The 72089-nt window shown below is 37.6% G+C and overlaps 4 protein-coding genes across 5 annotated transcripts in view; all 4 read right to left on the minus strand.

The window, feature by feature from the left end:
• LOC127498205 (structural maintenance of chromosomes protein 6-like) overlaps positions 1-10522 on the minus strand; it is a 29727-nt gene extending 19205 nt beyond the window's left edge. Inside the window, exons 1-9 of the mRNA XM_051867305.1 lie at positions 10395-10522; positions 8468-8608; positions 8190-8307; positions 6200-6305; positions 5977-6113; positions 881-942; positions 707-787; positions 522-623; positions 240-359 (exon numbers count right to left, since the gene is read on the minus strand). Of these exons, the coding sequence (XP_051723265.1) occupies positions 240-359; positions 522-623; positions 707-787; positions 881-942; positions 5977-6113; positions 6200-6305; positions 8190-8307; positions 8468-8599 (858 nt within the window). The 5' untranslated portion in view covers positions 8600-8608; positions 10395-10522. The remainder of the gene's footprint in view (positions 1-239; positions 360-521; positions 624-706; positions 788-880; positions 943-5976; positions 6114-6199; positions 6306-8189; positions 8308-8467; positions 8609-10394) is intronic.
• Positions 10523-12991: 2469 nt separating this feature from the next.
• On the minus strand, positions 12992-31817 carry LOC127498213 (structural maintenance of chromosomes protein 6-like). 2 transcript variants are annotated; one of them, XM_051867318.1, is made up of 13 exons: positions 31780-31814; positions 30180-30335; positions 29114-29254; positions 26481-26569; positions 26216-26380; positions 25643-25812; positions 25031-25232; positions 23387-23501; positions 23130-23290; positions 19377-19512; positions 19200-19280; positions 18953-19123; positions 12992-13505 (listed from the first exon to the last, which is right to left on the minus strand). In XM_051867318.1, the coding sequence occupies exons 3-13, from the start codon at positions 29243-29245 to the stop codon at positions 13185-13187; spliced, it is 1743 nt and encodes a 580-aa protein (XP_051723278.1). In that variant the 5' UTR covers positions 29246-29254; positions 30180-30335; positions 31780-31814; the 3' UTR covers positions 12992-13184. The 2 variants fall into 2 exon arrangements, with proteins under 2 accessions (XP_051723278.1, XP_051723287.1); XM_051867327.1 differs by lacking the exons at positions 18953-19123; positions 19200-19280; positions 19377-19512 and having other exon boundaries at positions 31780-31817.
• A 16899-nt stretch (positions 31818-48716) lies between these two features.
• On the minus strand, positions 48717-51522 carry rgs13 (regulator of G protein signaling 13). Its single transcript, XM_051872877.1, has 5 exons — positions 51252-51522; positions 51089-51130; positions 50923-50984; positions 49832-49998; positions 48717-49739 (listed from the first exon to the last, which is right to left on the minus strand). Exons 1-5 carry the CDS (start codon positions 51320-51322, stop codon positions 49554-49556), a joined length of 528 nt encoding a protein of 175 aa, XP_051728837.1. The 5' UTR covers positions 51323-51522; the 3' UTR covers positions 48717-49553.
• Positions 51523-66815: 15293 nt separating this feature from the next.
• Positions 66816-70113, minus strand: rgs1 (regulator of G protein signaling 1). The gene is made up of 4 exons (XM_051868166.1): positions 70079-70113; positions 69769-69848; positions 68831-68997; positions 66816-67246 (listed from the first exon to the last, which is right to left on the minus strand). Exons 1-4 carry the CDS (start codon positions 70111-70113, stop codon positions 67070-67072), a joined length of 459 nt encoding a protein of 152 aa, XP_051724126.1. The 3' UTR covers positions 66816-67069.
• Positions 70114-72089: the final 1976 nt, after the last annotated feature.

Consider the following 72089-nt stretch of genomic DNA (forward strand, 5'->3'; position numbering starts at 1 on the left):
GAAATGTGAAAAGGGTCTGTTAGAGTCTTTCTGACTGATTCATTAAAATTAACCATTTGTTTGTTGTGTGCAACTTAATAGAAATGTGATGTTATAAGTACAAAAACTACTTTACACCATAACAAAATTACAAAGCCATTACAAATATAATACAATTAATAAAACTGATTAATGTGTTTTGGAATTTTGATTTGATTCATGCATTCAGAGCTCATGTTGTGCTGGCGGTGATTCCTGACCAGAGCCCAGGCCATCTGATTCTTCAGCAAATCCAACTTCTGCTGCATTTCATCGAGTGAAGCCAGGTTTTTATAGCGCTCTTCTTTCTCGTGGTACTTTCTCTTTAGTTCTTGTAGAGTCTGCGTAAGAGGAAAGGGTGTGTCAGAAATAAGAGTGGGAAAAAAACTATGAGGTCGTTAAAAATAACTAGTTTAGCAATCCAAATCACACATTGTTTCCAAAGCTCCTCCACCCAAGATATAGAACAGCAAATATGTAAGCGTGATTATTTTAGCACTCGCCTCCCTGTGTTTCTCCACTGTATTCTGGGTCATGGTCTTGGTCTTCATGATGTAGCTGTAATCTTCCTTCATCTGATCAAGCTGAGTAGCTTTCATAAAAAACTACAAAAAAAGAGCAAAGCAAATTACAAGTTTGCCTAAGGCTTAAGAAAAACAAATACACACACACAAACATTAAGACTCACTTTGTATTTGTCCCCCTCTCCTTTGGAATGAAGAAAGTGTTTACTCATTTCCTGGGTAAGGATAGAGACCGGATTGTCCACCTGAGGATGGAAGAACCAAACAGATGCATCAAAACAGATTCCTTAAATAATTTTGTGACCAAGCTTTTTGAAAAATGTGAAGACTAGCAATACCTGGATGTTAAAGTGATCCAAAATAGAGATCAGTTCTTCCTTTTTGGATGACACTAGGTGACCTAATTATAAAGGGAGGCAAATCATAAATCAAATAGTCAAACTTTTGTGCTAATTCAGCTGTCATGTGGTAGAAGCTAAGCAAATTAGGCAGATGCAAACATGGACAGGTTCCGTGAATGCCCTTGTCCTCAAAACCCATAAACAAAACAGCAAGGTAAAAAAAAGACTACAGCAAAATACAGGTTGACTATAAACATGGTCTGTACCAACCACAGTGTGTTTTCTGCAGTGAATCACTGAGCATGAAACCACTGAATTTGGTATGATTGGCAATTTCGGAGCTGCATTGGTACTTCATATTTAATATAAAGCAAAACCAGTGGAGCACCACTGATGCCACATATGTTGTGCATATGTGCACATCTGACTCGACTGGCTGTCGATTACACATCAGGAAAGAATTAAATCCTGGCTTTAATTACGAGCGCCTCAGCAAATCTTCATTTTCCTTTGTCACGATAGCACATACGTGAAAAGTTCAGGGCTCCATTATTTGGGAAAAAAAATTCAAATTGCGATTTTTATGAAAAAAAAAAAAAAAAAAAAAAAATTGAAAAAAGCTTTAGGTTTGCTATGCTTGTTTGTAGGGCTGCAAAATCTGATGAAAAAGTTTGTAATTATACATCAACATGACTCTAAAACAATGATAATAGATTTTATATTATTAGTAGCAAATAAAAATATGTAATATTTTACAATAAAAAATGAGAAAAAAGAAAAAAGTATATAATTAGGATATTTTTATTTAACACAATAAGAATATTTCTGACTGTCTAAATATCTTTATTTCAAATGTTAAACCATCAAGCTTTTATTTTGGTGGAAAACCAGGAGCAATAAAAAAAGCTTCTTTTTGATGACAACAGCTGGTTTAGGTATGGGAAGATGATTGGCGCATGTTGCGCTCCCAAATGCATGATATAAGTGGCCCAATCTCAGAACAATGCAGAGATAAGTTCATGTGGAGCAGCATTTACTGTAACAAGACACTGAGACATGCTGAAAACACAGACTCATGAAAATCACACTAAGCCATAATGGTAATTTTGGTTTTATTTTGATTTCAGCACTACTTATCAGTGCCTAATACTTCTAAGCTATTCTGGGTTTTTTTTGACCCCAAAATGACATTTGCTGAAATAAAGTTCCCTTTATCCAAATGGCATGAGACTTTGTAACGCTGCCAACACTTTCTAGATCTACACAAAAATAAATAAAATAAAAATAAAATAAATAAATAAATTCGAATGATATCTGGTTTTATGTTTGTGTGAGGAAAAAAGTCACTCAGGCTGTTCTTACAAAATGGATAAAATTTGTCCTCAAAATCAGAAACAACACAGAACACACATAGACAGAAATGAAGTGGCAACAATTTAAAACATCCACAATGCAAAATGATCATGCTCACACACACACACACACACACACACAAACACACACACAGAAATAAATTAGTGAGACTACAAAAATTGCTCTGTTATAATTTGTCAAATAAAATCAGCCAAAATGCGCAATAACCACAAAAATAAAGTGGTGACACCATGACACATCCAAGATGGAGAACAATGCACACACACCCACAGAGAGAGAGAGAGAGAGAAAGAAAGAAAAAGATAGATGAGAGGATGAAACAATAAAACTTAGCACAAACTTCAGTATAAAACTGACTTCAGTATAAAAAAAAAAAAACCTAAACTTTGACAAAAAGCTATTTTTATTGTTATAACTGTGATTTCATAATATGTAGATATGAATCCAACTGTAAAAACTTATGAAAAGATGTCACTTAGACAAATAGCATTTCAAATAGCAATAGCAAATAGTGGAGCTCTGCAGCCATCTACTGGTTAAAGTGATCATTTTTAGGGGCCAACCCCCTAAATTGTTAGTAATTGTTAGTTTACTTTATTATTATTCCTCCCTAATGCCGATTCCAACGATGTGTCATTTGTCATTTTCCTTGAATGCACCTGTCTGCCATATTGAAGTAAATGAAAAACAGTTTATTCGCTACTCCTCCTACAAATTTTGTCTAAAATGAGTTCAGATGATCTTTGGACTTAGCCGCACAAAAATGACTGAACGGATTTTTGATATTCGCTATTGTTCCTGAGAAATATCTCTCCAAAGTTGACCCTGCCTGTGTTTGGGTCCTTATGCTAGTTAGTTTAGCATGCTAAATGGTTATTTTGTAAAAGTTTATGCTGTTCCAAATACTGAGTCTTTCTGAGAATGAAATCAACTGAAATTATTAAATATAACATGCATTGCATTTTTATAAAATTCTTCATTTTGAGTTCATTCTCACTTGAACTACTGAACTTCGACAGGTGTGTGAACATGCGTCCGTCCAGTGGCGCAACGAGATGATAGGCATGTAATCCAGATATTGTGGGTTAGAGTTCCGTGTGAGACAACCTTTTTAAAATTGTGTGAAGTTGTGTCAATTGGATTCCTTTATAATCCCAATAAGCATTGTTCTTGTCTACCTCTAGGATTAGAAGTCTGTTTTTGTTCATTCTGTGTTCATTCACATCTGAACTTCTGGTCATTTTGAGTTGATTCTCACTTGAACTACCGAACTATGGCATCTGTGTGAACTAGAGATGCACCGATACTAAATTTCTCTGCCGATACCGATAGCCGATTATTCACAATGATATCGGCCGATGCCGATAGTTTGGTTTTTCTTGAGGAAAAAAAAATCTCTCCCAAATAATGTTGCAAACTATACAGGGAACTCTCTCATTTGGTACGCTACAATATAAGAGGTTACAATTAACAACAGAGGTATTATATTCAGCTGCTGTTTATTTTCAGATATAATAATTACACTCAAAAACTGAAATGTATAAAACTTAAGTAAGCACTTGTTGTCTTCATGGCAAATTTACACAAACATATAATTAACAGTAAATAAGCTCCTCTCTAGTGATTTATATATATATATATATATATATATATATATATAGATAACTAAGGAACTGTGAACATTGGAAAACATTCCTGAGGTAAATGTGACATGTGACATATTGTCCACAAGCTGTTTTATTGACGTCTTTCCGCGGTTGAAACACAAATAAAGTGATTACATGAGAAATACATTCCGGTAAGTTGTACTGTATCTTTCAACATACCTCTGATGATCATGCATGTTTTTCGAGATATAACTTGTATTGAAGAGGAAGAAAAGACTCACGCTCCGAGCTGCTGCCTGAACTGAGCATTACAGCGATCTGACACGTCACATTTAAGAGTGCCAAAACGCCATTTATTGTTTGAATTTCATGATAAAATGGACAGAATTTGAAAGCTGAAACTTTTATTCTTATCAGAAGTAATAAAGCACAAACCTTTTTGTGATTATTGGATGGGAGGCGCTACCAATAATATTTGATGTAAAAAAAATAAATAAAAAAAAAGCAGACCTGCCAACCCTGGCTTGAACTACGGGTGATTCATAGGGTCAAAAAGAGCCTGCTTTAAGGGCACTATTTTTAAACTGTTAATGTTAACTGTTAAAATTCAACACAAGAGTGATTTTCTTTACACACAGTATGTATGAGTTGCAGTCTGAACACGTCTTTCTGCACTCTTTTGATTGACAGGATATAATCGGCCCTGATCATCGGCAGTGTTTAAACAATCGGCCGATGGCCAATAGTGATGATAATGGCTTTTATCGGCCGATATCGATTGTTGGCCGATACATCGGTGCATCTCTTTTGTGAACAAATGTCTGCCCAGTGGTGCAACAAGATAAGTGACAGGCACCTGATCCAGAGATTCAAGTTTTGAGTCCCGTGTGGGGCAACTTTAAAATTGTGTGTAATGTTGTGTCATTTCAATTCCTTTATTATCTGGGTAAGCGTTATACTAATCTTTATTCCTTTTGGATTAGACATAAGTGCGTTTTTGTTCATTCTGTGTTCATTCTCATGTGAACTTCTGCTCATTTTGAGTTCATTCTCACCTGTACTGTAGCTTTGCATGCTAATTTTGTTTAACATGCTAAGGAACTTTTTTGTGAAGTCATTCTCAAACTGAAGCCTCTTCTCAGCAGGTTGGTGAATGTGCATGACTCTATGTGTTACACCACAGATCCCGAACGCTTCGCATCGTGGGTTTGAAACTCAGTGTGACATACATGCCCAGACTGCAAGAGTTACTGTGGCAGGAAATGATGCAGAAGTTGCACCTGTTCCTGGCATTGTGTATAAGAATGAGCTAATTTGAAGCTATCAAATACAACATGCAGTGCATTTATGTACAAATTAATTGTTTTTCTTCTTCCCAAATTCAAGTCAATGGCAGTCCTATGAACCATAAGTAGGAAAATGATCACATTTGGCACACTTGTAGTGATGGTAATTAAAAGTAATTTGACCAACTTTGGAGCATCTAGGACCAACTCTATAGTGCCACCACCAGTTCAAAGATTCACTTTTGTAAAGTTATAACTTTTGAAACCTTTGCTTTAGAAAAATGAAACTTAGTACAACCAATCTCTCTCTTATACTGATAACATTCAACATCTTACATTAAGACTCCACTCAGTACATTAGTGGCCATTTTGAAAAGTACAGCATTCCATTTTCTCGCTACTCCTTCAAATTTTGTCCAATTCTGACCAAACTTTTTTTATTAATCTTTGTTCAGAAGTTATGTTGCGAACTGTGCTGTTCTGCTTGCTGTGCTTCTCTGCTTGATGTGCTGTTCTGCTTGCTGTACTGATATGCTTGCTGTGCTGCTCTACCAAAATTTGATCAGATGATCATTTGTCTGAGCCACACAGAAACGACTGAACAGATTTTTTATTATTAATCTGTGCTTGCTGTGCTGCTCTGCTTGCAGCTATATTTTTTTTACTTGTATCTATTTTCCAACACATGGCAAAAATCTTAACACTAAACCATGGCAAATTGCCCATGATATCTCCATGAATTAAAGTTAAAAAAGTGGGTCTTTTTTAAAGTGAACTTTACATAAATGGTTGTTATTTTGGGGGAAAAAATAAAAAATAAGTATACCTGTTTTACTTCTTAGTTTATAAGTCCGCAGTCCCTCGCTGGAGATACGAAGATCTACGATGATGGATTTGCCAAAAACTTCTGGTTTATACGCATCACGACCCCTGTTCTTCAGAGTGATGGACACGTCTGCAGAGCTGAACATTAAAGACACAAAACCTGCATTAGAGACTATTTACAGACTGTGATTACATGCAGAAAAAACAGGATAGGTGTGCTGTACCTCTCTCCTTCCTTAACAAATCCTTTGAGTGAGGAGCCTCTGTTGGTGGTGTGAGCCTTACCACCCAGGGCCACAATCAGAGCAGTTAGCACTGCACTTTTCCCACCTAACACACAAATACACAAGAAGCCTAAAAAGCTTGCCAGAATTAAATGACAATGTAAAACAAGCTTTTTACAAAACTCATAATAGGTTGTTTTATTATTATTGGCACTGATAGGTCTACTTATAAATCTATGATTATGTAGATGTCTTCACATTTGGCGAAACTGTAGTAAGCTATCTAATGATTTTCAATTTCCCCTTTACCAGACACTAAAAATATGTATTTGTTTATTTAAAAAAGCTGTCAGTTGATTAAGGTTCAAACTCGAGACCACTTATAATTAATGCAAGAAACATTCCTGAGAGCCACATTTCACACAAGAGCTGCTGTGTTCCTCAACCAGGGGTCTGTGGCCCCCTAGTGGTCTGGACTGTGGTATCCCTATTTTACATAAAAATAAAAATTCTGTCATCATGTACTCACCCTCAAGCTGTTCTAAACCTGTATGAGTTTATTTGTTCTGTGGAACTTAAAAGAAGATATTTTGAAGAATGTCGTTAACCAAACAGTTTCTGGTCCCCATTGACATAGTATTTATTTATTTATTTTTTTTTCATACTATGGAAGTCAATAGGAACCAGCAACTGTTTGGTTACAGACATTCTTCAAAATCTCTCCTTTTGTGTTCAACAGAAGAAAGAAACTCATACCAGTTTAGAACAACTTGAGGATGAGTAAATGATGACAGAATTTTAATTTTGGGTGAACTATCCATTTAGAATTATTTTTAAATAAATTTAGTTACACTGTGTTACTGCCTAAAGTGTGTTCACTAAGAATGTTCACTAGAGGATACATATCAGGTAAAAAAAAAAAAAAAGAAGTAAATGTATGATACTTCATTTTCAACATCAGATGGGTTCAATGAGTGAAGAACTTGTCAGACTGATTCAAACCAGTTTTTTCAGTAGTTCATTTCAAGAACCGACTCATAAGATAGGTATGTAGTATATTTTTTAATGCCATGTCAATAGCTGAGGCTATTTTCGTGGCAAGAGCTTTGTTGTACATTTTCTACCAGTTACAATGATGTTGTGTAAATACAACAACATAACCAGACAAAATAAAATAGAAAAATACAATGAATTAAAATGATGTTTTAAATTTTACATATAAAAATAAAATAGAAACATTTTCTGGAAGCATCTTATTCTTATTTTTTATTTAAAGCAGAGCAGTCCAATAAGATACATTTAACAAAAGGGGGTTTGGATTTTTGCCTTTCAGCAAAAACACTAGTGTCAATCTAGATTTGCTTGTGAACCTGTTTTTCCCCCCACACTGTTAGTTACAACCAACAGAAAAAAAAAAAAAAAAAAAATCTATCATCATGTCAAATTAGATAAAGTTTTAAAGGGTTAAAACTTTAAAATTAAAATTCTGTCATTATTTACTCACCCCATGTCATTCCAAACCCACAAGACTTTTGTTTATCTTTGAAACACAAATGAAGATCTTTTAAAGAGACAGTTTTCTGTCCCTTCACTGGAAGTCTATTTACACAAAAATCAGATGCTTTAAAACGTTCATTCTCGCGTGTCACTCCATCATGTTTGCGCTTTCGCAAGAACCAATGAAGTTTGTTCTCATACATCAAGCAAATACGGCTGAATTTCTGTTTACCATATTTGATGTGCTCTATGTATGTTCGCTGATCAATGTTATGTGTATAAAAGTCTAAAATAAAACTGTCCATCATATAAAGCAATTGTGTCTCTTCAGAAGACCGCATCATATGGATTTATTTTAAGATCTCCTTATGACCATTTGGAAGCATCTGAGTTTTGAGTGAACAGACTTAAGAGTAATTGATGACAGAATTTTAATTTTTTGGTCAACTATCCCTTTAATGGCATTAAAAAAAAGAAACAAAAAAGAACTTACTTCCATTGTTTCCTACGACAAAGTTGACGTTTGGACCAAACTCAAAGGGACCAAGCAACGAATGACACATGAAGTTCTTTAGAGAGATACTCTCTATGATGCCCACCTCACCTGTGACCTGAAAATATACATAGGAAAAGTCTATGCCAGTGTGCATACTTATGACCAGAGTACAGCCATTATTAGCACACATTCTCTTATGAGGACAATAAAGTACACATAGAAGAAAAAACAAAATCAGTTAAGAGACTTCTTGTATTCTGCTGCAAATGTCTTACACTCTGTGATGAGTTTTTGCCATCTCCTGAACTGAAGAAGCCCAATTCCTCTTCCTCCTCGGGTTCGGGTTGAGATAACCGGCTTCTCTTATCAGGAGTGAGTCCTGAATTACTGCTCTTCCTCTTCGACATGCTCTTCCTCTACACACATCAAGCATTCATCATTCACAATAAACACACAGTCAAATACTAACTTTATTGTCATAACTTCCATACTTCCATATCATGCGTCAGAGCTTTGGGACAAAAGACTTTCAGTAACTATGTTTCCATCCAAAGTTGCGAATTTAACTTATGTGTAAAATAGGAATATTGCATGAACCATTTGCGAATATGTGTTCACTTCCTGGGAAATTGGGCCAAAATATCTGTAATAAAAATGGAAGTTGCTGCAGTTAGGGAAGCCAGTGGCTATTCTACATCATAAATGACTTGCGTCTCAGAGCGCACAGACGAAACGCACTAAACACTGTCATGTTATCTTGCGTGTATATACCTGGTGTTTGGGAAAGCAATCATGTGAGACATTTCTGGGAGTTCATTATACCAAATCATTTTGATGGCAGACTTTGGCTCAGGCATTTCAGAATAACTAAACCAACATCTGAAATGCTGTGCAATGAAATTGCTCCGCTGGTTAGTCCAGTTATCAAATAACATCATCTGCTGAGGCAGTCATTTGAGTTTTTTTTTGTTACACATCAAGGGATTTATTTATTGAGTAAATGTTTCCCCATCGTAGTTTCTTATTGGATAAAAAAAAATTATCCGCCTCAATTGAGCGAATACGTTTTATAGGTGCATTTTAGGAATTCATGCGCCTCTTGGCATTACATCCAACATGTTTTATGCGACATCCCAAAAATCATATAAAAATAGTTGGATGGAAACATGGCTAATGGAGGGACAAAAATCTCTCAGATTTAATTAAAAATATCTTTGGAACAGCATGAAGTTAAACTGATTACACAATTATCATTTTTGGTTGAACTAACCCTTTAAGAATCTTTGACCAACTGCCAAGTCAGAACTTGTAGGATGGATGTAATTTTTATGGGAACTGACAAGTTAACTGTAGTTTTGATTACAACATGGCAGATTTACAGGTAAAATAGTGTATGTGTAGTGTAGTTTAATGCAGTTACTTGCTTTATACAGTATGAAGACAAATAAGGAAAGCTGATAAAGCATAACACGGGATGTGGCATGTTTTGGTATTAGTCTAGTTTTGATTGGTCATTGAGCGTTCCTTTCCATAGACCTGGCAAAACTGATCAAGGTCTGAAAAAAAAAACAAGCCTGCCTCTCAATGTGCATACTATCCATCTTAAATAGTATGTGACATTAGTAATATTCAATACGATTTAGGGCGGATAGTCTGCACACTGGGATGCAGGGCAAGACAGTGAAACCACTATAAAGGAAATGTGACATAACCACAGAAAACCATTATCCGCTTTTATACGCCATGCCACATGTTAAAAAAAAAAAAAAAAAAAAAAAGGTTTAATCACGAATACTGATTAGACAATCAGTAACACAATCCCACACATATAAAACATTTATTTATACTCATAGACACTTTGAGTTCAAAATGAAATGGAATATTAAATCCAATTAAATCAAACCATGAAAACGAAACAACTTGTGACATTGTTCGGAAACTTTAATACGCCAAACTTACAATGTGAGACTGGCAATTGCAGAGTTTCTGACGTTTTATAAATAACTATGTCACGCTGAAATCTGCCTTTTGCTAAAATGTTAGCAGGCAAGCAAAAGACTTTAAAAGTTGAACCATTAGCTCCTCATAAGCACCGCAGACATGACAACAAGATGAGCAGAAGCTATATGTGTGAGTACGGTGTTGTTGTTGTTTCTTAAATGTAAGTAAATAAGTCAAGTGTGTAAAACAGATGCAACATACCCGCAAACCCGCCTGCTGCTACTCGTCCTCGCGCGCTTTGAAGGCTCAGAGACAGCGATGGCGTCAGACCGCTTCCGGTTTGTATCCACCAATCAGATAACAGCCAAGCGATCGGCGGTTGACCATGTGGTCTGAACCCTAATTTATTTTAAAAAACATCATAACCTATTAACTTTGATCACAAACGAGTAGAAGTGTCATGGACAGACATGGAAATTCAACCCTGAAAATCAACAAATCATTTGTTGTCAAAAAAATCATTAGACTTTCTTCTCAAAAAAACAAAAAACAACAACAAAAAACCCGTCATTTTCATGTCATATAGAAGGACTTATTACTTATTTGTCTGCTTGCTTGTAATTATCTGGATGAATTATGTTCAAATTGTCATTCTAAAATCATTTTATGATTCTAACCGACTCTAAACACACACGAGCTCAATAATAATAATTTACAAACACATTTTTATTTATTTTAATGTTTTTATTGCATTTATTCATAAGGTTAGTTTGCACTGGAACTGGAGCTGACATATAGCAACCTCTTTTTTAAACATTAAAAAGACTTTTAAAAAGACTCTTTAAAACGAGTAGTAAGCTTAACATCATAAAACTACACTACACATACATAATTTTACCTGTAAATTTGCCATGTTGTAATCAAAACTACAATTGGCCTGTCAGTTCCCATAAAAATTATATCCATCCTACATGTTCCGCTGATCGCCACTAGATGACGCTATTGACCATAATTTATTTTAACCCAAACCTTTGAACAGCATAAAACAGAAGACGTAGACATGCCACTACTGATCATCTTCAAGAGAAAGAGGGTGAGGCAAGAATGGCTCTAAAAATGCCCTCGTGAGGGTCTCTGACAATGGGTGGATAAATGCAGAGCTCTTCTGTGAGTGGGGAAAGATGTTCATTGCACAGCTCCCAAAGGATGACAGCAGACCTCCTTCTTGATGGCCACAGCAGCCATGTTTTCAATGTTGAATTCTTCCAGCTTATGAGAAAACACAATGTGCAACCCTCCTCATACCACCCATGCACTCCAGCCAGCAGACAAAGCTGTCTTCAAGGGCCTCAAGTATCACTGGGGTGAAGTTGGAAGAAGGTGGAGCCACCTGTCTGCTGGCATGAGATTGCCCAAGAATTTTTTCTCTCTGTTTTCTGAAGCCTGGGCTAAAGCAGCAACATTAGAAAATGCTCAAGCTGAAGGGCCAAACCACCAACATCGTCAGGAAGCTTCGGAGCGTTATGAATCAGTGTGTCGAATCAGCGGTTCGGAGCGCCAAAGTCACGTGATTTCAGCAGTTTGGCGGTTTGACACGCGATCCGAATCATGATTCGATACGCTGATTCATAACGCTCCGAAGCTTCCTGAAGCAGTGTTTTGAAATCATCACTATATAAGTCGTTATTTTGTTTTTTTTTGGCGCACCAAAAATATTCTCGTCGCTTTATAATATTAATATTGAACCACTGTACTCACATTAACTGATTTAAATATGTTTTTAGTACATTAATGGATCTTGAGAGAGGAAATGTCATTGCTGGCTATGCAGGCCTCACTGAGCCATCGGATTTCAACAAAAATATCTTAATTTGTGTTCCGAAGATGAACAAAGGTCTTACGGGTGTGGAACGGCATGAGGGTGAGTAATAAATGACATTATTTTCATTTTTGGGTGAACTAACCCTTTAATATAAACAAAATCTAAAGAGATTTTATGTTGATAAAGTTTGAAGATTCTTAACGGCTGCAGGATTTCGACCAATCAGAGTCTTGTTGCTATGCCTAATAGTTAATACAGCAATCAATCATGCAGTAATCAGCTATTTTGCCTATCACTTGTACCCTTGATGTGAGAACATTTATGTACCTTCATTTCAGTTGTACCTTTAAAGGTACTGAACAGTATCATCAGAGGACTTTCCTGTACCATTAAAGGTACAGTTATTGAAAAGGTACAAAACTGTTCTTCGAGGAACATTATTTGTACCATTGTGTACCTTTTTTTTCTTAGAGTGCAGGAAAACACCTCGACAGAGAGAAGCGTGTTCAATTACCGTCTTCCCCATGCAAGGAGGATGGTGGAGTGCACATTTGGGACCCTTGCTGCCCAATGAAGACTCCACCAGAGTGCTTGGTGTCTCACCAAAAGTGGCAGATGCAGTGGTGAAGGCCACTTGCATCCTTCACAATTTCCTACACTATAAAGATGCTGATGTAGCGGAAGGAAGTTGTGCCCCCCTGCCATCGGAGCCACATCCTTGTGAGTAGGCAGCAACAATGACTCTAGGGAAGCACTAGAAATTAGGCAAAGGTACACCACCTACTTCTCTCCAGGTGAAGTTGCATGGCAGCATTCTGTCATCTAATGCCTCATAATGACTCCCACCACCATCAGGACCACTGCCATCAGTAACATCAGGACCACCAATTGTATCAAAAAAAAAAAAGGTTCTTTTAAGAGCCACCCATAAACTTAGAAAATAAGCATATTTCCTTTCACTAACAAGCTACACATTACTACTAAAATAAAATAGTGGTCTAAATCAAGAGGAGAATAAATGACTGACAAAGATGAATGCTTTTAATAATTATTTTAATGATCAATTTTCATGTACAGATTTATAAACCAATCAAACTGTCATATAAAAAATTACTTATAATAAAAAAGTTATTGATTGTTACATATGTATTAATTTGCTGTCTCATTTCAAAGGGAATTTTTGTGTGTATTTGTGTGTGTCTGTATGTATGTATGTCTATGTGAGTGTTTTACTGATTGTTAAATTCTGCTTCATGTAAAATCTGTTGGAATTTAATTTTAACTTCAGATCGACTGCATGGAGGAAGGCGTCTCAAAGCCCCAACTAAACTTAAAAGAAAATGTTCTTCTTCATCTGGCTTGTTACTAATGTCGTTCAGGACACAGCGCTGATAGTCAGTCATATCTGGCTCAGCCCTTCTTTTCGGAGCAGGAGGACAGCAAGAAGCTTCAGGTGTGCAGAGTGGTGGCACATCAGGGGCATCAGGAGATCCGGGCTGTGTGGTGTTGGCCTGGGTTTGGGTCAGGGACTGTGTGCTCTCATCTGATGTCTGTGGGAGACAAATCAGAAAATTAATTTTAAAAAATGAATACCAATATACTGATAAAGTCTACTACTACTACTACTAATAGTAATTACTTCCTTTGGCATAAATAATAATAATTCCTTCCTTTAACAGAAATAATAACAATTCCTTTCATTTAACATGTCAATCCTACAATTCTTTAAACAGATATAGTAGCACTTATTACTCAAAACAAATGTGGCAGCACTTTAACATTGAGGTAAAAGTAGTATGCTACAGAACACTACATCCCCCTTCTTTTGAAAGAATGCAATATAAAGAAAACTACTGCATACATACTGACTTAAGAAAAACATTCAATTATGGATCACATGTACAAACTGGAACGTTAATAGACTGCTAGACTGTAATACAAACCAACTGTATAGTCACATATTCAGGGATTGTCACATATGCAAAACACATAAATTACATTGAACATTGTGTTTTTTTTTTGTTTTGTTTTTTTGAAAGGGCAGCGATCCACCTACTACACCCCTGTACAATCACAGTCCAGAATAACTCTGGGTCTTATCTAGCGTCCGTATTATGTAAGTGCCAGATTTGGGCGGCTCATCAGTATTAAGTGTATGTGTAATGTCATTGTGTGGTGCACTGTTAATTGGTGTTGCACGTGGCTCAGTGCCATCATCAGAACTGTTACTTCCGGGCTCTTTTGTGTCCAACAGGTGACGTCTGTTTCGTCGATTATTCCTGATTGTCACCAGTACGCACATGATATGATCTTTCAGTGTTGGCTGCTCCAACAATGACAGCTGGCTTCCAGTATCCTTGCTCCTGCATTCGAACTGCCTGTTCTTCCTTGAGCTGAGATAAGGGTCTAGCTGATCTGTCGCAGTAGCACTTTTGGAGCTGTTGTTTATGCAGTCTCTTTGCTCTGACATCCTTGCAGCTGACGACTTTTGGCAAGAGTTGCTGATTGGTGTTGGGCAGGGTTGGCCAGGGACTTGAAACCATCGACAGGGCTGTTGCGATATTCCAGGAGACAGGTATGGATCCCTTTTGTCAACCTTGGCTTTTTTCCAGCAACATCTTTGCAGTCTGCACAGATTTGAAAGTCTTCAAGAGTCACAAAGTCACCCGAGCTGTATGGGGGCCGTTGTCCGAAATGACAGCTTCTGGAACGCGATGTCGTGCAAAAGCAGCTTTTAGTTTGTTTATTACAGCAGTTGAGGTTGTGTTGCTGAGCTTGTCCAGCTCAAAATATCTGCTGTAATAGTCAACTGTCACAAGATAGTCCTCATTGTTCCAGGTGAACAAATCGGTAGCCAATACTTGCTATGGCCTATCCGGGACTTTGTGACTGATCATGGGCTCTTTGGTGTTGGAGGGACGATATGTGGCCAGAACATGATATCACATGCTCTCTGCTTGCTCTTTTCGATGCCCAGGTGACTGGCATGTATATGTAACAGCATGGCTGAGCGAAGGCTTGTGGGAACGACAATCTTTTCACCATTGAAAATTATTCCATGCAGGTATGAGAGCTCATCACAGTGGTTCCAGAATTCTGACACACTCAAGGGACATTTTCTTTCCTCTGCTGGCCAACCTCGTTGTATGACTTTAGTGTCTGGAACCTCAGGTCCTTTTCAGTTTGAGCTCTGATCTCCTCCAACTTTGAATCACTGACAGGTAGGCTACTGTTGCACTTGAAGATCCATTCCTGTGCTAAGGCTCGTATCCTGGTCAGAAAGTGACTTTCTGGACGTGTCTGCGAAAGGGATGTCCTTGCCTAGTCGATGTACAATGATGAAGTTGTACTTTTGGAGCTGAAGGATCATCCTTCGTAGCCTTGGGGAAACGATGCCAGGGGGTTTTCACATTGTTGTGGTCACTCTCAACAATGGCTTGACGGCCGTAGATATATTGATGGAAATGCTTACAGCCAAACAGTATGGCAAAGAGTTCTTTCTCAATTTGAGCGTAATTGATTTCACTTTCAGAGAGACTTTGACGCGTATGCGATGGGTCTTCCATTCTGAAGTAGTACTGCCCCGAGCCCATACTTGGAGGCATCAACTTGCAACCTTAGCTCCTTGGGAGGATCAAAATAGGCTAAGACTGGATCTGGTTCACATGTGAGCAGCTCTTTTATTCTCTTGAAGGCTTTGTCATGCTGGACGTCCCAGACAAACTCACTTGACTCCTTTAAGAGCTGTCGCAAAGGTGCATTGACATCAGAGAGGCCAGGTGCAAATTTGGAGAGGTAATTAATCATACCTAGCACTGTCTCAAGTTCTCCTTTATCTTTAGGTGGCTCCATGTCTCTCACAGCAGCGACTTTGGCAGGGGGTCAGGTTTTACTCCCTCAGCAGTGAGGAGATGTCAAAATAGCTCACCTCTGTAGTGCAGACGATGCTCTTTTTCTGGATTGAGCTTGACTCCTCTCTCCCTTGAACGCTGTAGCATAGCACAGAGGTGCTCATCATGCTCGGCTTTAGTCTTCCCATAAATAAGAATGTCATAGACTATAGCCATGACTCCATTTAGGCCTTCATATGTTTCATAAATTTTTCGTTAGAACTCATATTGGGCCGAAATCAGTCCGAAGAGAAGGCGTCGGAAACGGTAGAGCCCAAAAACTGTGTTAAAGGTGGTAAGTCTCGATGATTCCTCAGTGAGCTTAATAGCCCAATGGCCAGATCGGGCTTCTAGAACACTGAAATATTGGGCACCAGCTAGCCTGGATGTTATATCTTCAAGAGTGGGTAGATGGTTGCTTGATGGCCTTGTTAAGGTCCCTCGGGTCAAAAAGTAAAAGCATTCAGAAGTTTAACTACAACCGCAAGAGGTCCCCCGTGCTGCGCTGAAGCCTGGAGATGAAGTAAGGATGCAACCACATCTTGGCAGTTACAAATGGTCTCCTGGAGTTGTTGTGAGATCTTACTGTGCCCCAAGATCCTATGTTCTTGACTGTGGAAGTAGAGAGTACCATTGCAACATCCAGCATCTTTGCAAGAGCACAGCAGCTGCCAACAAGTCCCGTCACAGGCTTAATGATGTTCAATGGACAGAGACATCAGAGCCAGTGAGTGTTGAGGAGCTAAAGTCTGTGGATCATCCTAGTTCATCCCAAGCATCACCTACAGAACTCGGGAATGCTAAGCAGACATTGTCAGCTGGGCAGTACACTACCAGACGAGGCAGAGTTGTGAAGCCTCCTGACAGGCTTGAGCATGTTGATGTTCAACAGTTCATTGTTGTGATAGATTGTGTCATTGACTAAGTTGCATACAAGATGTGCTAACATTTCTTTATTATTATTTGGATATGCAAGTTTTTATGCCAATTCGAGAGCTAAAGAAAAAAAACAGCAATGTTTAATATTTGTAGTATCTGATCTGTATATGTATACAAAGTGATTATGTTAGCATGGTTTTTGTTTTATGCTTAGGAGGGGAGATGTAATGTATTGTCATTTTGACAAATGTTTCTTTAAGTGGCGCTCCGGCCCCCGTAGTCGTTGCTATGACTCCTCCTAATTTGTATATGCACTGCAGTGCCTAGTAAAACTGGGCATGGCTCGTTACTGAAGCTCTGTGTCAGTCGCATTACTTTACAGTAAGTGTCCCTCAGGTATTTCCACTTTTTACGACGTTTTTCTACTGAAATTTGTATAAACAAAAAGATTAGAGATTTTGAGAAACAAGTGAAAACAATATACTCCTATTATATATATATATATATATATATATATATATATATATATATATAATAAGAATACTCTTATTATATATAGAAATGTATAGGCTATTAAAAAATTAGCTTTGACGGTTTGCAAGCTACACTACTGTTGATTCCGTCACCCACCGATCAGCTGTCTAGATGACTGCCACTTACCTGAAAGACCCATCGCCAATGAAATGTTCCTCCAAGCACTGTTTTTTAAATTAACATTGTGGTAATCCGGGGATGTTCTGGTATAGGCACGTATGTTCGGAGACCAGCAATATCAATTTTTCATCCATTTTGTTCTGTTCTCTGCTTGTTGATGTTGTTGTACAGTAAGAATGTTGTGACAGTTGGTCGGTGTTGTATTTGTCCTGCCGCTCCTCCACTCTGATTGGATGGCTGGCTAAAAAGTGACAGTGATGAGCGCAGCGTTTTACTCAAAGTTGAACATTCTTCAACTCGAGGCGACCAGTAAAAACGCCAAGCGTTTGAGCATGAAAAGGATGCTCAGAGCCTCGTTACGCTCCTGGCGTTTAAAAAAATGTGGCACTCCCATTGAAAACAATTGGAAAAGTACGCTAGCCGCTGGATGTTAAAAGGATAGTTCACCCACTTTGTGTTAAGCAGAACAAAGAAATTCATACAGGTTTGGAACTAATTGAAGGTGAGTAAATGATGACAGAATTTTCATTTTTGGGTGAACTATCCGTTTAAAGGAGTTGGGAGCAATGCATCAATTGCCTAGACCTTACCACCCTGAGTCCAAGGGGTCGATAGAGCGTTTTCACCAGACCCTGAAGTCCATGATCTGCAGTTTCTGTGTAGATGTCACAACGGACTGACATAAGGTTTCTGAAGTGGGTCTCAAACCCAGATCTCCCAGTCAGGGAAAGCTACTTCTCCACCTCTGGTCTACTGGGGAAGACAGTTTTTAGAAGACCCATGTGCAGAAGGAAAGGCAAACTCAGAGGCTCAGATAACTCAAAAGCAGGCAGTCTTTACTTGATCTCAGTTTTCAAATACAAACAAAAGGTCAGTCATAGCTTTACAAAACAAAATATAATGGCAACAGAGAAACATCACTGTTCTAGAACTCGGGTAATCCATACTGGGTAGGCTCAAGACTCAACACAGCTCAATGAAACTTCCAAACTTAAATAGGACAAAATACAGGTAAACACTGTTTCTGAGCTCCCTGAAACGCCTCGATTGTAGTCTTGAGTTTTCTTCTGGGAATGTAGATGTCACAATATTCCTTATTTAAATAATTCTCTTCCAAGACATAAGCAAAAAAATGGGGCAAAGCCTGGTTGAGTTGCGTTAGTAGTGTGCTGTGGTTATGGTAAAGGGGTGTGACATTTCGGAAACACGCTCAAAGTGGTTGACCAATCACAACACACTCGTCCAGCCGACCAATCAGAGCACATTGCACATATCAGAAGGAGGGGCTTCATAAAAACAGGAACTAAATAGAGCGTTACTGACAGACTGTGAAAAGGGTGCTACAATAATTTTAAATATGTGAAAAATAATGTTTTTTTTTTTTTCATTCAAGCATGAAAACATTCTAGTAGACCCCAAAAACAAAATCAAAACTTTGAAAAAGGGCATATGGCCTGAAGCTGCCATATTTAAACATTAGCTGAGAGGAATCTAGTGGTTAAAAGTCATCCAGAAGCGGTTGGTCAGGAGGAAGTAATGATGTTACACACACTCGTGAATAAAACTTCTCAGACCTTAATGGGCTCAGCTTCCTCTGCGATGCTGTTAAAAGCTTCCCTCTGCTGCAGGCAAAGCTGCTCGGCCTCCTCACATTCCTCCTTGTGTGTCTGCGTCTGCTTCAGCGCAGCTTCAAATTCCACTTGACATACACTTATCCGACTGCTGAGCTCCTCCAGTTCCTCCCCCTGAACACAGAGACATAATGAGACACAGAAATCCGCCATCACACTTATATTCATAATGAGCGAATCTGTTTGGTACCAAAGGTTTCAAGTCCTCTGACTGTGGTTCCTCAACATTCTGCAATTCCGTCAGCTCTGCCTGAAGCTTCTGACAACGCTCCTGTTAGACAAAATAAACATCAACAAAAAAATACATATTAGGCCACATTCATTTAAACACGATGATGTGGTCTGTGCACGGCTGGTATTTAGTGACCTGGGCCTTCTTTTGGTCTTCATAGGCTCTGCAAAGAAGAATTTGGTTCTGTTTTAAGTCCTCATTAATCTGCTGCACGTCCTGCTGAAAGCGATCCAATTGCGTTCTCTGGGAATGTAAGGCAGACTGCAGTTGTCTGCAGAACAAAGAAAAAAGGTTTTGATCATTCTTTATTGTTTATAAGCTCAATAGAAAACAGTCCATAAAAATATCAATTCCAAATCCAAGTCAACATCAAATTAATGTAACACATCCAAGTAAAATAACAACAAAAATGCAGGGACACACACACACACACACACACACACACACACACAGTGTTCATGACATTTACAATGCCAAGAACTGTATAACACCATATTATAACACGACACAATGTGATAAGATTCCAGAGACAAGCAATTTGTCTGTCCACATCAGGCATGACGTGATGAGACGTGACAAAATCAATCAAAAATCACAGCTAATCAGAAGAGCCTGTGGGTGGAGTCTCTCTGCAAGCTCACTGCACTCACAACAAAATGGATACGTACATAATCAAATTCATAAATACTACACCATGCTAACATCATTAAAAAGACATACTGAGCAACTGTTACAGTCTTTGTCATAGAATTGTAACGATCAGTCTAACTGTAGGCGAGTTGATGAACCCATGTGCAGTTTACTGACTCAAAGTGACAAACAAACAAAGCAACCACTTGACCTGACTTGAACATGAGCAGACTTGAACATGACACTCACCAACAGCAGGGTTACATTATCAATACATGACAAAGTAACATGGAGAACAAGAGGTTTAAACACATGAACTTAGTGAACACATGACTAAGACAACCAATGGGCAAGTGACACAAGGAACAAGGGAACCAAAGACAGAACAGAACTCAGAAACACATGACCATAAACAACCAATCAGAACTTGACACATTGACTAAAGGAGCACATGAGGAGCAAGGGAAGCATGACACAAACAAGCAACATGAATCAAACTACAAAATAAAAGACATGAAACATGAACCAAAACTCTACATTACAGATTCCCCCCTCTATGCGCTGCTCCCGACGCCCAACAAAACAAAAAACAAAACTATACATGACTAGAAATGCCAGGCGGGTGGTGGAGCGGAGGCGGTCTTGGGGGAGGGATGGAGGTCCAGGCCCGTGCAGGGGGACAGGACCTGGACCACGGCATGGCAATGGCGGGCCTGGGTCAAGAAGCAGAGGCGAACCAGGTCCGTGGAGCATGGGCGGACATGGGCCGTGGAGCATGGGTAGACCTGGTCCGTGGAGCATGGGTGGACCTGGGGCGTGGAGCATGGGTGGACCTGGTCCGTGGAGCATGGGTGGACCTGGTCCGTGGAGCATGGGCAGACTTGGACCTTGGAGCATGGGTGGACCTGGGTCATGGAGCATGGGCAGACCTGGTCCGTGGAGCATGGGCAGACCTGGACCTTGAAGCATGGGCAGACTTATACCTTGGAGCAGTGGTGGGCCTGGATCATGGTGCAGTGACGGACATGTGTCGTGGTGCAGTGGCAGGCTGTGGAGCACTGGCGGGACTAGACCATGGAGCAGTGGTGGGCCAAGCTCCTCATCCGCTGGAGCTTGGTATCCATAATCCCCCCCCCAAAAATCTTTAGGGGAAACTTGGGCAGACATGACGTGAGGGGGCTCTGGCGAGGCAGCCATAATGGCTAGGGACTCTGATGTGGCAGACATGACGTGAAGAGGCTCTGGCATGACGATCGTGACGTGGAGAGGCTGTGGCGTGGATGCGTGTGTGGCCCATACACACAGGATAGTTGTGGCCACAATTGTAAGTGCTGCACATTTTAGCGACTCTGGCGTTGCGTCCGTCTCGGCTGAGGGCTCAGGTGTGGCGTCCGTCTCGGCTGAGGGCTCAGGTGTGGCAGCCATCTTGGCTGAGGGCTCAGGCGTGGCAGCCATCTTGGCTGTGGGCTCAGCCGTGGCAGCCATAATGTAAACAGGCTCAGACTTGACTGGCATGATGTGAACAGCCTCTGGCTGGGCAGGCATGGCATGAACAGTCTCTGGCTGGGCAGGTGTGATGTGAACAGGCCCTGGCGTGGCAGGCATGGCATGGCATGAACAGGCTGTGGTTGGGCAGGCATGACGTGAACAGACTGTGGCTGGGCAGGCATAATGTGAACAGATACTGACCTGGCTGGCATAACGTGAAGAAATTCTGGCATAGCGGCCATCTTGTCTGAAGACACCGGCGGAGCGGCCATCTTGTCTGAAGACACAGGCGGAGAAGCCATCTTGTCTGAAGACACAGGCGGAAAAGGAATCTTGTCTGAAGACACAGGCGGAGCAGCCATCTTGTCAGAAGACACTGGCTTGGTGGCTATGACGGGACGAGACACTGGAATGGCAGCCATGTTGTGAAAAGACTCTAGCATGGCAGGCATGGTGTGAACAGGCCCTGGCTTGGCAGACTTAATGTGAACAGGTACTGACCTGGCAGGCATAACATGAACAGGCCTTGACTTGGCAGGCATGGCGTGAACAGGCCCTAACGTTGCAGGCATTGCGTGAACAGGCCCTGGCATGGCAGGCATGGCGTGAACAGGGCAGTAAAAGGGTGAAGTCCATATACTGGGCAAGAGTTCATGGCACAGTGCTCACAGGCATTAAATAATTCAAATGGTCTGTAATTCAATTGCGAAAAATGCCCTTAAGGGCAACATCATTAAAGCCCACCTGATTACTAAGTTCACAAAAGTTCATGACATAATCCTCCAGTGGACGATCCTCCTGCCGCAAAATTAACAAGGCGACTGCTGGGTTCATGTTTGTTGGTCGTGTATTCTGTAACGATCAGTCCAACTGTAGGCGAGTTGATGAACCCATGTGCAGTTTATTGACTCAGAGTGACAAACAAACAAAGCAACCACTTGACTTGACTTGAACATGAGCAGACTTGAACATGAGCAGACTTGAACATGACACTCACCAACAGCAAGGTTACATTATCAATACACGACAAAGTAACATGGAGAACAAGAAGCTTAAATACATGAACTTAGTGAACACATGACTAAGACAACCAATGGGCAAGTGACACAAGGAACAAGGGAACAAGGGAAAGACAGAACAGAACTTAGAAACACATGACCATAAACAACCAATCAGAACATGACATGTTGACTAAAGGAGCACATGAGGAGCAAGGGAAGCATGACACAAACAAGCAACATGAACTACAAAATAATAGACATGAAACATGAACATGAAACAAAACTCTACATTACAAGAATACACTTGACTTGTTTGTTCACATTGAATTCACAGTTTGAATGTTCTCGTAAAGGTTACGCAAAATGATATTCAAATTTACATTAAATTCTTTTAACATTAAATAAAGCACATAATCAGTACCTTTTTCAGCCACAACGTCGCAGAAAAATAGAAACCATTTCTAAAATAGAATCGCAGTGTATCATTGTTGTGACTGGTTAGGACAAAAACTATTCTTTTACATTTAGAAAGATTTTTACAACTATATCTTTAACTATATCTTTTTTTATATCTTTTATAATTATCGCTATTGGTATGAACAGGCCTTTACTCTCTGAAAGTTCTGATGTAAAAATATATTTGTACTTTTTTAAATTAGAATTTTAAATTAAAATTTTAGAATTTTAAATTTGAAAGACCAAAGATTAGGATAAACAATTGATTTATTTTTAGCCATGCATCTCAAAAGTGAGTTTAATGTTTGCAAACCTGATTTCCTCTTCAACATCTTTAGTGAGGTACTGCACTCGGTTCTGGTCTGAAGAGTAGTAACGGTTATTGTAGACCTGGTCCCCCTCACATGTGAAGGCCTCCCTGCAATTGCGTGGTGGGTGTCCACCCTGCATGACCCTTCTCGCTTCTGCAGAGTTCTGTGGGAGAGATGAACAGAGCTCTTCACTTCACAGGATGTGGAAAAGCATCATGATCAAACAGTAAAATGCTTGTGGTCCTCCTCTTGGTCTCACCTTGATGAGCAGAATGGTTTCAATTCCTCTCATGTCTATCAGACACTTGGCCACAACTGGATTCTCAATGTCAAGGGCCTGGAGCACTGTTGGGTATTGAGGGTGATTGACAGCCCTGAAAACAGATTAAAAAAAGATGCAGATATTTTATCATCTTCTTAATCATACAAGTTTCCTCTGGTACTTTGGGGGGCAAACTAGTACTGGCTTGAGATTTAGGCAATATTGCGATTAAACTTTACCTCATGTAAACACAAAACTTTTTTTGTGTATCAAATTGATGATTAAGCTCATAATCGTACTAACCATAATCATAATAAAATATGTGACATACACAGATGACGTCATGTGCACATTCGTAAACAAATCAGTAAAGGCACAACATTTTTTGGGTGCTGAAGAAACTGAGTTCATGTTAACAACGTTGCGCAACATGAATATAATGTAGTATATTGATAGTCAAAAACATTTAAATGAAGACATTTGAGACGCACAACCGAAAAATCCGAAGAAAAAAAAAAAAAAAAACGGCCATAGAAATGTATTTTCCATATGATGTAAGTAGATTAAAACAGTGGCCAGTAACACACCAACTGTATGTGAGTTCATCAATTGTGCTGTGGATTGGGGTACGTGAATAATGGTGGTAAAAATAACCATAATTCTTAATGAATAATCAGAATAATGAAAACCATTTAAATGGGAGTGAAGAGGTTTGCTCGTGGCAAGGGGGGCGTGGTTCAGCGGAGTCTGCCGTGGGAGAGCGGGTCAGGAGAAGAACTGGTGCGGTGTTCAAAATCACCCCCTATACCCTCATTCAATATTCCCTACATTAGTTCACTAATATAGTCCACCTAAAGGAGTAAATGAAAACGAGTCTCACAGTGCATTATGGGTATTCTCTAGCCGTTGAGTGTACATCGGTTGTACACTCGTTATTGTGGTGCATTGTAGGATTAAATGAAGGCATTCTGTAACGTCCGCTATGGTTTCGGACACCACTACACATTGCTGTCCCCTCAAATAGTGCCTTATTTAAGGGTATGGGGGGTGATTTTGGAAACAGCCTGGGAATAAGTGGGCCAAGTGCAGAACCACTAACACCTGTGTCTCAATGCAGTAATTGGCATGGGGAGAGAATAAAAGCTGCTGGCTAACAGACAAGGGAGAGAGACTACCGGTCCACTCGTCACAAGCTGCCTTACTGTGTTGATGTTTCAGCCAAGAAGAGAGGTATTGTTTAAGCATAATCCAGGGTAGTGTTGTTTGTTTGTTTGGAAAAGTGTTAAATAAAGAGACAAGTTCACCTCAGCTGCCTTCTCCTAATTTCTGTGAACCTTGTCACAATCTTACTGCGCTTAAGTTCTAACTCTGATTATTGGAAATAATCATTACTGGTGCACAAGTGACATTAAAAGAAAAGAAATCCAGGGTGGGAGGTCAGTGTGTTTTTTCCTGCAAAAACAACCTTCTACAAAATAACTTAAGAAGCACACCAAATGTGTAATTACCATTATATTAACAGCATTTAATATGGTCAAACCAAACATACAGGGAATGAAAATAAAGCAGAAAAAGACAAGTTACAGAAAACACTGGTAACCATTCCTAAATAAGATGGCAGATCAGGTGATCTCTAACTACCTGTTGCTGACATTGTAGAGTGTGTTGGTAAATGTGCTGACGATGATCTGAGGTCTTCTGCCACGCTGGAAGCAGTGACTCATGATTCTCTGTAACTCTCTCTCATCAGCGTGGTTATCGCAACAGAAAGCTAACATCAGAGACTTCAGACAGCTCTCCACTGCAAGACCCAGCTCCGGATCCCGCAGTCGGATGCAGAATCCTAGAAACAAAAGACCCTTTGAGCAAAATTCCATATGTCATTGCTTTTCAGTTTTAGCATATGCATACAGCTGAACACATAGCCTTTTGAAGTATACTCCATTTGATAGTGTGTGTGTGAACTAAAGAGTTTCATCCTTGTCTAGTATTTGTGCTTTTTCTCTCCAGAAGTTATGACCAACAAAACAGTTTGTACTCGTTTAAACTAGAGTTGCAGGGTATCTTTTGATCCTTTCACATAAGCGCTTGTTAACACTGGCATCAAAAATAAAAAAATAAAAATCAAGACGCATGAGCGAGCTCAGTGTGTAGAGTATGCGTAAACTGAAGAATACTCTGGGCTTAAGAGCTAAACTACATCCTGAAATAAATGAGAGAGAAGTAGCTTGTCCACATTGTAAGTTTACTTACCGAGTGGCCCAACAGGTTTCCTCTTGAATTGACCCTGCCGGTCAGCCTCATCTATAGCCCTCAGCAGTGCCGGCATCTGCTCACCAAAACGACTCTTTCGTTTCTCTTCCATAGCAGCCAGTTTTCGTTGCTTAGACTCCATCGCATGCAGCAGGTCCTGCTTTTCACGGCTACAGAATGAAAAGAAACAAAACATTGCAAGACAGATAAAGTGAGACATGTCAACAGCCAAAATAAGAATTAGAAACAAAAAGAAGCATTTGTTGTAGATTCAAGATGCAGTGAAGGCCAATATTTTTTTCTAATTTAATACGTTTCATTATGAATTACACGGTCAGAATTTCAATAAAAGCATGGAAATCTGCTGCGATTGTCTGTACAAAGAGTTCTTATGGTCAACGTCAGTAACAGAGACCAACAGTCAGGTTTCTTCAATGTTTGTGTCATTTAAACTTTTATATATTAATAAATGTTTACAAAATCCATGGGTATTTCCAGACATGAAAAATTTACTTTTCTAGGCTTGTGGAAAATGTTTATATAGAAAAGGCATTTACCAACATCTGCACTAACCTCATTCTACTCAGCCTTTCTTTAGCAGCGGCACAGGCCTGTTTAAACTGATCGATCTGCTGAGCCAGAGTGGAGTCCTGGAAACTCAGATCTTCCAGCTCAGCCTGAATGTGATTCATCTTCTCCACACGAGCCTGTGTGTCAGCTGAGTTTGCCTGATTTATGCTGGACAGAGAGGAGGTGATGGGTCATAATGAAACAGCTGGAAATGGTACAAGGATAATGATGTGTAATGTTGTTTCCTTTTGCTGTACTTTTAAAGTACCTCCGTTTAAGTTCTTGGATACGCTTGTGGAGCTGATCTTTATCCTTCTCAAGGTCTCTTAAGTTCATTTTTTCCGGATGAAGTCCAGCCTAAGCCCCCCCACCAAAAAAAAAAAATGAAAAACAAAACAAAACAAAGAGAATTTCTCTTCCATCAGCGAATCACCACTGAGATGTGAGTGCATAAAGGGAACTGTTCAGATCCAATTTGTGTCCTGTTTCATTGTGCAGAATATATGAAATGATGTTGTGTTGGTAGTAGGGCTGGGTATAAAAAAAAAATTAAAAAAGGTTTCTCGATTTAATTGATTCTCATTTTGAAGAACCGATATTAATTCTATCTTATGTGTACTTTAAATGTAAGTAAGTAGGAGTGTAACGGTTCTCTAAAAATTGAACCGTACCGTTCTCCACCCACAGTTCAGCACACACTTGCACCACGGTAAATCTTAAATCTGACAACGCATCTATAATATGGTTTGTTGAAAATAAAAATATGTATAACAGACAGAGTTCGGCTAATGTATGTTTCTGTCGATGGATACACATTTTGTCTTCCAAATGTTACAACAGCGAAGATAAAAAAACAAAACGAGGACAAAACAGTCACTCTTTGTAAACTCTGTTCAATAGGAATGCTTTATGCTCTATTATTACAAGGCTCTGTGGAATACTTGATTCTGATTGGTCAATCGCGCCATCCAGCGGTATGTTATTCCCCGATAACAACCGCTGAAAACAGATAACACAGGCTCATCCGGGTTACTGAAGTCAGCAGTGCTATACACTTACTAGGAACGTTTTTTCTTCGTCAAAGTTTTGCGTTTGGTGAGCTAATAAAATATTAAATCTCAGTCAAATCAATATTTTGTATACAGTTATTTAATTATGTCGTCCAGTATCCAGTAGCACTCTCGTTTCATATAAATGCAGCTGCTGCCATTTTGCGACTATTGTTTTGTACAATGCTGGATTATAAGATAACAAACAGGAACGATTTTAAAACAGTTTCATCCCAGATCAATATCTCTTATCTCCATAATTATTTATGTGGCGAAATGGCATTTAAAGAAGTGGTGTGACTGTACAGTATCCCTTAAATGTCCGTCTAGTTTGAACTTGCCGCGCTAGCAACTGCTCTCTCCGCGGAAGCTTTGCGTTTAAAGAGCTAATAAAATATTTTGACTCAGATCAATATTTAGTGTCTAATTATTTACTTATGTGGCAAGTAGCCATGTAATAAGCGGGATAATGTACATCCAGCTGGTTGTTATCTCAAAATAAACCCCTTCAGGCTGATACAAGAATGGAAAAATTCACACAAAAATTATGTCAACATGCCCATCTTGGTGAATATCCTAGCAAACATAGTAGATTATGTCTGAAGTGAAAGTAAACAGTCAAGAAAGACAACACACATGTATCAGTATTTTGGATCTGTGCATTATGATTTAAAGTGACAGCAGCCTAATATTCCTGCTGTCTGTCTTTTTAATGTTAATCAAACAACAAAAGACAAGTAAATCACTCACTTCTCTTGACTGAATAGCTTTTAACTTTATTAATGATTAATCTTTATTTAATTTATACAGTGAAGATTAAATGCAATGTTATTTTACATTTGATTACTTTATTCAATTTCTGTACCTGAAAACTACTGTTAGATATCTAAATAACCTGAAAAGCACTGTTTATTCATTTGTGCTGTTGCTTGTAGTTTGTAGATAAAGCGCTGCAATAAAGCAAAGCAAATCACTGACGAATGGTGCTTTCACACCGAACCCGAAACGATTGAACGCCTTCGCCTAATTCACGCCTGCACGATAGTTGGCACTGATCGAGAATGCATTTTCTATAACTATCTATAATGCTTAAAAGGGACCTAACCAAATACATCATAAAATATAATCGCAGCTAAGTAACAGGTGCATTAGAGCTACAATTAGCATTAAATTTGCAGCCTATTATAAAAATGTGCCTGTGCTCTCTCCAGAGGCTTTGTGTAAACAAATTAATCTTACTGTAAAAACTAGATGGAAAGAAATGGCAAAAACAGGCTGTTTTAATCTGATTGGCTGGCTTAAGGAAAAACTTAAAGGGGACCTATTATGCAAAATTCACTTTTGCATGGTGTTTGGACATAAATGTGTGTTGGCAGTGTGTGTACACAACCACCCTATAATGATAAAAATTCAACCACTCAGGTACCTCAGTTCCAAACACGTCCCGCCTCTTTGCCCATTTTCAGTTCCCTGGGAGTGACGCACGATGACGCGCTGCCAAAATGGCAACGGGTCGCTTTTCACTTCAAAAATGCTCTTCAGAAATCTACGAGTGACGTCACGGACACTACGTCCATATTTTTTTACAGATGCGCTTGCGGCATTCTGAAAAGTTGAGATGTTTTCAACTCGCCGCAGTATATGCGTGCCTGGAAAAAACGATGCCCACCTCACCTGTGACCTGAAAATATACATAAGCTTGTAAGCAAAGTCTATATGCCAGTGTGCATACTTATGATCAGAGTACAGCCATTATTAGCACACATTCTCTTATGAGGACAATAAAGTACATGTAGAAAAAAAAAAAAATCACAAAAAAGACACTTCTTGTACTCTGCTGCAAATGTCTTACACTCTTTGATGAGTTTTTGCCATCTCCTGAACTGAAGAAGCCCGATTCCTCTTCCTCTTCGGGGTTGGGTTGAGATAACCGGCTTCTCTTATCAGGAGTGAGTCCTGAATTACTGCTCTTCCTCTTCGACATGCTCTTCCTCTACACACATCAAGCATTCATCATTGACAATAACAGTCATATAATAACTTTATTGTCATTACACATTCCATATCAGCTTTGGGACAAAAGACTTTCATTAACTATGTTTCCATCCAAAGTTGCTAATTTAACTTATGTGCAAAATAGGAATATTGCACAAAACATTTGCGAATAAAACTATCCCATGTGTTCAAGAAAACAAAATCATCACTTCCTGGGAAATTGGGGCAAAATATCTAATAAAAATGGAAGTTGCTACAATCAGGGAAGCCACTGTGGCTCTTCTACATTATAAATGAACGCGCAGGCGAAACGCACTAAACACTGTCATCTTGTGTATCGATGTTCAAGTGGATAACAAGAAATTAGTCAGCGTAACCTATCATTATCACTATCCACGTTTACATGTACACTTTTTTGTCATTCCGATTAAAATCATTCCGATTGAAAGATTCGGTGGACTGTTTACATGAGACGTTATCTAATCCGATATAGTGTTTACATGTACCGGCACTTTCAATTGGAATGACTTTGTGACATGCGCACATTAGCTTATGTCCTGTTTGCCGCCTTTTATTCCTGTCAAAATGGAGTTCCATTATTTCTTATGCACGCTATTTTTATGTAAAGTGTTGCTTTTAATCAAGCAACAGCGTGAATTTGTAGCATTTTACTTCTGGAAGTTATGAGGAAAAGACGGGCGCAGGAAGCTGACCTTTTTGGTGGCTGTGCATCTCGGAGCATCTCAATACTACCCCTCCCTAATTTTTTTTAGTTTATAGAAAGGTTTATCCCACCCCTCTTAAACCGATTACAAGTTCATTCGGTTTGGGCATTTTTATTCCGATAGAGGGGTTTATATGGAGCATTTTAATTCAGATTGGACTTTTAAACCGATTACAATGTTCCATGTAAAAGCACCTACTGTATGTCTTTGATGTCATACACCAATCGGTCTGTGTGTAGCATCGCTTCAAGTCTTGAATGGTCCGCTGAAGCGTGGTTTCACTTGGTTCGTTCAAAACGCAGATTCAGGAATGAAACTGCTGTGTAATTGCGTGGAGACGAACGGTTGCTTTGTCTTTATAGTTTCATTGGCAAAATTGAACAAAATATAAAAATAACACAATATAAACTTACTGAACTGTTGTATTAAATCAGTATTGCATTTGCATTTTGTACACATTATATTTGGGACAAAAACAGCACTCGTGTAATATTGCACTCCATTACATTTGTGATACTGCTTAACTCATATGATAAATATGAGACAAAAACTCAATCAGGGGCATTTTTGCTCCAATATCTTGAATTTTATGGACATTCTAACTGCATTCTATAAGCTCCATTGTGTAGTGAGTTGTTGCCCTGCATTATATTCCTCATCAGGCAACTGAATGCAATGTCAGATGACGTACATAGGTTTGGGGCAGGGCAAGGGCGTTAAATGCATTAAAAAATTTTAATGCATTATTTTTTTTTTTTACCATAATTAATCTAATTAACGTGTTAAATCGACAGTAAAAATGCAGGAAGTTTTCTGTGAGGGTTAGGGGATAGAGTATAGAGTGGCAAGAAAAAGTATGTGAATCCTTTGGATTTTCTGCATTAATTGTTCGTATCATCAGTTGCTCAATGTCATATTCTTTAAAGTCACAAGCAGACAAACACAATGTGGTTAACATAACATAGGCTACAAAAATTATAATCATGTCTTTATTTAATATCCCATCATTCACAGTGCTTTGAAAAAAGTAAGTGAAAAGTTTAGAGTGGGCAGTTTAACTGCTCAAGACAAACAAGGACTCATGAACAACCACAACACTAAAAAACAAAAAAAAAAAAAAAAAAACAGGTGTGTGGGTCATCCTGGTAAAAAAAACAGTCATAATGTTCACATACTTTTTCCACAGCACTGTGAATGCTTAATGGGTTCTGTTCAATAAAGGCATGAAAGAAAAACCATGACCTTGCATACCCCTCAGCAAATGTGCAGTTGCGCCCTTGAGTAAAACCACTAAAGGAAATGTGACAATCATTATCCTCTTTCATACATCATGCCACATGTAATAAAAAAAAAAAAAAGTAAAAAAAAAAAGGTTGAATCACGAATGATAATTTAATCAGTAACACAATCCCACACAAATAAAACATTTATTTATACTCACAAACACTTTGAGTTCAAAATGAAATGTAATATTAAATCAAATTAAATCAAACCATGAAAACGAAACAACTTGTGACATTGTTCGGAAACTTTAATACGCCGAATTTACAATGTGAGACTGGCAATTGCAGAGTTTCTTACGTTTTATACATAACTATGTCACGTTGAAATCTGCCTTTTGCTAAAAAAAAAAAAAAAAAAAAGCAAAAGACTTTAAAAATTGAAACCTTTAGTTCCTCATAACCACCGCAGACATGACAAAATGAGCAGAAGCTATATGTGTGTGAGTACGGTGGTGGTGTTGTTTTTTTATAAATGTAAGTAAATAAGTCAAGTGTGTGAAACAGATACAACATACCCGCAAACCCTCCCGCTGCTACTCGTCCTCGCGCGCTTTGAAGGCTCAGAGACAACGATGACGTCAGACCGGTTCCGGTTTGTATCCACCAATCAGATAACAGCCAAGCGACCGGCGGTTGACCATGTTTGTCTGAACCCAAATGTATTTTAAAAAACATCATAACCTATTAACTTTGATCACAAACGAGTACAAGTGTCATGGAAAGACATGGAAATTCAACCCTGAATATCAATAAATATAGAAATAGAGAAATATACTTTCTTCTCAAAAAAAAAAAAAAAAAAAAAAAAAAAAAAAAAAAAAAAAAAAAACATCATTTTCCTGTCATATAGAAGGACTTATTACTTATTCATTTGTTTGTTTGCTTGTTTGCTTGCTTGCATATTTATCTGGATGAATTATATTCAAATGGCCATTCTAAAATCATTTTATGATTCTCCGATTCGAAACACACACAAGCTCAATAATAATAATTTACAAACACATTTTTATTTATTTTAATGTTTTTTTTTTTTTTTTTTTTGCATTTAGAAATCTTGTGCGGTATATTCATAAGATTAGTTTGCACTGGAACTGGAGTTGACATATAGCAACGTCTTATTTAAACATTAAAGAGACTTTGCAACACATTTGTAACACATCAGGGTATTTATTTAGTAATTGTGTTTCCATTGTAGTTTCTTATTGGATAAAAAAAATTATCTGCCTCAACTGAGCACATACGCTTTATAGGTGCATTTTTAGAATTTATGCGCATCTTGGCATTACATCCAACATTTTTTTATGCGACATCCCAAAAATCAAAATAGGTGGATGGAAACATGGCTAATGGAGGGACAGAAATCTCTCAGATTTAATTAAAAAAATCTTCAAATCTATCTCCGAAGATGAACAAAAGTCAACCTCTTTTTTAAACATTAAAGACTTCTTTAAAACGAGTAGTAAGCTTAACATCATAAAACTACACTACACATACACCATTTTACCTGTAAATCTTTACCTGTAATCAAAACTACAGCTGGCCTGTCAGTTCCCATAAAAATTATACCCATCCTACTTGTTTTGACTTGTAAGCCGCTGATCGCCACTAGATGATGCTATTGACCATATTTTATTTTAACCCAATCCTTTGAACAGCATGAGATCATTTAACGTGAAGTCTGCAGATATTGATTGGTTTTATATTAAAACAGAAGATGTATTATCACTTGATACCAACAAAGTATCCAGCCTATAGATTCTCTTCTGTCTTCAACCTTGTTTAGGCCATGGACCCCCTGGTGTATAGAAAAATTCAGCAGTTATTTATTGTGCTCATCTTGGCGCTCTTCAAGATCTTTTGAAGTAGCAGACTGGCAGCTCCAGTAATAATGAATATTTATGTTGAACTAGCATGTTCACACCTTTTAAACAATTTAATGATTAATTAAAATAGAATTTATACCTGTATGATTATGCTGGACCAGCGTAGTTTGGAAAATGAATGGATGATTCAGCTGCGGGCGCCATCTCCTGGCAAGACGCGGGAATTCATTCAGCGCGCGACTCTCACAGTGCATTATGGGTATTTTCTAGCCGTTGAGCGTGCATCGGTCAGAGATTGGCCCTGCCCCAAATGGCACCCTAAACACTCACGGCCTTCCTATGAGTCCGCACTTTCGTGACGTAACGTCGCTTTGACTGTCGGGAAGAAGTCTGCCGCGGAGCTCGCACCAGTGCGGGTTCAGCAAAAGTGCGCATCGAGGGCGCATATCGGCCGCAAAGGGGGTGCTCACGAGCACCCTTCTGAAGCCTAAAATTGACAAATGGGACACCCTATGGTCTCGTGGACTTAACGGACACGCACATGCGGCAAGTGCCGAAAGTGCATAGAAGTGTGCCATTTGGGACAGGGCCATATACAATGGCTGCCGCGTGCACGGCAGACTTCTTCCCGACAGTCAAAGCGACGTTAAGTCACGAAAGTGCAGACTCGTAGAAAGGCCGTGAGTGTTTAGGGTGCCATTTGGGACAGGGCCTATATATTAGCTATAGGGAGATGAGAGGGTCTGTATCTCTTACCATTGGAGAAAGCATAACGGCTAACTTAATCATGTGAGGCACCTCTCAGCCTATCGTGTAATGGCAGTGACATCAGTCGCAACATTCTAGTCTGCCTTCTCTTAAAAAATAAATTTTTATCAAGCTAAAATCTATATATAGTTCCCAACGAAAGTATCGTTTAGTGTAAAACATGCTGAAGATTAGCAAACAGGCTGTCGATTAATTAAATGATTAGCTATTTCCACACAAAAGCTGTTTAATCAGCATAGTGAAGCCTCTCATCCATTGACATCCATTCAAAAAACAGCATACTTCCCTGCATACTGCCAGAGGCAGTATCTAAGCACACAATAATAATCTTTTACATTGTAATCCTTTAATTTTTAATATTTGGCATGTTTGTGTGCTGCTGCATCCATGTGTGTGTAATAAGCAGGGTGTAGGCTATGATGCCTATAGGCACATATTACTAACGCGCTCTTTAAATAACAACATATATTGCAGCAATTACTTTAGACCAGAGGGCTGTTTCATAAAACAAAATTAGAAAACAAGCCAGGCTTATTTTAGTTAGTCAGACTTATTGTCAACGAATTCTGTTTAATAAAACAAACTTAAATTAGTTCAAACTCAGTTAAGGCATTTTTTATTAAAAGGTAAGTATGATGAACCAAAACATTTAAAGAGAAGTAATTTCTTAAAAATGAAGTGTTATATAGCCCACTGAATCCTTCTCAGACTTAATACTGACAAAAATGGAACCACTTGGGAGAGAACTGTCAGGAAGCTTATTTCTTAGCACAAAAGAGGACAGTGGTACAAGAGGATTACCAACTCATTGTTCTAAGTGTGAAAATATAGCAAAAGTAACACAGAATTTCAAAATCAATAGACCTGTGACAAGGCCCCTGAAACAATCAGGCCTTCATTTTTAAGCTTTCATTAGGTGATGAGTGATTTTTTTGCTAGACAAAGAGTAGGATATATACCAAGCAAGTGTTTCAGAGCCAGCAAAAGCTATGAAAAGAGTGACAGAGTAATATGCAGCCTGCAGAAGTGACATGCATGGTTGTGAACTACCCACTGTAGTCAAAGCACAATAAAGTCAGCTAGCCTTTTCCAAGGCCCATATTTACTAAAATATAGACCTCTGGGAATCTATACTCTGTTCTCATATACATATATATATATATATATATATATATATATATATATGTATGTATATACAGTCAAACCAAAATTTATTCAGACAACTTGAACATTTCATTCATTAATACAGTTTATTCACTATAGTTGAATAGTTTAAAAAAAATGGTAATAAAATATGACAAGATATATCAGAGTTAAACTGTGTCAGAAATTAATCTTAACACTTAAGCAAAGTGGTCAAATAACACACATCAAAGTGTCTGAATAATTTTTGGTTCCAAATTTTTATCAGTTTTACTGGTAGTCCACTGTATGAAGAATCTTTGGGTATGTCACAATTTACTTTATTTTGCTATCCTTACTTACATAAATGAACTACAGTGTCCTGCACCCACTTGTAAAAATATATAAAAAATGTCTGAATAATTTTTGGTTTGACTATATGTGTATGTGTGTGTGTGTGTGTGTGTGTGTGTGTGTGTGTAACCTACAGGTTTTCTTTTCTTACTGGTTAAATGTTTTGTGCCCAAGATTTAATTAGATTATTTTAAAATATATGAATTTCTCGCTGGTTTTGTTTGGCAGCTGTAGTACCTTTTATGGCTATTAGAAGAGCAGACATTAAAATCACAAAATTAAAAATTAAAATAAATATGCACAGACTAAATTTTAATTGGCAAGATGAATCTAAACTCAGTAGTTGGCCTAAAGTATATTGATTTACCCCATTACAATAGTCCATTTACAGTTACTATCATAAAAATACACTTACTTGTAGGTTTAAAATTGTACATAAGGCACATTTAATGTCCAACATCAAATATTTTAGCAAAATGTATATTTTAGTCAGAATTATTGCGCTTCTATTGCGTCCCGTCTGTTTAGTGCGCATGCGCGCAGCAGCGCTCGTTCACTGTAAAGTTTAGCAGCAAAATGGAAATATTTGCATGACTTTCTAACATTTACAGATGGAGAATAAACTTGTGAAAAAAAAAGTTATGCACTGAGGAAAACACCATGTCTCAAACGCATAAAATAGCACAAAATGTATGCTGTTTCCTATGGTAGATCGATTTGATCCATGATCGACCTCTAGGGCCGCTTAAGAAAAGCGTGCACGCGCAATTATCTTGACTAGGTAAACCTGGATCAAATTAGCGGGACTGCGGGAACTTCAATTACCTTTTATGAAACTGCTTTAGCCCCAGCTCATTTGTTAGGTCCATTCAAGTCAGGTTTTGGAGTTTAATCCTCTCTTTTCTTAGCGTCTTTTATGAAACAGCCCTCAGGTTTCAGTTGGTCAATGGCGCAGTCTATTTTAGTTGCCTCAAAATAGCAATGTGCCAACAATGCACCTGAACACACCTCATTTTCAGACCAGCACGCCCATGGGCGCACAAAAGGGCGCAAATGCATTTGCTATTTAAACAACGTGGAGCAGGACGTGAAAATGATAACTGCGTCGGGCTGAAATTAGGAAAAAACACTTGCGTCGTGCCTGGCGCCGCATAGCACCGGGTGTATGATAGGGCCCTTATAGTGTTAAATGGTGAAAACTGTGATATGTGTTCCAGTCAGTACTGTTTTTGTGCTCCTGTTAATCCCAACATTCAATATTGCTGAGCCACTTGACAGTTTTTCTTATTCTTCTGTTAAACTGAATGCTAGTCATGCAAAGTCCGATTCATTTCCGCTAACCTCTTCTTTTTGGACAGTTTGGCTCAATGAACCGGTTCAAAAAGCCAATTCAGGTTCCTGAAGTCATCATCCAATGATGTCACTATGCATTTCTTTTCTAACAACTCAGTGTGATGTTATATGAAACATTAAAATAAAGTCATTTGTGTAAACGCATATTGAAACATTCAAATAAAAAGTTATTTATGTGAATGCATATTGCTGATTATTGCCTTTCATTCACTTAGTTAATAGAGTTTGTGGTCACAGTTTCATTCGCCATTCCTTTATGTCAGATACGACTGACCAATATTGAGTAGCCTACATCTTGGATAAGAATCGCAACTACAGCACACATTTGATGCACAAACATGGAAATAAACCAATTTTATAAACTCATTGATTTCGCTTAACAACTTAAATTATAATCTGCATGTAAAATAAACCATTGTAAAATTTTTGTAAAAGTTTTTTTTTTTTTTTTTTTCTTTTGTAATAGGTAAGTTATTTGAATGCCACGTCTGACTGTGCAGAAGTAAGCATGTACATGGCCGAGGCAAAGGCCAAGGGTACCTTCTTATAGAAATTTAATTTCACGAGTACGCTATGTTTCTGAGAATTGAGGAACTAGACCTTTAATTTTCCATCATGTGATGTCTAGCACAATATGGTAAACTGTACTTTGCACCTTCGGGACACTGGGACGCCTACAATTTGATATCTAAATTTTGCAGTAATGACTTCTGTGGTTTGATGTTCTCGGTGGTATGAAAAGGGGAACTGCTTAGGAGTACAGTTTTTATAGTAAATAAGGATGACAGTTTTAATGTGTATTCAGTCTCGATCTGATATCCTCTCAATCTTGACTCAATTTTGCTCTTTGGCATTCTGATTCAACAAGATCTTGACAAACTTTATTTTTCCTTAGGCAAGAATATTTTACTCAGATTTTGTTGAGATCTTACTTATTTACTAAGATGTTTACAGAGATATTAGTTTCTAACTGTTTGTGTTATTCTTTTATTCTACTTACACAATTAGTTTATATAAAAAATTACTGTAATTCACTTAAAGGGTTTTTTTCATGTTCCAAAGCTTGTAGTAGTTTCCTATTGGTAAGACCTACTTACTACAGGTGGAATTGTACCTCCCTGTATGTAGGCTATTGGCAAAATGTCACTTGTACTAAGTCAGTCTTACCAATAGGAACCTACTACAAGCTTTGGAATTTGAACATGTCTGTTTTTAAATGTTAGAAGTAATTTAATAAATACAAATAATGTAGGTAGGTGAATTAATATTTCATGTCGATATACAGGACTGTCAACTCTATAGAACAGTGGCAAGGAAAACTAACTTTACCGAGCTCTGAGAGCCCCCTAGTGGTCAGGAGCATTTCCGTTGTGTTGTGGCTCGATTTTTTCAAAGAAATTTTACCAGAGATTGTATTAATATAGAACAGTTATCTAGAAGTGAAAGCCAATAGAATGTTCCATTGCATGCAGCAGCCCTACGCTTTCGCCATTTTGAATTTGGGATTTTCCTTAGTTGTCAGTTATAATCATCAAAATTAAAAGAAATAAACATTTGAAATATATCAGTCTGTGTGTAATGAATGAATATAATATAAAAGTTTCACTTTTTGAATGGAATTAGTGAAATAAATCAACTTTTTGATGATATTCTAATTATATGACCAGCACCTGTATAGTTAGTCTCGAAAGTATTTACATTAGTCAGTAAATACGTAAATCAGTGTCTAGTGTTAGATTGTCCTGATGGACTAGAGGTAGAACGTTTGTTCCGTATGCCAGAGGTTCTGGGTTCTAATCTGCCCTCGTGTTATTTATTTTATTTTTTTTCTCATTAAAACCAAAGATGTTCATCAGTGATTGTTTATCAAGAGCAGAGACACGTTTATGTGCATTTTGTTTGTGATTTCACCGGAACGAATAGAGTCTGCGGCCGCAACATCGATAGATTGAAGCGCTTGTCCATGTGAAGACTGCGCACTGTGCACGAGCGCAATGAGAAAACTGTTGCGCCACTGATAACAGCGGCAACGAGCACTCAACGTGATTTCAAAAACGACACATCCCAGGACCAGATTGCCTATTATTTAACACAAACGAACAAATTGTTAATAAACTAGAGATGTTTCTTTTGTATTAGTATACATCCGTGCCGCGAGATGTTTCAAAAAGTGGTGGGGACAATATCGACCCTGGCAAAAAGTGGTGGGGACATGTCCCACCCGTCCCACCTGCAAATTACGCCTATGATTAGACCTATTTGTAACAATGTCAATGTCAATTTGATAGTAACTTGTAGTGTAGCTACTTTTTTAGAAGGGTAGCTTGACTGTAGTTTAACTACTTTAACTTATGAGTAGCTTGTAGGTTTTCAAGCTACAGTTTCAGAGTAGCTTCCACAACACTGATATCCAATAGGTGAGTTTTTAAAGGTGCTCTAAGTAGAATTTGAACAACGCTGTTGTTGATATTTGAAATCGACCCAAACAAACCCACCCCTCTCTTCATTGCTCCGCCTCCAAAACTCACACTCCAATCCTAACCACGCTGCTCCGAGTCGGTTTCAAATCCTGGCCCGATCACTGCTGGCATGGGAGGTGAGTGCATTACTAATGATGCTAAATACCGCATTCCCTAGCAGTTGTCAGTGTGCAGTAGTTTAACTGCAAAACTCTATCTGGCCACTGTTACACACGCAATGCGAGAGTGGATGTCTGTTTATCACAGCTGACGCGCAACAAAATGCTTCATGAAAAATAAAGCGCAGTTGATGAACGAGCGACAAGGAAGCACAAAAAATGAATGTACAGTACACAAGTGTAAATACAAAGTGTTTGTTGTTAGTCGCAAACAGCACAGCAGCTCCAGACAATCAAAACCCAGTGTTACTCACATGAGTAGCGGGATCAAAGCAGCCTCAGCGTCTGTTTCAGGCCTTCCCACTTAGCTCTCTCCAGCACTGGAAAGCTTTTCTAATATAAACACGTGTCCTAAAGCGCTTGCCCAGGCATAAACCTTCATTCCAGTGATATTCTTTTGAGCTCTTTTGTATTGTGTCCCATTTCTCGTTCTGCAGTTTTTTTTTCTTCTTCTTATTTTCAAATCTCCTTCTTGCTTGTTCTCTCTCCTCGACCATCATACGCCCCCTAATGCTGATTGGTTACACATTTGTTGTTGGTATCAGCCCGACTAACTTCCAAACAGTGTATTTGAAATACTACCGAGTCCACCTTTAATCTCAAACAGGTAAGACAGGGGCACAAGGCTCAGCACTCATTAGGAAAAGTAATATAATGTGTAGAAACATACCCATATATAAAAACTTAACAACCCCTCTTGTAGACATACTATGAACTGCACTTATAAAGTGTTGCAATACAGCCATAACAAAACAAAACAAGCCCTACAAACTAATAACATAACACACATTATATAGACTCTTTATATTTAATGGTATTTGAGGATTTGTTAATTGCATTTAATAGATTACAATTTCAACAAAACATTTTGGTTTGTAAAAAGTGTTCCTTGCATGTTTGGGCTGAGTTTTTGCTGCATTTACACTGTTCTGACCAGCAGGTGTCCCCATTTTGTGGCCTTTCGAGCACTTCAAAACAGTGCTCCAAACATTCATTTTGCCAATCAATTGAATTAAATGATTCAAAGTTTTTAAAAGCTTTGTTTCTCCTATCACTTAGCATACACAAGGTGTAGATTGAGAGAATGGAGTAGTGGTGCCCAAGTTGTTTCTTTTATTTTGTTGGACAGGTAAGGGAAATAATTACTTTGTAGACTGCTCTCTAAAACTCACTAGCTCATTGTAAATTACATAAAACACAGAGACAATATAGATATAGACATTACTACTGAATACTCCTTTCAGCTATTAGACCCCTGTAAAGCAAGTGGTGCTCACTGCAGAGCCAAATGACATCCAGCTCCACCTCTCTGAACATCATGGGTTGAGTTTGACCTAGTCCAGCGCCACCTCTGTGGATCTAATGGGTGGAGGGAAAGAGTTATGGGTAGGGTTAGGGTGTGGTTGGACCTTCTAGCTCCACTCATTATGCCCAAATTACATTCAGAGACAGGGAGCTGGACATCCAGAGAGGGGGAGCTAGACTTCACACTCCACCCATGGCTCTGCAGTGAGCAGCCTCTCCTGATTGACGTATCACAGTGTGACCTTTTAGCAGAATTAAAAGAACGGAAACTTTAAATCTGGAGGATTGCAGAATTGCGGTGGAGTAGATTGCATAATTTTACATTTTGGATGTATTAGCTAATATGTTGTAGTTATTTTTTTTTTTTTTTTTTAAAGACACCGCAGAGTGTTATGATTATTAAAGTGTTCGTAGATATTTCGCTAGTGTCTAGTGTGGAACTGGAATGCACCAAGCCATTTAGTGATCACATGAATATTTGAAATGAACAAAAATGATATTCACTTTTATTGCTGATGTGTTGTGACAAAATAGTGTCAACTAAAATGACTGTTATTATCATTTTTAGATTCATAAAGTAACTTAGGCTACATAAAGCTATTTCTTAAGAGACTGAATGCACTGATTTACTTGAGCATAAGACAGTCTGACGGAAAACAAACAAGAGGCCTTATCCCCTTACGAAAAAGAAGTATACTTGAAGTTCATTTAATGAAGTATACGTAAGTAATGTTCAAGTATATTTTAAGGTATACTTTATGTAGTAAGTATACTAGTATGAATGTACTAGTGGTAAACTTGTAAGTGTACTATTTCAATACTGCTTGGGACTAAATTGGCTCAACTGAAGTATACGTTTAAGTACTATAAGTGTAACGGTAGTAAACTTTAAGTGCACAACTAGTTCACAGCTATGTTTCTCATTTATCTGTACTAAAAGTGAACTTATATGTATACTAGTAGTTTACAATTTTATACTAGTAGTACATTTTTTTAGTATATGAAAGTACACTTTGAAGTATACTCAGTAAACTACTAGTTTAGTGCAACTATATTTGTAAGTTTTCTTTAAGTGAACATAACGTCACACTTATAGTTTACTTTTTATATATTATTTTAGCTCTTTAATTATACTACTATGTTCCTATTTAGGTATTATTTTTTATACTTGAAACCTTTAATTGTAACTCTTTCCATTTTAAAAACATTTTATTCATGAATCCTTTTTTATCTACACTTAAATGTGGGTAAGTTTTGTTAAAAAAAAGGCAACAAATGTAAACAAAAAGCTGAGAAAATTGCATTTTTGTCAAACACTACGTCCGGATGGGATTCAGAACAATGATCGAAACAAGATGAGTCCATCAACACCCCCAAAGCTTCACAGTCATTTCCTCTTATGGTTTCAACATTTCATTCAGTAACGTTAGGCAGTTTTGATTTACATGCTGTTTAATGTTTGATGATTATGTTAATTTACATTTGCATGAGCAATCTTCTATCATTGTTTCAGCTTCTTCTTCTCCTGTGTTTTGATCCGGAGATTCCAACCCGATACGTATTTTACGATTAATTTGTATGAATTCATACAATCTCACTCGTATGAATTCATATGTTTGTTGCTAAATCGTATGTATTTTACGAGTTGACAAATTCGTATGAATTAATAGGAATGACCTACCCCAAACCCCGCCCCTAAACCTACCCATCACTGGGGTTTAGACAAATCGTACAAATTCAGAAGCGCCCCCTACCGTATAACAGTGAAAACACAGATAGCCTGAAAATTCAGTCAATGGTGGGGAAAGAGTAGATTTGAAGTAAATTCCTATGTACACAACATGTGGAACAGCCTACACAAAAAATCAGACACTCAGAATTAGGAACATATCTGTTTTCTTTATAAATATTTTCAAACATCATAAGTTTATGACAGTATGTAAAACTATGTGAAAAAAAGTATTTAATAGGCAACTCAATCAAAAGATTAAACACAACTACAAGCCAAGTACTGTATACTTAGAATACTTAATTATACTTTCAAGTATATCTCAATCAAAAGATTGAGTACAAGTATGGCCAAATATACTTAGACTTTTCTGTCAGTATAAGTCAAGAATACTTAAGTGCAATTTTAAGTATATTTCTGAGAAGTACATAATGTAATTTCTGAGAAGTATATAAAGTAGACAAAGTATACTTTCTTATTTTTAGTTTAAAAGAAGAATACTAATAGCACACTTAAATAAACTTCTTTTTCGTAAGGGTCCATAAGCTTACAGCCTTTAATTATAGTTTAAAACAAATGTCAATCAATAAGTGTACTTTCTTAATTTCCTCCTAAGAATGCGATTTTGGGGTTTTCCCAGAGTGCAATCAAGGTCAAGATATGCATCTGTGAATGAGACTGCTGAAAATATTTGTGGTACAAATGTTTTTGCTTGCGTGTTTTTTGGGGTTTCAAAATGTTTAAATGTGCTGTCCGTTCTAAATCTTGCGACCTCCATTTCAGCTGTTTTGGTATCTGTACATCTATCAGAATGATTTCATGAAAGGATGTGGCTTGCATATGCGCTTATACACTGTTAACCTCTGCTTTGACGTCTCAGCCACATGAATCGTGTCAACCTGAGCGTGTATTATGACGCACTAGATTATGCACATCGTCAGTAAAACGTAAGTTTCGAATGCCTGAGTAGAGCCATTTAACACAATTATAAACATCAATAAAATCACCATTAAATCTAAACTGACAATTCTTATTTTTATGGAATATTGCAGTATTTATAATAATAAGACATATACATGCACATCATTGTATTTGTTTTTTTTTTTTTTTTTAATTAATGTGCCCTCGTAATCTTTAAAGTCTGTGTAGAGTCAATACTGAGAATTGTTTCTAAACACATTATAAATGTTTCAAATGTATTGTTGAAAAACATTACAAAGACTGTGAACTATGTAGTACTGAATTGTGGCGTTAGACCGTTAAACAGTTTTTCACCAATTCTGTTTTCAGGATTTTTTGGGCGGGGCTAAAACGGTGGCTCAACGATGCATTGGAGCCACCGAGCATGGCCCCACCCCTAACAGCGGCTCGGCTGTGAGTTACTGTCATTACCTTATGCGCCAGAGAAACAAGCACCGCCATCTTTATAATACTGTCTTTGAACTTCCGTTTTTGCGGTAACCCTGTACATTTCTATGGCATCGCTGTTGAAGAATAATTAGCTGGTGAAGTGTATTTACTTGTTGTAGAGTTAATGAAAGTTATTATGAGCATTGTAATGTTTAAAGCAGATGTCTTAACAAATGTCAGTAGACCCAGAAGATTTTAAAACAAGCAGTTCATTCATAAATACGTAAGATCACTGTGGAAATACAAACCGGAAGTCAAAAGACAACGAGCGCAGCGCTGAAAAGGGGCGGGGCTACATAAGGTCTATACAGCCTGCATTTTGCTAGCTAGCTTCGTCACGCAAATGCATATTACCTGGTTACGCCAGGTACGCCTCGACCTTCATCCTCCCATCCTGCCGACATCCAATGATATGGGGCCGAACTGACAATCTCCCCCTTCATCCTCCCGTCTGGCGGCGCCGAAATCTGGGCCGCGTTCAGCCCCGACAAAACGTTGCAAAACGTTTTTTTAAACAGAAACGGTAGTGCTTTGAACACCCTGTTCTGATGACGCAAGAGTTGCAGCTATGGTAGCTTAGAAGGCCATTCTTTGTGTTCTTTTTGAAGAATTGATATGCTATATTTTTACTATAAAACTCTAACGACAAACATGTCTTCTAATATCATCAATTGTTGCGTATACCGAGCTGCAGCGGACACATTTGTAAACGACTTTACTTGGACATATTGTGCAAGCTGTCTTTTTAATACCGCGTGGTTTATATACATGTTGCTGCTGATTGGGCTGACATTTTTGACACACCCACCAAACAAGAGAAAATGTATCTCAAACCCCGTTGCACACCATTACACTCCGTTTCCAGGAAACATGTCGTTCAACCCGGAAACCGTAGGAAAACGTTGCACACCAGTTTGAGCTTGAACGTGCCCCTGGTGCCACAGTCGGCAATACATGCCCACCAATGAGTGTAAGTTGCCTTGTGTGCTTATGTTATAATTAGTAGGTAGTCCATAGTAACTCTGCTAAATTTTGCAACCCTCTAACGTGATTCTTTTGTTTATAAGCATCAGTATGTTTGACTCATTAGACAAGTAAGAGTATAGAGACGGCAAAGACTATAGATTAACACGACGCCTCACTAGTATTGTTTTGAATGGGAGAAAGTGTAACGTGCAATATGGCGGAATAAGTCCCGCCTTCTAAATAAGAGCCAATCGCCGATTGGTAAAGTCATCACGTCACAGCAGCGGCTGTTAGAAGCTCCAGTTTCTATAGAAACAGTCAGAAATGAGGCACAAGAGACGCGCATTTAGGACTGCACATGCGCATTAGCTTGATCCAGCCTGAAAAATATGATATGAAAACACCTTAATGTACATTACTGATAACAAAAACAAGAGGAAACTAAACTATTTACAAACCCCATTTCCAGAAAAGTTGGGACGTTTTGTGAAATGCAATAAAATCAAGAATGTGTGATTTGTTAATTCTCTTTAACCTTTATTTAATTGACAAAGTACAAAGAAAAGATTTCCAGTGTTTTCACTGGCCAAATTAATTGTATTTTGTAAATATAAACTAATTTTGATTTTGATGTCTGCAACACATTCCAAAAAAGTTGGGACAGAGGCACGTTTACCACTGTGTCACATCACCTTTCCTTTTAATTAAACTTTTTAATCATTTGGGAATTGAGGATGCTAATTGGTGAAGTTTTGCAAGCAATATTTTTGCCCAATCTCACTTGATACTAAACTTAAGCTGCTCAACACTCTGTGGTCATCGTTATCTGATTCCTTTTTTTATGATGGGCCATACATTTTCAATAGGAGTCAGATCTGATGGCCATTCATCACATCCACATGTATCTACGAAATCATGCTGTTGTAGCACATGCAGAATGAAACCTGACATTGTCTTGATCTAATAACCATGGACTTCCCATGAAAGATATCATCCTGCCACCTGTGCAATAAGTCCGTTTTTGAAATTTCCTCACTACTAAATATTTCACGGTCAACTGTTAGTGGTATCATAACAAAGTGGAAGCAATTGGGAACAACAGCAACTCAGCCACAAAGTGGTAGGCCACGTAAAATCACAGAGCGGGGTCAGCGCACGCTGAGGTGCACAGTGCGCAGAAGTCGCCAACTTTCTGCAGAGTCAACTTCGTGTGGTCTTCGAACAGTGCGTAGAGAGTTTCATGGAATGGGTTTCCATGGCCGAGCAGCTGCATCCAAGCCTTACATCACCAAGTGCAATGCAAAGCGTCGGATGCAGTGGTGGAAAGCACGCCGCCACTGGACTCTAGAGCAGTGGAGACTTGTTCTCTGGAGTGACAAATCACGGTTCTCTGTCTGGCAATCCGATGGACAAGTCTGGGTTTGGCGGTTGCCAGGAGAACGGTACTTGCCTGACTGCATTGTGCCAAGTGTAAAGTTTGGTGGAGGAGGGATTATGGTGTGGGGCTGTTTTTCAGGGTTGGGCTTGGCCCCTTAGTTCCAGTGAAAGGAACTCTTAATGCTTCAGCATACCAAGACATTTTGGACAATTTCATGCTCCCAACTTTGTAGGAACAGTTTGGGGATGGCCCCTTTCTGTTCCAACATGAAGGCTTCTAGAAGAATGGTCAAAAATTCCCATAAACACACTCCTAAACCTTGTGGGGGGTGTTCTGTGTTTCTCCCTTCCACGGTAGAAATCGCGTTCCGGGGGGAGAAATGGGAACATATTTTCTTTGTAATTTTGTCAGCTAAATAAAGGTTAAAGAGAATTTTAACTTTTATGGAAATGGGGTTTGTAAATAACATATAATCACATGTGATGTGTCATGCAGCGATTTCAGGGAATGTCCTTTTACTGTGGATTTTTTTAATCATAAGTTATGGTAATTCATAGTTTTTACTTCCAAAAAAAAAAAAAAAAAAAACATAAATTTAACAGTATTTTACTTGTAAAATGACATAAAACTATTTTGATGCTTATAGATGATGCTTAATGGTACTGACTATATTGTAGAGATCACAGATTTATTGCCATCAGGGTGATATTTAAACTAAACGTGTCCAGATTACATTGACATTCAAATATATAGTTAACCTTATTGGACTAATTTTAGAAAAAAATTAAAATAACAAAAGTTTTTTCTAATGAATCATATGAAATAAAGTCATTTACAGTATGGTGCTTATTCTGTTTAAAGGTACAAGACAATGGAAGTAGATTACCCAGAATTTTTAACAGAGCACCTGACGACCATAAAACCTGCAATATTCTCACAGAGGAAATGCGAACTTTCCTTTGCAAGTGAGCATTAGAAAAAAAAAAGAGAAAAAAAGAACTAGACATTACGTGTGAGGTATGATCATTTTTGTCCTAGCTGAGGGGTACTGAGTGGGCGCCTCAACTTCCCTTCTGTCTGTGATATTTGAAAAAAGCATGATGACTATCACACTGTTTGTGTAAATAGGGAAGTGGTGACAGAAACTCAGGCGTCACCATGTGATGTTACCCCCCACCCCTCCCCCCAAGCTTTCGGTCATGAAACAGAAAGCAGCATGCTGAAGGGGATGTCCAATATCAATTTCTTATATCTGTGTCTTACAGTTCATATGATGTTTTTAATTGTAAAGAAATGTCCCTAGAACTTTCCATTGAATGTCTGATTTATTTACAGCACCTATAATCTCAGAACATATAGCATACAATCTCTATAATCTCACATATAACATATGGAACAATATTCTATCATATAGACTTTCTATTAAGTATAAGTAACTTTGCAACTACATGTCAACTAACTCTCATTAATTTTAAGCTACGTGTCAACTAACTCACATTAGAGCAGTGGATCTTGACCTTTTGGACTTCAAGACTGTCCATAACAATATTTGGAGGCCCTTCACTCACAACACTTTCACTTTCTACCCCCAAATATTTTAGATATTTTTAGTTGTTTTGTCTTTGTAAAAATAAGTTTAAGTCATCTTTAGGCCCCCTGGTTGAGAACCACTTCATTAGAGTATTACTAAACTCTTAGGTTACAGGTGTTAGGGTTCGGGTTAGTAGAATAAAGCCCTATTCGGACGGGATTCGTTTTACATGGGGAGGTGGGGTAAAGTAATTATTACTTCTCAGTGATTTTAGTCCTGTCCTAATGTGCCATCTCAGTAATCATTACGGACAATGTCAGTAAAGATTACGGCGACTTTTACCTTCTGTAAAAAGGTCCAAAAAAATTACCTCAGGTAATACTAACCCCTGTTCGAATAGATCCGCTGTAAATATGTACGGTAAAATTCTGCGTAGTTTTCCGTGCGTTTTTCAAGCATGGAAGCACTTGAAGAAACATTCAGTTGTGTTGTAGGTGGTGGGACAAGTCTGTGGCAAACCTCAAGTATTTTCCACATACCATTCAGAGCAAAAAGAAGATCGAAAGCACTTGTCAGAGGCACAAAACTAATTTTAGCTTTAGCTAAGTGCCTATTCCCATCAGAATCCAATCAGAATTTAATTAATAAATCGTTTGACCGGACCTAACTGTTGTATATAGTTTATATATTTAGATTATATGTGTTTGCGCACATGGTATCAGAAAGCAACGTATACCCACGTGACGGCAGGGAGGTGACGGCGGTGCGTAAATCGAGTTACCCCTCCCACCTCTGCTAGTTTTACTGAGATGTCTTATCCCGTGCGAATTGGCCATTAATATTACAGACGTCCTGTGGTAAAATTACATTAGTCCACCTCCCCATGTAAAACTAATCCCGTCCGAATAGGGCTTAAGCTGACATGTAGTTGCAAACATTGAATGTCTGTTGGGGAAGCATCAAATCAAAGTGTTAGCAGATATTAAGTAGATAGTCTACTAATAATCTAATGACTGGTAACTGAAAGTGGTTGCAGAGAATTGCCAAAAATGAACAGCCAAAGTGGTCACTAAAATAAAGTCACATGGTTCAATATTTTAATGCAGTGACATTCAAATACATTTTTGAATGTTGAATGTAAATTTCCTCCATAACATCAACAAATGACTTTCTATTTGCGTGTTTATTAAGTTATTAAATGGCTCTTAAAAATTAAAAGACAACCTGGACAACCAACTTTTTTTCTATAGAGTAGTACTTTGATGGATCCAGGAAATACAAGACTTTTTTTTTTATTATTTCTTGGTCTGCTGAAATGATATTCATCTGAGAAATCTTAGACGAATTGAAATTGTGTTATACAGATTATTGTGAGAATATCCCATCAGTTCCCCACTGAGTACACAAAAACAGTCGGATTTACATTTGCTCTGTACATTGTGTGTTTATGAATCATTTCATGTCACATGAAATTGTTGTAGCTCATTGAGTTATGAGTTCATATTAAAGAATTAGGTTTTAAAATGTCATTAGCATTATTCCCAAGTCATCTCAAGCCAACCAGATTTGACACTCATCCAGAAATGAAAATAACAAAAGTTAAATAAGGTCCATATGGCGTTCCTGTGGTTGCAGCATGTTTCAGATCTCCTGTGGTTCATCACAGGTGAGCTGTACAGAAGGCTCATTTGTCTTTGTGAATGCCACAGCCATGCAGAACAACAGAGCAGTGTAACACAGCACATATAAACAGTAGCTTATTCAAGCTTTTATGTGGATCACAATGTTCAGTGCAACCCAAGTCCAGGCCTACATATCGACAAAGCCTGATTTCTCCACGGCCATCTTGTCCATTGCACCAACAGTCCCATAGATATGTTTGAAGTCCTACAGTCCCTCATTTAAGATGTTCTCAGACCTTAATCCTTTGTGAGACTGATTCCAGAAGGGACATGTACATGTCCGAGCGAAGAAACCTGGGATAGGAATCCCTCTCCATAAGACCAAAGACAATCCTCTGAGCCTCATCGAAACACACTCTTGTTGGAGCTTGGACGTTCTGCTTGATAAGCTCTCTTGTGACGTGGTCAATGTTTATCTGAGAGATTGATGGAGAAGCATATTGACGTTGATCGATATAACTCTATCGCTCAATAAAACCACATCTTCACACTGTGCTAGTGTGCTTACCTCTTTGGGAGCTTCTGCCTTGATGTAACGCTCAAATATCTTCTTGGCCCTTGAGGATAGCCTGGATGAACTCCTGATTTTTTTGAAGTCTTCACAAACCAGCCAAAATTCAATGTTCTCATCACTGAACTCAGACTTGAGGAAGGTGTGGAATGTTGCCATGCCATCTACAAGAACAAACCGCAGGGTTAATATGTTGCTCAATGCAAATGCATCTGCTTTGCAGCAGTTCAGCAGCCAAAAAAATTTATGTATGCAAATATGATCTCTAAAATATGAACCGAAAGACAAAAGCAGCTTCAGTTTTACAAAAACTATTTGGACATTGAAATATATGAATCTAAAAAGAAGTCTCACACCATTTGATCACAAATACAGTAATATTGTGAAGTATTATTTCCATTTAAAATAAGTGATTTTAATTTTATTATATTTTAAAATGTAATTTATTCCTGTTATGGCAAAGCTGAATTTTCAGCATCATTACTCCAGTCTTTAGTGTCACATGATCCTTCAGAAATCATTCTAATATGCTACATCATGTGCTAATTTTTTCAGGGTTTTTGATTGCTAAAAAGTTTAAAAGAATGGCATTTGTTTGAAACAGTAATGACATTTTGTAAATGTCTTTACAGTCATTTTTGATATATTTAATGAGTCCTTGCTAAATAAAAGTAATTTCTTAAAAAAAAAAATAATAATAATCTTAACCGTAGTGTATATGTATGTATTTTTATATATATGCAATTATATCAATACATTTTACATTTTTTTTCTGTGAGGCTTATGTGCCCAAGTAGCGTTTGTATAACTGAAGCTGCTATTTTCTTTTGCTTTGCATACATTAAGTCAGTTCCTTGATCCAGCTATCTGACCATCTAGTAAACAGTGCAGGTTTTGTTCGTATATTTTTGCCCTGTCCTACATGACGTCAATTAAATCCACAAAGGAAAAGAATTGGTCATGAATGCTGTGATAAAATGATCTTGTAAATATATAAAATTCACAGACGTGCACAATGTCAAGCATATTAGAATCAATACATTAATATATGAATTATAAGAATATAAGAATTAATACATGCCACTTACATTTGGATCTAAGGAGGTTTTCCAATGACTGGGACCACAGTAAGGTCTCACTGGGGTTCAGTCTGTTTAAGTAAAACATAATTAGTATACATTCAAAAGAAATGGATTACATTTGTGATTATATATCCCAAGAAAAAAAGAAAAAAAAAAAGTGAAAGTAGCTTACTTGTCTGTCAACAGACAACGAAACCGCCACTTGTCTAGTCTCCTGAGGATTGAGAACATGTTCGTTTAAATTTCTAAGACAAATGCACCAATTCCATGATATATTCTGTTTTTACAAAACACTCACATTTTTGAAAGTAAGTACAACAATAAACAACACTTACCGGGGACTGACTGTTTTATCCTCCTCGTTCATGTTCTTTATTTCAGTTGAAGATGACAATATGGTTGGCATCTTAACAAAAACTTTTCTGGTGCTGATAGGTGTTGGTGTGCCGTTGTGCTTCAGTTATTTCAGTTAATAAGAGCGGGCTGTTCTCACAACCCTTTTTATGCAGTACTGGCGTCATCAGTTTAGAATCACCTAACCACAAACACACACACACCAAAAAAAAAAAAAGAAAAAAAAGAGAGGAAGTTTTTGGGGTGACGCTAACTAGCTGAGACAGGCGCAATAGTGTTTCTGTCTATGAAACCAGCTACAGCAGATCTGTGCAGATGCAGAGATGCAAATCAGACTGGAAAGTTCATGGACAGATAAGCAAATGCTGACTTTTACACGAGATCTTTTTTTACAAGCTCTGTATTTGTATTTAGAAAACAAACAATGGCTGTTCTTTTTTTCATATTCACATGTTGTTTGCCTTTTTCCATCATTAATATACTATCATGTGGTGTATTGAAATAAAGTCATCTGAACTGATGGCTACAATGTAACACGTAACCATGTAACAAATTTCTTAATTAGATGCAATGAAAAGGCTAGTTAGCACCAAGATATTTTGTTGTATCATATTTTCAATCCTTGATACAGTAAAAATGTGTTTAATGTTCAATAGGGGTCTGAAATCGGCCCATAATATAGTTTCATAAGACCTCTCAAATGTTAATAGTGTCTTAGTTATAGGTGTCACGTGATATCTTCTTCTAGCTAATCAAAAGTGCTTTTTTTTAGCCGATTAGCGCTATGCTAAGCTAGTAGGCTAAGGTGTTTGTTTGCCATCCAAAAGAATTGTGAACCCACAAAGAAAGGGAAATGTTTGGTTACAAGCGTGCACTGATGCCATTGCTGTGTCGCAAATTATATACTCATTCACTGTTCCCTACATAGTTAATGCCACAAAGTGCATGTATAAATTAGGGAACGTTTTCAAATGCAGCTTTCCACAAAAACTCTGCAGTATCTCAATTTTGTTATCTCAAGAATTATGCTTGTTTAGTAATGAGCTCCACCATAGTTAGTAAAGTGGTAACAACATAAACAGATAGTTAGCTAATCCCTGGAGTTGCAGGGACATTTGCTTGTGGTTCATAAGAAATACAATTTTGCAGAAAATCAAGTATAATTATTTGTAAAATGGTCCCAATGCTTAGGGATTTTTGCTGAGGAAAATAATGTACCTTCTACTGAGGCAAGTCACTGTAACACAACAGAAAGCCCCATTCAAGTCAACAGTTTCACTTCTGTTTTTGATTTTAACTGAGACTTGTTTACCCATACGGCAAATACATATGCCAAAAATACAGTGTCCAGCATTCCTCTGAAAGAGGTTTGAATAATAGATGGATGGATGTAAGTAACTAAAACTTATTGAAATATGTTTTAAAATCTATTTAAGGAATATATAATTTCACCGGCCACTTTATTAGGTAGACCTTGCTAGTACCGGTTTGGTTCAGAACTGCCTTCATTTCTTTGGTGCTGGAAACATTCCTCAGAAATTTTGTCCCACATTCACATGATAGCATCACAGTTCCTTGCAGATTTTTCGACTGCACATCCATGATGCAAATCTCTCATTCCACCACATACCAAAGGTTCTCTATTGAATTGAGATCTGGTGACTGTGGAGGCCATTTGAGTACAGTGAATTCATTGTCATGTACAAGAAACCAGTTTGAGATGATTTGAGCTTTGTGACATGGTGTGTTACCCTGCTGGTAGTAGCCATCAGAAGATGGAAACACTGCAGTCATAAAGGGATGGAGATGGTCAGCAAAAATACTCAGGTAGTCTGTGGTATTTAAACAATGCTCAATTGGTACTAAGGGTAAGTGTGCCAAGAAAATATCCCGCACATCATTACACCACCACCAGCAGCCTGAACCATTGATGCATGGCAGGATGGATCCATGCTTTCATGTTGTTTACGGCAAATTCTAACCCTCCTGAATGTTGCAGCTGAAATCGAGACTCATCAGATTAGGTAATGTTTTTCAGTATCTTTCAGATTGAGTAAGAGCCTACTGTTACTAATGTAAAACAAACAAGGAAAGATGAGATGTATATCATGAACAACTGGCACACTGCAGCTTGTGCATGTTCATATTCAAATCTCTCTCAGGCAATTAAACAAGCTATTTGCTTGCTTCAATGTGCCTGCTGTACATGTAACAGGCCATAATTTGAGGAGCAAGAACTGTGTTTGCAGCAAAATTGTGTTTGTGTTTGCATCCTTAAACTATGCGAGTTTAAAAATACTACAATTTTATGTGAAATGTGTGGAGAACATGATGATTAAGGCTTTATTAATATAAATGCTTTGATGTGTAGACAAACATTCACACTGAGTAATAGCCAAGGCCTTCAGCTGCAGCCATGTCTGAAACAACCAGAGTTTCATTTTACATAGGTCAAACTTTAAGTGAAACAGCATCTGCAAACACATTTTACTTCCATAATGCAATGTGGCAAAGTGAAACAGGATATTTAATAATATGAAAACGTAAAGCAGGTATTTCAACCTGCACACTAGTTACAACAGCTCTTTGTCTATTAATTAATATTATTTTCTCTGCCTGTGCTAAAAAGTAGCTTTTTGTTTTGTTAAAAATATATATATATAAAAAAACATGCAATGACAGATTGTGCACACTAAATCCAAAAATGTGTATTATGAAACTAACTAGGGTCAACTTTGATTTTACGTTGGCTTTATATTTCTATTTTCCTTAAAGTGCATTCATATTAGTGAAATTTCGACAAAAGTCTGTGGGCATAAAAGGCCCATTGCACGGCGAAAGCAAAGTATGCATGGGGAAATCTTTCACCCTCACACGAAACTCTTGATCGTGCAGATTCCTATTGAACTGAGTCAATTTCATGTACACAATTTTATCAACGGTACATGTGACTACACCTTCAGATTGCACCATAAATTAGGTTAAAGAGAATGTGCTTTGAGAAACAAATGACTGCTGAGTTTGACCAAATGAGTTGTGAAATATTTAGTAGCTATTTTTAATTCACTAATCAATTAAGTTTGCGACATTGATAATGTGAACTTGTACTGAAGTTCAGATGTTCTTCCATTGAAGCTCAAAATGCTCTTTAGATAATTTTCGTATCATGCTGGAAAACATGACCTTCAGGTTTTAGCTTTCAGGTCCTGCAGCTTGAAGGGGTCATATTACAACACATTATATGATATTTTAAAAGTTCATTATTTTGTTTATTGGGTGTAATAGAAGAGGTTTACATTTAAAACAAAACAAAACAAAACAAAAAAAAAACACTCATTAATGGTCATTTTTTTTTCACATACTGTACAACATTGCAGTACCTCTATCCCCAGTCTATCCTCGCAGTAACCTGCAGCACGATGACGTACTGGATTAAATCCGATTTGTAGTGGACATTTGTAGTGATCCCCTCCCCCCCAAACGAGTTCAGCGCAAATTCTGCCCCACAGCCAATTCAAAAGATTTAATTACTGATGCCATTCACAGTACTGATTGCCTACACGATGCTACAACAAATACTAACCCCTAAACCTACCCTACACCCTAACCTGGTTTGGGTAAAAAAATAAAGTCCATAAAGTATTGGATTTAATCCAGTATGTTATCGCGATAACAGGCTGCAGAGAGGACATTTTGGAGTGCTCTGATTGGCCAGGTGACGCAGCACACTGTGATTGGCCAAACACCTCAAGTGTGTGTCAGAAATGCAACACCCCTTACCATAATCGTAAGCTTCAGCTTCCAAGGCTTCTAAAGCAATTGTAAACACACAGTTAACAATGTCATCGGTTTTACTGTATCAATTCGAGCCCAAATCGGATTCTGAAAATGTGGATGATCAAACACATTGATCGGATCCAACTTTGCGAACATGACTTTTCACAGTGGTAAATTTTTATTTTGTTACTACCTTACCTTTCAGATATGCTGTTATAATGGTTTCATATGTCTTTTTATTGTAACAATTTTGTCCTTTTAACATAAAATACAGTAAAAAAAAAACATACTTAAGTGTATATTTCCAATTGTCATAATTGCTTGTATCAAACAATCCAAAGGAAAAGGTGCGTGATGCAGATTGACCAATAATATACAATCGTTGTGACCATAACGAATAATATACAATCACTGTGACCATAACCTTTAACGCAAGATGCCTAGAACTGAGGAAACTGTATTTAAGTCCTCAGTTTCCTCAGTTCTAGGTCTTGCATTAAAGTTGTGGTCTTGGCTAGATGATTAACGAGACAAGGAACAGATGAGGACAAATCAGAAACCATGACACCTAATGAACAGACTGGTGCGGAGACGGTGGGAGTAAGGACAATAGTGGAACCAGAGGGAAGGAGGAGTCCAGCGGAGCCAGAGGGGTGGAGGGTCGAGGTGCAGCTGCTGACTCAGAAGTCCGAGGTGGAGCCAAAGCTATGATGGACCAAGGTGGACCAGAGGGACAAGGGAGCCTGAGGGATGACAGTCTGTGGTGGAGCTGAGGGAGCATTGAGCCAAGGTGGAGCCAATGGGTTGGTGGAACAAGGTGGAGTCCAGGGTAAGAAGGCTTGAGGTGGTGCTGAGGGATCCAAGGCAGAGCTTGTCCAGGGATGACTAAAATGATTTGGAACTGGCTGAACCAGCAGAGATGAAGATGACTTGGAACTGGATGGAACCAGTGGAGACAGTAGACCAGCAAATATATCCTCCTCCAGCTCATCTAATATTAATTCCAAGTAACCAGCTACAGTAACCAGCCACACTCACACACAGATGGTAAACAGAGAGTCATTTTGGACCAGCATCCACTCCACAAATTTGACGAATTACCCTCAAAGGCCATCTCCAGTGATCCAAGAAGTGGGTAAGGCATGGCAGGTCTAAAAAGTCTCTTGTGTGGTCCTTGAAGGCATGGTTTTCCTGCTCTATGCAGAGCATGCAGATAGCAGGTAAATCCATAAGTTTATCCTTTTGCTGCTTTATTCTTGTTGTGAGGCTCTTGCATTCTGTCACGGTTGCATGTATGAAACAATCGAAAGAAAAGATGCGTGATGCAGATTGACGAATAATACACAAACTAATATCTGGACTTCAATTGAGGCTTTTTAGGCAGGTCTGGATCAGCGTTCTCTGTTAGATAGAATAAGGATACTTTATATAACAACAATGTACTTAAAAACTGAAAGGTTTCACGTACAGACGACAATGTTGTCAAAACGATCCCTGTTCAAATGGATTCACGAAAATGACCAAAAATGTTGTATTATGCATGCCAGGCCAGAAGTTGGCAAGGTCTTCAGAATTAGAATTAGTTAGAAATTGGATTTTCTTTTAGTTAAAAACGGTGTTATGTACATTTTGAATGTAAGAATGCAAAATAGAAACATTTTTAGTAGTGTGTGGGTTTTGGACCCTGCAGTATACACTTCTCTTGTACATGCTGTATATGTGGTACTGATGTTTCCAGTGTGGAAAGGAACAAAGCATTTAGTTTGACCTTGCACATGGAAACTGATATGCATCTTGAATTACATGACTTTCATGCACCAAGATGTCCTTAACATGAGACAAAATTACAGATTCAGTCAGTCACCATCATCTTGGTGCTTTAAATTACAAGACAAGATTTTCTTGTAAAACTAAATGCATAATGTAAGCAAGCATCATTGTTTGGGAAATTTTGAAAAATTTCATACCTCTCACAATTTACATCCTAATGCTTGCACAGTCATTTCCTCTCATGCACCACTACTTAATCAAGAATGAGAGCTGAGAAAAGAATGAGTAAAAATGAAAGTGTCAGACAGGAAACTGCAACTGCAACTCCATTTGACATGAATTAACACTTAAACTATCATTTTGACCTGTTAAATGATATATTTTATATTTTCACATGTTCTTGCCTAAGGGGTACACATGCCTGGAAATGTTCTTTGTACTTGATGCAAAATTTGAGAAAATTACGTCACATACTGTATGTGTGTATTAGTACTTACTAAGGCAGGTATCAGTATTACTATTGTTCAATGTATAAAAAGAGTATAAAAAGTATTAAACTTCGACCTGTAACCTTCAAAAATAGAGTTTTCACCTGGTAGACAGAAGCAAAACTAATAAATAAATAATTTATAAAAATATAATAAATCCCATAGACCAGTGGTGAGGGGAAAAAAAAAAAAAATTCTTTGAATGGGTGGATCTTGGTAAAATGGTGGACCTCTATTATTTGGCTCTATCAAATGATATAATTCATATTGGACCCTGTTCAGGCTTCCAGGGTTTTCCTCATATTTGGGTAAACTTCTATAGTGGTGGTGAATGTGAACTAAAACAAATATGATTTTTGAATTTTCCATTTGCTCTAATAGTAAAAAAAAAAAAAAAAAAAAAAAAAAAAATCCATGATAGTGATTCTATGACTTTACAAAATAGGGGAAAAAAATGGAGAGCTTGATTACAGTGGTCAGAGGAGAGAAATATGTCAAATTGTCCATCACCCAATCAGCCGTTGTGTTATGAACACTCACGTAGCAGCGTTAATAAGTTCCTCTTTGAGGGAACTTGACGCTGCGTCATGTTGACACAATAGTGTCTGAAGCGCATTTTAAGTCATATGAGGTCACTGGCACACTGGCATGTCTATAAAAGGGCAGCAGCATTAAACGTAATTGTTTATCGTTTCACAGTGAGGAAGCTCCGCTCTTAACTGGCTCTCTTCGCAAGGGATGGGAGCCAGGCATTTGTGAATTGGGGATCTCAGGTGGATCTTGCAGAGGAATTTGAGACAGGTAATTCTCTTTCTCGGACTTCACCCGCAAGCTCCAGCGCTCTCAGGCTGGATCTGGAAGCCCGCTCTGGCTGAGGCTGGTTAGAAAGGCCTACAAGGCAGCGGGTGGAGCCCTGCACACTATGGCGATGTTGCAGGCCTACCAAACGGACCTTCTGAAGGACCTGGACCAGTCCGGGAGCTTCACAGAGACACAGATTCATTTCAGTTCAATAAAAAGTTTTGATGTTGCAAAATTCGATTCAGCTATAAAGCAGCTCTACGGAAGATAATAGTCTCATCATTCACCTCATTTCTGTTCAGGTTTTGTTCTCATCCGATATTGTTAGTGCAGTCAAATTGATGATATTACTAAATATAAGGGTCTTTTAAACCCCAACAAAACAAGCCAAAGGTGGCAAGGAACCCAAACTCAATCAGGTGACAAAAAGAAGAAAAAACATTGGAAGGCCAGTTTCCTCTAGCCAAGGTACATCACAAGTCAGAATTGTGGATTGATATTATTTAGACATTTTGAATTCACTCTTTCTGCTTGAAGATCTGGATATGATACATCTACATTAGGTGGGCAAATACAATTAAGAGGTCCATTTAGGATTAACTGAATGCATCAGACTTTCCAGCACTATATATATATATATAGAGAGAGAGAGAGAGAGAGAGAGAGAGAGAGAGAGAGAGAGAGATGTTAAGACAAAGCAATTCACTAGAAAGAATTAAGCTTTCCAATATGAGAGGAGGACCGTTCAAGACTACGCGATTCACTACAATGAATCTGATTTGTAGTTATTTACCTCTGTGCTCGCTCGGCAGTAAAGTAATGAAAAAATGACAAAACAGCGATTTTGCGCTACACTGTTAATTGTTCTGCTGCATTCATAGAAATAGTAGTTGTGACTCTCAGATCTGTTACAGGGAAAAATATAATGATTACATATTTGTAAAAATACATGGTACAAATAAGGCAAAAATAATACATACACACATATATATATATATATATATATATACATACACAAATACACACACACATACACTATATTGCCAAAAGTATTGGGACACCCCTCCAAATTATTGAATTCAGGTGTTCCAATCACTTCCATGGCCAAAAGTGTAAAAAGTGTATAAAATCAAGCACCTAGGCATGCAGACTGCTTCTACAAACATTTGTGAAAGAATGGGTCGCTCTCAGGAGCTCAGTGAATTCAAGCGTGGTACCGTGATAGGTTGCCACCTGTGCAATAAGTCCATTCATGAAATTTCCTCACTACTAAATATTCCACAGGCAACTGTTAGTGGTATCATAACAAAGCGGAAGCAATTGGGAACAATAGCAACTCAGCCACAAAGTGGTAGGCCACGTAAAATCACAGAGCAGGGTCAGCGCATGCTGAGGCGCACAGTGCGCAGAAGTCACCAACTTTCTGCAGAGTCAATAGCTACAGACCTCCAAACTTCATGTGGCCTTCAGATTAGCTCAAGAACAGTGCTTAGAGAGCTTCATGGAATGGGTTTCCATGGCCAAGCAGCTGCATCCAAGCCTTACATCACCAAGTGCAATGCAAAACGTCAGATGCAGTGGTGTAAAGGTAAATGAAGAACAACAGGTGATAGGAATCCAACAATCAAACACATAGGAGAAACTAGGTCAAAGTAATGGGAGCACAGGCAAACATGAGCATAAAACAATGAAAACTAATTACAAGACTCAAACCAGTCATCAACACAATAAAAACTAAACTTGAAACATATGAACAGAACTAAACGGTTACACTAGCATTGTGGTGGATCAAGTACCGCTCACATTTTCTGTAAAACAATGTGTAAACTTAGTGTAAAAATGTAGTTTAATGTGCCATTGCCAAAAACACAATGCTATAATGAATATTACTGGTAAAGAAGGCCCTGAGGAAAAAGCAAGCATGACCTCATGTCTACAGCATGTTCTCATGACAATGAAGCGAACGTTTCCTCTTTGGATATAAACGTACACTAAAAAAAAAAAAAAAGATAATACAGAAGAGGAAGTCACTGTGGTACACATGAGGGTACAAACACAAACACACAGGACACGTCTGTTTGTTACCATGTCAACCACTGAGGCAAAGATATCCAAAGAGCAAAAGAGCAAACAAAGAGGAAAAAGTTCAGTAAAAGTGTGAAAACCAAAACCAATTTAGTGTTGTCCAAGCCCTCAACAGTCTGTCTTAGTTGCCTCTGACTTAATTCATCTTGAATCTTAAAACAGTTTCAAAGCATGCTGACTGTGTAGCCTGTTAAGCCTATAATAAAAAATGAGCCACCTAAGGCATCATAACACTGACTTAAACTACATATTTACTGTAAGCAAGCAGGTATTGTTTTGGAAATTTCTGATAAGATCCTGCTTCCTTTTTAACTTTAAACCTCGCAAGTTGTAAATGAAAGCAGCAGACACCTGGACCTAATTTAGATACATTGATGGTGTTATGTTCTTTTTCTATGTCGAAAGTACATGACGTTGTTACTGGTTTCATGTGAGACTGTTCTGCAGCCTATACGTGTGCTGATGTCAAAACAACCACATACAGCCACATATTTTGCATGCCAATGTCTATATTGTAACCAATGCAAATTTTTCTAAACTAATTTGTACGTAAACAGGCATGTGTTTTCTCCTAAAATACATTCGAATAAGGAAGTTTGATAACTGTGTACATTGTTCTTGAGTATATACAATTGACTTCATGCCTTTTATTTACGCCAGTGTTCTGTAAATGTGTGAAACGAACAAGCTAAATTTATATTTGTGCTACGACTAGCACGCACCAGGCCAGAATTCCAACAGTCAATCTTCTCCACTTGAAATGTTTGAGCTAGGATTTTAAAAGTTCAAGGAAATATGACGAATAAACTACATTGTGACTGTTGGGAGGAGATTGTTAGAGTTTTAACTCAAAAACTCCACATGCACAAGCTTAACCTGATAATGCTTAAGCCGACAATGCATGTAGTCACGTAAACGCGTTAACCCATTTCTTTATGGACCAAAGTCATAATCAGCCAAAGCATAAACCGACTGACACAGCTAGACTTTTGCCCCTTACTCCGATTTTGCCTGTGGCCTGTTGCATGAAGTTGGTTTCAGGTGCTACCCAGGTAAGTTAGTTTGAGCAAACTCTTTGGGCTCAAGTAGGTGGATTGGTTTTTAGCAGGTTTCGTTGCCATGGTAACTTGCACTACACAGCTAACCTGCTCCGGAGCAGGTTTTATTCTAAGTTAGAGATTGCAGACCAAAACTGGACCAGTCAGCTGTCCCCCGTATCTCTGCATCTGCTCCAAATAGTTCTTATGCACGGCAGCGCCATCTTTGATTTTTAACGGGAATGAAAGTGAGGCTCTGAGGGATACATTTCTTCAGTAGGTTGTCCTGTTATTTAATGTGTTTTTGTATTGTTCTGCTGATGAAACACTGCAAAATATCTTTCCACAAAATTTCAGTAGACAAAAAACATGAGCTGTGGAAAATTTTAACCTGGGGGAAACTGCGGGAGTGGCTTTATTGCATCAGACATGTCACTTTGCTCACAGCTGATTGGTCCAATTTCAGTTTGAGATCTCTTACCTAGAACATAACCTGCCCCAGAGAAGGTTACGCTGCATTCACACGGGGCGTCAGCGTCAACGCTTGACGGAAGGTGTGTCTGAAGCTTGTGTTGACGTGACCGGTATAGTGATAACAGCCAATCACATTACTTTCCGGTGTTGCATGAATGCAATTGGCTAGCGACTGCTCTAGAGTGTTTGCATAAGGCGATCTGATTGGCTGACGCCTGCGTTGGCGCTTGAAAAGTTGAGAAATCTTCAACTTCTGCCGCGAGCAAGCGAGTGAAGCGACGCGACGGAACCCACAATTCAGTTCGGCAATGCATGATGACACTTATTCAAAGTAAACAAGAAGCGTTAACGCCGACGCCCCGTATGAATGCAGCGTTAGCCGTGGAGCGTATGTTATTATGGCGATGAACACCACTAAAAGCCGAGCCACTTTCATGGTACCTAAAACCCAGGGTTGGCGTAAACTAAATTGAAACATACCTGGCTATCCACTTAAACCAGCTTCATGGTATAGGCCCCAGGTTGGAATTATATGAATTTTGTCAAATGGTAGGTGTCCACTGGCGCGGAGCGGGCGGAGCAGAGCAAGCGTTTTCAATTCATTCCTATGGAAGTCGAGCTTCACGCTCGCATAGTGCATTGTGGGATTGATAGCGGACCGGAGAAAGTGTTGAGAGCATCAAAAAGGTTGGGCAGTTCTCAACCATATGCAAATAGCAAGTGGAAAACACGGGCAGCAGCCAATCTCTGTGAGGTTTAGGTAGTGACGTATGTCTCGGGGCAGGTAGCCTAGTGCTGGAGTTTATGCTGGATTTAGTGCGTATATCATATTGTTTACACATTGGACGTTTTGCAGTTGTTTTATTAATATATATATATATGTTAAATGCAGTTTGGATGCTTTCATTGTGATTATACTGGCTGAGTTTATAAAAGTTTATAAAACTGTCAGGATATCTTTACTAGGTGCATTTGGAAACAAAGCTAGCCAAATTCCAAATGTAATCGCGTGCATCTCTGATGATTATATTGTCCGTCCTTTGAAAAAAAAATATTAAACACACTCGCTACAGACACACACCAAAGCGGAGGCGTTATAGCGTCGCCGCTGTAGTGGACACTCACCGTGAAACTCAAGAGTTTCTTCAAGTAGCTTCATGCAACAGGCCTCTGGTGTTGTGCCGAATTTGTAAACACACCTGCATTAAGTCGGCTTATTGAAGTGCGCATGTGTGGGAAATGTAACAGAAAAGCGCCCTTACTATAAGCGCATGCAGACTGCTTTGCAGTATACGGGAGGAGGAAATATCCCAAACTCCAACCCTTGACCCAAAAAATTATTAAAATGTGTTCTCATCTTGTGCCGCCGAAGTAGAAGTCAAAATTATTTAACATCACATCTCAACAAATGGAATATACGAATAGGCCTACATCAGTGGTGTAGTCTAGTTTTTTGTAGTGAGTATACTGTGATTTTTCCCTCCCAGCCTCATACTTACCTGTCCCAGAGCAACACCCCATAAGCACCTCCACACTGACTAATGCATATAGTATGCATCTGATAGGCTACATGTAATTGAGAGCATTCTAAAAGACTGCTTATGTGTGTGTTATCAACATGTCAATTTATTAGAAGCAACACAAGAATTTAACAGCCAATGACATCTACAGCTGAAGAGACTCTGGACTGATTTTCTACTGTTTCGTGTCAATCACCATCAGCTAGTTAAAATAACCTTATGTTATATGAATATGGTCCCTGGATCATAGGTTTTATCACCTGGCAAGTTTTAATGCACATTTAAGAGTGCAAGTTGCAACTATTATTACACGCTAAAAAATGCTTGGTTAAAAACATCCCAAGTTGGGCTGAAAATGGACAAACCCAGCAGTTGGGTTAAATGTTTGCCCAACCTGCTGGGTAGTTTTATTTAACTCAACTATTGTGTAAAAATTGCTGTATTACTTGTTTAAAATGAACCCAAAATATGTTGGAAATTAACATTTATTAAAATTAGATATAATAATTAAACAATAAACATTTTTTTTAAATTGTTTATTAATAAATGTTCACCTTTTGATTATTATTGTTGTCTCTAGTAATTATGTGTCTGATTTTTAATTTCTAACCTTCATTTTAAGCCATCCATATAGTCATTTTTAAACAATAGTTGGGTTAAATAAAACTACCCAGCAGGTTGGGCAAACATTTAACCCAACTGCTGGGTTAACACAACCCAGTCGCTGAGTTTGTCCATTTTCAACCCAACTCGGGTTGTTTTTAACCCAGCATTTTTTAGAGTTTTAAAGTTAAATGAACAATAATGGAAAGATGAAGCTTATCATTATGTCACAATATCACCCTGTTTAGACTTTGTTTTCTGTTTTGCACCATTTCCTGCCAGTCTGTCATCATAGTGATGCATTTCAATTCACTAACTTGCAATTCGATTCGATATCAGTTATTTTGGATATACTGTATCTGTACTGTATCAGGTACAGTACATGGCAAATTTTCTCAAGAAAAAAAAAATTCTCTCAGCTAATGCTGTAAAATATACATGGGAATCAGTTGGTACTACATTAATATTGAAGGTTAAAATGAACTGATTTGTATACAAACTTAAATCACACTTAAGGACATTTTTATAATAGGCTAATAAAGTTATAATAGGCCTACTAACTTTAAAATTATTTCTACTCCAATTCGTTTTTTTGAAATATAAACATTTAAATGCTGGCTGTCAACTTGACGGATTTATTCAAACATATAGGCTATTAAAGAACATTAAAAATTATAATTAATATGTAATATGTTTAATATATTTAGCTAAATGCTCCTCTCTAGAGTTCATTTTTCTAGATGACTAACGAGTTTAACACTGAATATGTTTGCTCTGAGGTAAATATGACCTTACGTGACATTGTTTACAAGCTGTTATTAACGTCTTTCAGCGATTGAAACACTGAATAAGCCTACACGAGACATGATACGGATTTCGTCAAGTTATACTGTATCTTTTAACATACCTTTAAGATGTTTGTTTATTCATGTTTATTTCGCGCTGTATTAAAGCGGTGGAGAGGATCAGTTCACGTGCGCTTCACACTGCCGCTTCTCTTCAACTGAACCACGCCACACTAAAGAGCGCCAAAACGGTATTTATGTTTTTTCATTTCGAAATAAAATGGGCAGAATTTGAAATATGAGATTTTGTTTATGTAAAAAGCAACAAATCACACATCTCATTATGATTTATTGAATGGTTACGTATCCTCGCGCTTTTTTAATTGGGTATACGGAAATCCTTGACCTTTCCTAGTAGGTATACGGCGTATACCTGCGTATCACGTAGACTACACCAATGGCCTACATGAATGATTAGGTATTGCTGTCACTACCGGGGAAAACCTGATTTCTTTTTTTTTTCCTTTTCTTTTTCTTTTAATAAAATATGTTGCTTTGTTTTTGGTTTGCATGTAAACCAGTAGGCTACAACAGGTTAATTCAATATTCTGATATTTGTGAATTATCAGCGTACAGGTGTCTTGAGTTTGTGTGAGAATTACAGCTTGACGTTGCTTTGCTTCAGAAAATTATTCATTGTAGTATTCTGTCACCACCAAGTGGTCCACTGTATGTATGCATTAAGTTTGCAAAATAAAAAAAATATATAATAATAAATGGCTGCTCTAATCTTAGTCTCAGACCGCCCACAGTGCATTCACTGACTGTAGCTGTGTCCAAGGTCACTTCGGATAGCTTTATCCAGGTAATATAGACCTCCTTGTGTAAAATCTATGAACACTTGCTGAAGTTAATGCAATGCCAATGGGACTGCATAGTTTCAAACCAATTAGTTCAAATTATAATATGGTACTGGTCATGAACTTTATTATCCACATGAGTTAATGACAATGTCAAAATAATTTTTGGGCGCCGGAAAACCTCCCAGCTTGTATGGGAGAGTTCTGTGATAGCCTGTCAAAAAATAATGTATATTATTTATATCCATACCATCCATTAAACCACAAAGCTGTATAGTTGCAAAATATTTTTTTTTTTATTTCATTATCATTTTCCAAACTTAGATATACTGTAAGATAAAGTACATATATGTGAAGTTGTTTCACAACTGTCCAGAGCCTTTTCTGGGTCATTCACCCCTTCCCTATAGTGCACAGCCTAGTGGTATTATATAGGGAATAACGAATGAGCAAACTGTTTCAGACACATGAGTCTTATACCTATGGAAACCCTAAGAGGCCATGGATTATTATTATTTTTCTTTCTTGTTTTCTCGTGATCAAAACTTAATTTTCTTGTGATTTCGACATAACAGAAGTTGTTTTCTCGTTACGACTTAATATTTTCTAATGATCTTGACATAACAAAAGTTGTTTTCTCATGATCACGACATATAACAAAAGTTGTTCTTTTTAAAACGATAGTTTAATTCTGTAACACACTGCACCGGGAGTCTACCTCATTGTAAATTAAATAAGCCATCTACTCATGGTCCACAAAACTGCAAAGATAAAATTATACAAATATAAAAAAAAAAAATATTAAAAAAATTCTATATAAAGTACTCACACAATTTTTCATGTTTTATGTTTATTTATTTAAATTATACTGTATATATATATATATTTTTCACCTTTTTATATAAGAAGTTTAGGATGTTCCTGTATAAAGTGGTCATATTTAAATGGTTCTTTAAATTCATATTACAAATTTCCTCCTGACGGTCATAACATCAATCATAAGAAAACCTAAACAAAAAAATATTTTAATTAATAAAAAAAGATTTACATCATCATCAATAATAATAATAATAATAATAAATTGTTTGAAAAAAAAGTCTGACCGATAGGTTGCACTATTATATAAATGAATTGAAGATTAATTGGCTATACAAGTTGTGTTTAAAAAAAAAGCAGCATTCAAATTCTCATTTTTGTTATTATTCTTGATTTCTCAACAGTATGCTGATAACCAGGAAATTGCTGAATTAGTTCAAGCCCATAACAGGTCGTTTTAATCCCACATGGGATGATTTGTAACATTTTTGCGATGCATGATTTTTTTTTTTTCTGTTATTGTTTAATATAAGACATAGCTAAATGGTTTGATTTTCTGTGAAGAGGAAAAATAAAACAAAAGGCAACAGTGCATGAAAATCAGAATAATGTGGCACTGTAAACATGTTTTTCCTTCAAAAAAACAACATAATGATGGAAATAGAGCTATTTCAGAGCAGTCCAAATCTAAAAAGGTCTTGCTTACCAAATGTAAAACCATTAAAAAAAAAAAAAAAGTTTCTGGCAATAGTTAAACTCTATGTACCATTAGTCATTATGAAGTCAGCTTTTTCCATGCTTTTGCAGAATGGACTGGTAGATGTCAGACTTCAGAAACCTGGGATAGCAGTCTCTCGCCATTAGACTGAAGATCATCTTCTGTGCAGTATCAAATGAGTTCAGGGTCGGCTCTGAGATGTTGTTTGTAATATTTGTGCGAGTCCCAGAATCAATGTTGACCTGAAAATAACGGCAATACATTTTTCTTTTTTCCCTCTTTCTTTTTTCTTAAAAAAAAATAAAATACAAATAAGGAAAGAATGAATGAATAAATAAATAAATAAAACAAGCAAACAAATAAATCATTGTGTTTTGTTCAATTTTATCATCTCAATGGCATAGCTGGAGTTTGGGGTGTCAGGATGGGGCTAAAATGTTTAATTATTATTTGAGAATGTTAATAGATCAAACATAATTGTTGTGGACAGTGTTGGGATAACACAATACGAGTAACGCGAGTTAGGTAATCAGATTACTTTTTCCAAATAACTAATAAAGTAACGCATTACGGCGAGTTTTTATCAGTTTTGGAGCTGAACACTGCAGAACTGTGGGTCACAACACAACTGTTGCTAACACAATAAGTTACTTTTTAAGGGTATTTTTACACGACAACGATGTACTAAAAACTGAAGTTTTTTCTTTGTACAGATGACAACGTTATCAAAACTATCCCTGTTCACACGGGTCCGCGAAAACGACTAAAGCGCTTTATTGCGCATGCCAGACAAGTAGTTGGCGATGTTACTTTGTAAAGAAAGACTACGCGCCTGCGCATATGCCTTCTTTTACTTCTTATGCATTCTTTTACTTTTTACGCATATGCATTCGTTTACTATTTTCATTTTTCAGAGCACTCGCCTCGTGCATGCCTATCCACCTTATTTTTACAGTTTACTGCACTTTGATATTCTTCTCGTTATTTCCCTATAGCGGCTAATAAATCGGAAGTCTCGCACATTCACAGAAAACACCTTATTTCCGTGTTGAAAAATAAGGTGGATAGACTAAACACGTAATACGCATGTGCATGGTGTCACCGTTTTCACAGATTCGCGTTTTTGCAGTTTACACGGAGATGATAACGATATCGTTTTCAAAAACGATTTCAGGCCACCAAAACGCCATTGTCATGTAAATGAATGGCCAAAACGTATAAAAAGTTTTCTGTTTTTAGTTGAAAACGGTGTTGTGTAAACAGCCCCTAAGAGAGTAACGCAATATTGTAACGCAAAAGTAACTTTCCCCAACACTGGTTGTAGATAAAATGGGACTTATGTAGTTAAAAGGATAGTTCACCTAAAAATAAAAATTCTGTCATCATTTACTCTCCCTCAAGTTGTTCTAAACCTGCAAAAGTCTCTTTGTTCTATTAAAAACAAAAGAACGAATCCTGCAACATGTAACCAAACAGTTTCTGGTCCCCACTGACTTCCATAGCTGTTTTTCTCCATAAAATAAAAGTCAATGGGAAACAGCAACTATTTGATTTCCACATTCTTCAAAATATCTTCTTTTGTGTTCAACAGAAGAGAGAAGAAAGAAAGGCATACAGGTTTAGAACAACTAAATGATGACAAAATGATGACAGTAAATGATGACAGAATTTTCATTTTTGGGTGAAGTATCCCTTTAAGACTAAACTAATATCTGACTTCTGAATGCTGAATTCTTGCAACCCCCTAAAGGATGAAAGTGAAACTTGCAGCAAAGGACTCTCTAACTAACTTTTGAGCACAGTTTAGTCAGAGGGCTGTAGTTCACCTGTCTGGGTGCTTCCGTTTGCACAAACTCAGTGTAGATTTGGTTTGCCATGCTGATCATCTCTGGTGCACTCGTGATCTTTTTGTATTCCTCACATGCCAGCCAGAACAGAATATTTTCCTCACTGTATTCCGACTTCAAGAAGTCCTGGAAAGCCATCTGTCCCGCTGCAGCATGACACCATTGTTAGAATTTATTATGGAAAATAGTTAAGTATTCGTTCTCCAATTTATATGACGAAACTGAAATTTGAAAAGTTTGAACATTTGAATATAATTCAAGCAGCTACATTTCATTTAAGTTACAACTATTTGATACATCTTTAAACAGGAACGAGATGTATCACTTCAACATGAACCATTGACTTTAGTCAAACATAATTTGACTAGTGTTTACAATAGACAGACTCTTTATTTATTTGCATTATGCCATCAAACACCTGGCACATCAACTGTAAAATAATCTTCAAGTATCTTGATTCAATAAATGCATTGCATGTATAAAAAAAAATCAGATATTTTCAAAAAATATAGCTTATAACATATTTTATGTCTTATTCATTATGTTATTATTTTGAGATAATTATTTAAACGCAAATGTGGACGCTTTTTTATTGCCGATAAAGAATAAGTCAAAATCGTAAGAGTAATATTTAAGATTTTTCTTAAATGGATCTCTACACTGTAAAAAATTAAATGATCAATAAGTTATGTTTTTACATTGCTTGAACTCATTAAAATAAGTTAAGCAATTTTCAACTTTTTTTTTTATAAGTTATACAAGATTCAACTCATTTTTTTAAAGTCAGTTTAATGTAATTTGAGTTGAAATGACTAAAACATCCAAGTTGATTATACTTAGGAATTTAAGGCAGCAACTTTGCGTAGTGAATGGCGCAGAATATTTTATCCACTATATTCAGAACTGAATTTTCTTACCTTTACAGGACAGAAGCTTCTCGATGGACTCGCCCCAGGAGTCCACATCATCAACAGGTTCCTGAGAAAAGCAACAAAATCTACCCTTGAAAATTACATGGAGATCCTTCACTGGTGAAGCTGATTGTGATACATATTTCAAATATATTGATTACAAAATGCCTAGCATTTCAAACAAATTGTATTCTGCCAATAATATTCCTAACTTCATATCCTTACAATATGAAATTCCTCGTGACCAGTAAATTCAAGCATAGCAGTCTTGAATATCATTTAAAAATAAGAATGCCATTAATAAGCAGGGACTCACTTTATGGCCATCTCTGTCAGCAGTGTCCTCTGCATGGAGTCTCCTTCACTCTCTGACTCTTTATGGCTCTGGAGGGTCTAAACACATTTACTGGCATGAATGGAACACATGGAAATCAGCATGCAAAGCTTTGGGCAGGGTCACCTCCTCAGTCTGTAAGGTCACGTAGAAAACATCTTCACCACGGAGGTGATGGCCTGCTCACCAGTGAGTGGTTTATGACTCTTTGTGTTGTGAGATAATGCAAGTACAATAGTGATGCTTATGAGAAAGCATCATATTATTCTTGATACATGCGTTCATTTGTTAATCTGTGAAAACACAATCAAAAACATGAATTAGGGTGGCTTTACCATTTTTCATGATGCATTTAGCTACGAGGCCCTTCTTACAAATAATAAATTGATCAAATACTTAAAATGACATTAAATTTCTTTAAGTATCTAGATGAGGCAAGGACAGTTTTAGGTGGAAATGTCGGATGGTCTGATGCAGTTGCTAAAATTCAAAATTTCTTCTTTCACGTTCCACAGAAGAAAGAAAATCATACAACACAAGGGTAAATAATGACAGAATTTACATTTTTATGTGAACTATCCCAAGGTGAAAATAATAGGGCAGCCATAAGCTCTCCATAAAGTAATGTGTAGTTTAAAAAAAACCATGCATTTTAGTGTATTGTTGTTATAGTGGATGTTTCAAGCATCTTTTGCTTCACGTACGGTAAATGTCAATGGTAATAAAATTTTATAATGTGTTAAATATATGAAATGTTAAATAATATTTTAAATATTTAAATATGTAAATAATAAATATTCAGTGATTGAATCTAAAATGAGTCAGGGGCAATAAATGCATTTTAATTCTTTAAGATGTAACATTTCTTATTGATTGATTGTTTGTTTGTTTGATTGATTGATTGATTGATTGAAACCTGCTATGCAAAAGTTACACATGGGGCGACACACATGAGAAAAAGCAGTTTTTGTGCTAAGTTTTGTGCTGGAGAGCCGCTAAGAATTCATCCACATAATATTCTCTGTATTTGAGTGCAATTTTCAACGTCTAAAGTATTGAGGCCACAAAGAGGTCATTAATGTAATCCATAAATATTTTGTTTATACATTGGGCATTGTTTCAAATACGTTTAATTGTGCTCAGAAACGTAGTAGTGCTAATAGAGCATAAAAAGTTTGAACTTGCCCACCCCTGGATATGGATGGTACTACACCAACACCTGCCTGTGTGATGGTCCAGGTGGGTCTCCATTAGGTCATCACCACATATATCCACAATATTGAAATCACTGAATGGAAATCCTGCCATAACCAAATAATATGTGGTTGAAATAGACCTAAATTGAAGTATTTGCCTATTTATGATATAATCCTGTCAATGATACCGGAATACAGGATCTCCTGTTCAATTTTCCATCAATGCCAATTAATAATCAAAGCTACAAAATGTAAAATATCTCAAATATCATATCATATAACACACAGTTATGCCAAGAAGTATTTGGATGCTTGAGAAGTACTTCTTAAAGTCATTGCATTAGATACAAAACACCAAACCAAGAGGCATTTGCAAACAGATGATGCTGGGGCTTTTCTCAATACTCAAGCCATTTTTGCAGTGATTTGAAGCCAACTGGATTCGACATGATTTTAGTGGACGTGTGAAGTAAGTTCTCCTCAAGTTTACACCTTCATCACTTTAACTGTGAACATGATCCACCAATGTTTGACAACCAGAAAATGTCAATACTTCATCATTTTGAACATTATATCTATTGTTTAATCATTTAAAACTTAATATTATTTTATATATAATGCTTTAGTGCTTAATAATGCAGAAGTGTGCTTGTTCTGTTTTTGACATTTGCAAACACACATTTTTTTTATTTTTATTGTGGCTTATGTATCCAACTACTTCTCCCACTGTCATCTTTATCTGATGGTGCCCGAAATCAGTATAATAATCATATCTGTGTTTGATTTTGTGTGTGTCT

This window comes from Ctenopharyngodon idella, chromosome 2, assembly GCF_019924925.1.
Source record: "Ctenopharyngodon idella isolate HZGC_01 chromosome 2, HZGC01, whole genome shotgun sequence".
Classification (NCBI taxonomy): Eukaryota; Metazoa; Chordata; class Actinopteri; order Cypriniformes; family Xenocyprididae; genus Ctenopharyngodon; species Ctenopharyngodon idella.

What these genes read in the sequence shown, in the direction of transcription:
- LOC127498213 (XM_051867318.1), bottom strand. Translation starts at nt 29,245, where the DNA reads ATGTCGAAGAGGAAGAGCAGTAATTCAGGACTCACTCCTGATAAGAGA. An exon ending in GCAAAAACTCATCAAAGAGT is followed by an intron (nt 26,570 to 29,113) that starts GTAAGACATTTG and finishes GGGGGGGCTTAG; the next exon opens with GCTGGACTTCATCCGGAAAA. An exon ending in AGGAAGCTGAGCCCATTAAG is followed by an intron (nt 13,506 to 18,952) that starts GTCTGAGAAGTT and finishes TGTCTCCCACAG; the next exon opens with ACATCAGATGAGAGCACACA.
- rgs13 (XM_051872877.1), bottom strand. Translation starts at nt 51,322, where the DNA reads ATGCCAACCATATTGTCATCTTCAACTGAAATAAAGAACATGAACGAG. An exon ending in CGTTGTCTGTTGACAGACAA is followed by an intron (nt 50,985 to 51,088) that starts GTAAGCTACTTT and finishes TTACTTAAACAG; the next exon opens with ACTGAACCCCAGTGAGACCT. An exon ending in AGGCAGAAGCTCCCAAAGAG is followed by an intron (nt 49,740 to 49,831) that starts GTAAGCACACTA and finishes TCAATCTCTCAG; the next exon opens with ATAAACATTGACCACGTCAC.
- rgs1 (XM_051868166.1), bottom strand. Translation starts at nt 70,113, where the DNA reads ATGCAGAGGACACTGCTGACAGAGATGGCCATAAA. An exon ending in CTGACAGAGATGGCCATAAA is followed by an intron (nt 69,849 to 70,078) that starts GTGAGTCCCTGC and finishes TTTCAAGGGTAG; the next exon opens with ATTTTGTTGCTTTTCTCAGG. An exon ending in GAAGCTTCTGTCCTGTAAAG is followed by an intron (nt 68,998 to 69,768) that starts GTAAGAAAATTC and finishes GTCATGCTGCAG; the next exon opens with CGGGACAGATGGCTTTCCAG.